This window comes from Heteronotia binoei, chromosome 2, assembly GCF_032191835.1.
Source record: "Heteronotia binoei isolate CCM8104 ecotype False Entrance Well chromosome 2, APGP_CSIRO_Hbin_v1, whole genome shotgun sequence".
NCBI lineage: Eukaryota > Metazoa > Chordata > Lepidosauria > Squamata > Gekkonidae > Heteronotia > Heteronotia binoei.
This window is the reverse complement of record NC_083224.1, coordinates 159,516,552-159,588,640: the sequence shown is the minus strand read 5'-3', so window position 1 is coordinate 159,588,640 and position 72,089 is coordinate 159,516,552. Positions and strand designations below refer to the sequence as shown.

General features: G+C 43.9%; 1 protein-coding gene across 1 annotated transcript; it reads left to right on the top strand.

Annotated features, from left to right (window-relative positions):
* The first annotated feature begins 17,462 nt into the window (after positions 1 to 17,462).
* PTPRC (protein tyrosine phosphatase receptor type C) lies at positions 17,463 to 46,754 on the top strand. Its single transcript, XM_060232349.1, has 19 exons — positions 17,463 to 17,537; positions 18,199 to 18,307; positions 18,731 to 18,765; positions 21,162 to 21,271; positions 24,429 to 24,519; positions 24,657 to 24,733; positions 24,870 to 24,906; positions 26,977 to 27,074; positions 32,579 to 32,704; positions 34,461 to 34,618; positions 34,930 to 35,065; positions 35,957 to 36,106; positions 36,861 to 36,948; positions 38,875 to 39,008; positions 39,833 to 39,967; positions 41,057 to 41,179; positions 42,583 to 42,764; positions 43,935 to 44,070; positions 46,476 to 46,754. Exons 1-19 carry the CDS (start codon positions 17,525 to 17,527, stop codon positions 46,752 to 46,754), a joined length of 2,217 nt encoding a protein of 738 aa, XP_060088332.1. The 5' UTR covers positions 17,463 to 17,524.
* Positions 46,755 to 72,089: the final 25,335 nt, after the last annotated feature.

Below are 72,089 nucleotides of genomic sequence, written 5' to 3'. Positions count from 1 at the left end.
AATTGTGGATAACCATTCACCAAAATTATTATTTAATTATACTTGATAAAATCACAGCACAAATTGTTGCATGTGAATATGACATATTTTAATCCTAAAATAACAATATAAAATATAGATAATACCTGTTCATTCTCATAAATGGGGGTGAATGGTTATCCGTAATTATAAGTATCTATGGTGCTTTAAATGGCATTTTCCCATGTGGGCTTATTTCCATGTGGGCTTTTCCCCATTTGTCATTCTAGTAATCCTAGGCTGCATTCAGACAAGCATTTTGACCTGACATGGGCACTTCCCCCAGGCAGATTAAAAGGGCACAGTCAGACAAGCACAGCTGCCAGCTGTTCCCCTCTCACACTCACCCTGCTCTCTGATGACTCTGAGACGCAGTAAATAGCTACCAGGTGAAAACTGCTGGCCAAGGCTCCTCATGCACTCCTCCTATGTTTCCAGATGTCTGACTGTGCAGAAGCACAAACAAAGTAGATGTGTGGTGTGAACCTGCCAATCTGTTTCAGGTGTTTTTTTTCTTCCTTTGCAGTCCCACACTGCACTTATGTGCATGAGTAAGGAATCTTTATTTATTTATTATTTTAAAGAAAACCTTTCCAAATGGATGGCATGCTGCAATGTGTAGACACTCCAACATGCTCCTCATGTGATATACAGGTGCATCAGGGTGGTGTGTCTGATCTTGCTACCCCACACTGAATTGAACCAGAGATATTTGCCCCATCTCCCACATGCCCAGAGCTGCCCATCTGCTTGCAGGCTTACAGTGCTTTTTAAAAGTGCATTTTCTCCTGATTTTCTGTTAACAGAGCCAAGCCAACCTAAAGATGTTTTACTCAACATTTCTTCAAGAAATATTTCAATCCAGTGGAAGAAGCCAATGGATGAAAAGAATGGTCCTATTGATGGCTACAGGGTCTGTATCAGTTTAACTCAATGTGAACGTAAGTATATTTTACCTAAACCTGCTGTAAATTTTGCATGAATGTGTTACTGTTTCATTGCTACTTTTTTCTCTCTCCGGTGCAGTCTCATATAGTTCCTTCATGTTTAAAAAGCATAAAAGAATCACTAAGCAAAAATCTAATGCCTTCGCCTGAACCCCAAATCCAACAACTTACTGCTGTGCTCCAAATAGTACATAATATTTGTTGGAAACTCCAAAATGTTAGTTATTTTAACAGTTGAGTTGAGGTTGAGGAAGGACTCAAGAGCCCAGAGAACATAAGAAACACCCTCTACAGGGTCCCACCAATAGGTGGATAGGAATGTTTTACCCCCTTGAAATATTGAAATGGTCCCTGTGTAACAACAATGCAGTATGTTGGTGGAAATCAGCGTTTCCTCTCCGTTGCCCCGAGCAGCCATCTGTGAGCCCCCTAAAAATGATATTGGAGTTTGAAGGACTTCTATGGACATGGCTGGCTGCATTAAGGAGAGGACCCACCTCTGTAGCACAGCTTTTCATCTTTCTAGATCCCCCACCCTTTTGAGATTCACAGGAAAGTTAAAGACAGGAAATTCCTGTCACTGGCAATGCACAGTGTCCAGCTCACTGCCACTACTTTACCATTCACAGGGGTGGAATTCTAGCAGGAGGTCCTTTGCATATTAGGCAACACACCCCTGATGTAGCCAATCCTCCAAGAGCTTACAAGGTTCTTTTTTGCAAGCTCTTGAAGGATTGGCTACATCAGGAGTGTGTGGCCTAATATGCAAAGGAGCTCCTGCTAGAATTCCACCCCTGACCATTCGTATATGAATAGATGCCAGCCTTTGGCTTTGGGCTAAATCTGGCCTTGCTTCTCTCGACGTCTTCAATGAGGGTAAATTTTAGTCCCCTGTCAATCATGCCCAGATTGCAGTCTGTTTGCTTTGCCCAATGGGATTCAGAGGAAGGCCTAGAGAACTATTCTGACCTGGATGGCCCAGGCTAGCTTGATCTTGTCTGGTCTCAGAAGCTAAGCAGGGTCATCCCTGATTAATATTCTGGTGAGAGACCAGCAAGGAATTCCAGGGTTGCTTCACAGAGTCAGACTATTGCAAACCAACTCTGTTCATTTCTTGCCTTGAAAACTCTATGGGGTCAACCATAAGTTAGCTACATATACATACTTAGAGAATAAAGCCATAACCTGGAGAACAGAACCATCACCGCTCTGCAGAAGCCTGCCCTGGTTCTATAGCATACACATACCCAAAAGCTGCTTTCATAAACAAATAAATAGACAGATAGTTTTAACACTTTTGTGTATATCAATGGTTTTAATATTATTTTCACTTCTAGATTCTCCACTGGCAACAGATGTTAAATCAAGCACCAGTTATTTCCAGGATAAATTAACACCTTTCACAAATTATACTGTATCTGTATGGACATATACTGTTAACAGCCATAACGACAAAATTTATGGAAAGCCATATGAGCAACTCATTCAAACTCATCCAGAAAGTAAGTTATGTTCCCTTAATACTGTGCTAACTTTAGAGAAAATAGCTTTTCCCCATGTAGAAATCTACTATTATTATTGCAGCATTATTTGTGTTACTTTCTGCACATAGTTTTATGTAAAGATACATGTGAGCAGATTTGTCTTGTTTTAATTGTAGTTTTGTTTTATTCTGATGATGTTGACAGTTTCCACAAACAACATCAGAGCATCTTCCGCTTTTGATGTCTCTTGGGGTTATTTGTATACTGCAGTATGTGGCACAATTCTGCACTGCAGGAGGCATAGATGTGGTGCCAGTTTCCACTGGAAAAATCCGCACATTAGCCCCACACACATGCTGTCACCCTATTCACATATATGGGTTAGCAGTTGCCATGCTGAAGGGTTTATGCGTGCTATAGTGACAAAATTGTATAGGAACATTATCTTTTAATAAGTGTACTGGAATCCTAAATAAGTTGACATTCACACTCCCATCAGTCACTCTGATGGACTTTTTCAGAGATTTCTGCAAACTTCTCTCTGAAACCTTTATGCAAACTTAAATTAGTTAAACTCTGAGTGACTATTACCACAATTGCTGGCATCTGGTGCTGGTGAGGAAATAGGGTTGCCAAGTCCCTCTACTGCTGCCGATACCATAGAGTTTTAGCTCAATTTCTAGAGTGTCACACTGGAAACACTCTAGGATTTGTGGTAAAACTCTATGGTACTATAGAGTTTTTTAGCACGAGCCCTAGAGCATCCCCAGCATGACGTCCCTGGCACACTTACCTCCAGGTGATGTCATCATGCTGGGGACGACACTCACTGACAGGGCTCTTTTTTGGGGGATTCTCCCAGCGGCCTGCTCCCTGCCAGCAGGTTGAGACCCTCCTGGGTGGGGGATCCCCCGCCCCCAGCAGGAACTTGGCAGCCCTGTGAGGAAAGCCTCTGTTTTGAAACAGGGCCCACAGGCAGCTTGTTCTGCTACAGCTGATGTCAAATTTATTGGGAGGTCCTGGTCCAAAGCTGCTAGAATCTTATCAGCACTCTCTAGTTTTATCTTGTTCCCACAAAACTGAAACATTTCCTTTTCACTGCCACAGTCTTCAAATGTCTGTTGTTAAGAACATAAGAGAAGCCATGTTGGATCAGGCCAACGGCCCATCAAGTCCAACACTCTGTGTCACACAGTGGCAAAAATATTTATATGCACACATACACTGTGGCTAATAGCCACTGATGGACCTGTGCTCCATATTTTTATCTAAACCCTTCTTGAAGGTGGCTATACTTGTGGCCGCCACCACCTCCTGTGGCAGTGAATTCCACATGTTAATCACCCTTTGGGTGAAGAAGTACTTCCTTTTATCCGTTTTAACCTGTCTGCTCAGCAATTTCATCGAATGGCCACGACTTCTTGTATTGTGAGAAAGGGAGAAAAGTACTTCTTTCTCTACTTTCTCCATCCCATGCATTATCTTGTAAACCTCTATCATGTCACCCCGCAGTCGACGTTTCTCCAAGCTAAAGAGTCCCAAGCGTTTCAACCTTTTTTCATAGAAAAAGTGCTCCAGCCCTTTAATCATTCTAATTGCCCTTCTCTGGACTTTCTCCAATGCTATAATATCCTTTTTGAGGTGCGGCGACCAGAACTGCACACAGTACTCCAAATGAGACCGCACCATCGATTTATACAGGGGCATTATGATACTGGCTGATTTGTTTTCAATTCCCTTCCTAATAATTCCCAGCATGGCGTTTGCCTTTTTTATTGCAAACGCACACTGTCCTGACATTTTCAGTGAGTTATCTACCATGACCCCAAGATCTCTCTCTTGGTCAGTCTCTGCCAGTTCACACCCCATCAACTTGTATTTGTAGCTGGGATTCTTGGCCCCAATGTGCATTACTTTGCACTTGGCCACATTGAACCGCATCTGCCACGTTGACGCCCACTCACCCAGCCTCAACAGATCCCTTTGGAGTTCCTCACAATCCTCTCTGGTTCTCACCACCCTGAACAATTTAGTATCATCCGCAAACTTGGCCACTTCACTGCTCACTCCCAACTCTAAATCATTTATGAACAAGTTAAAGAGCATGGGACCCAGTTGTTCCTTTTCCTTATTTTGCCTGTTCTTCTCTCACTACCATTTTCCCCTACCCTACATCATATTGATCAGGGCTGTTTTTGTAGCAGGAACTCCTTTGTATATTAGGTCACACACCCCTGAGGTAGCCCATCCTCCAAAAGCTTACTGGGGTCTTAGTACAGGGCCTACTGTAAGCTCCAGGAGGGCTGGCTAAATCAGGTATGTGTTGCCTAATATGCAAATGTTTTAAATGTTTTAATTGTTTAAATGGTGCTATGTTTTAAATGGTTTAATGTTTAAATTTAAATGCTCTATGTTTATGTTCGATTTCTGTGATTGTAAGCCGCCCTGAGCCACTTGTTGGGAAGGGCGGGATAGAAGTCATAAAATAAATAAATAAATACAAATAAATAAAGGAGTTCCTTCTACACAAAAACCCTGGTATTGATCATGGCACTATTCCTGGACCCCAATCTGCTCCCCAAACACATTCCCAGCCAGCAGGTGACACAAGGACAAACAACCATGTTTGAACACTAGAGAGCAGATGTCAACTCTCACCTAAATCTGGTGGTTAAAAAAGAAAGAAAGTAAATATTAGTCATCAGATACCATGGTACTATAAAGCAAGCTACTATTCATTTCTTTTAATAAAACCTACTTTTATTTTATACAGAACCATCAGTTCTGGAAAAGCCAGAAGTTTTCATACGAGGGAAAAACAATGAGGTTCGTCTTACATGTTCAGGACCAAACATGCTCAATGGACCTAAGAAAACTTATACAGTGAAGTGGGATGGTGGTCAGAAGGAAAATAACTCATGTTGCTTTGATTTAGACCTTTCCTTCCTGACAACATATAAATTTACAGTAAGTGTCTGAATTCTACCAATTTTAAAAAGTTTTATTAGTTTTAGAAAAAGTAGGGGTAGGGAATAGAGGGAAAAGAGAGCAAAATACATACTAACCTTATTCTGCATAAAGATAATTTCAAAGAATGCAAGCCTAAATCTGCAATACTTTCTTTACATAAATTGTCCCATATTATTATCTCTAAGTGTCTGAATTCTAAATGAGTTCTACAAACACTGATCATTTTGATTATTTCTTTAACTCACTTAAGTTAACCATTAAAAAAAATCATAATGACCTATTCTACAGTTCTGTGTACAATTCAGAAATACTGTAATCCCGTATTTCCAATAGGCATTTCATGTTAAGGGTCATGATTTTGTGTACATATGTCGACATATGTACATATGTTGCTGGTGGAAAGACTATGCATGCCAATGGATGCGGACTCCCACTTGTGGACTTCCAGTTTAGTGTAGCCAGTTTGGTGTAGTGGTTGAGTGAACTCTAGTCTGGGAGAACCAGGTTTGATTCCCAACTCCTCCACAGGCACCTGCTGAGTGACCTTTGGTCAGCCACAGTTCTTGCAGAGCTGTTCTCGAAAGAGCAGTTTCAAAAGAACTTTCAGCCCCACCCACCTCACGGAGTGTCTGTTGTGGGAAGAGGGAGGGAAAGGAGATTGTAAGCCACTCTGAGAATCTGAATAAAGGGTGGGGTATAAATCCAGTCTCTCCTCTTCCTCTTTCTCCTCCTCCTTCTTCTGATTTTTCAACTTCTTCTTTTTCTGCTGCTGCTGCTTCATGTGTGTTTGCATGTGGATTTCTTCTCTCAGATCTGGCAGCCAGAACTTCATACATGAATCACTCTTTTAAATGATAACATTATGTCCGTCAGGGTCACCTTAAGCAACTGAACCGCCCCAGATGCACTCCTCCCATGTTGCTTCAGGCATCATCATCAATGGCATATGAGCCAATGATACACACTTCACTGCTTCTGCATCCTCCTGCTTTTCTTGCCCCCTATTGGTTTGGAGTTGTAAGCATCTGCTTAAGGAGCTTAGGCAGTGAATTGGCCCTGCTGTCAATTGTTCCAGATAGGGAGTGAAAGATATTGTTTAGTGTTGGCTCCTTGCTGCACACAGGGCCAGCCTGCCCCTTAGGCAAAATAGGCACCTGCCTAGGGCACTAGCCTTTGGGGGGCATTGAATTGGGTGCCCCCCATGTGACTGAGTAGAGGGCGGCAGCAGCAGGCACTGCAACACATGCTCCAAGTGGGTGAGTGGGCATCTGGCTGCCAGAGTTGTAGAGGGCAGCCTGTAGCAGCCTCGTGCTGGGCTGGGTGCTGCCACACACATGCCTGCCAGAGCAGTGCTTCCAGCCACAGGCGGGCCACCTCTACTTCAGCCTCCTTGGCCACACCTGCCTTCCACACCACCAGCATGGCTATCAGCCACCAACGCCGTGCTCACCCCACTGCCACACCCTGCGGCTGACCCAGCTAGTCTCTGCATCAATATTCAAAAGGCCATTTTGACATGTGTTCTCTCATCACTCTATGAAGCCTCCATTTTGCTCCCAGTGGCAGATGTGACTGCTATGGCCCATGTGAACAAGGAGAGCACAGGATCACTCCCTTACTCTGCCTCCCTCTTTCTTTTGCAGCAGGTGTTGGGTTCCTCAGAGCAACCAAAAGTACTACCTTGCTGAGGGCTTTCCCACAAAGACTCACAGCCACTGTGGTTGGGTTGTACAATAGGGGAGAGGGTGGCCCTAAAGTGGCTGCACTTTCCAAGGCCTGGAATGGCTTGGTGGCTGCTTTTTCTTCTCCCATAATTTCTGCACTGCAGCTCTAGCCTGACACAGTGGCAGACAAAGCAGCCTCACCTGTCATTCTTAAAAGATGTTGTTGGGGGAGCACTCATCTGCCACTCTCCCCCCCCTCCCATGGCCCTTTAAGGAAGAGACTTGGAAATTGGTTTGGCATGCCTGCTTCATCCCTCCCTGAGATTTCCATTTCCAGAGCTCTTTCCAGCTCTGGAGATGGAAATCTCAGAGAGGGATGAAGCAGGCATTGGTTGAGAAGGGTGATCAGGGCTCTTGTATTTTGAAAAGGACTGATGCTGCTCTGAAGTTCTAAAAAAGAAAGAAAGAGCCCAGGCTGTCCTGCCAAGCCAGCCAAGGCCCTCCTCTTGTTTACCTCAGCCATGTGAATGCAGGGAAAACATGATGAAATAATGTCCTGGTGCGCTTTGGTGCTACTGGGTGGGGTGCTGCACAGAGACTAATCTAGTAGCTCAGTCCTGTGAAATCAATGATTTTAGGCAAGCATAACTGCACACAGGGTCATACTGCATGTTACAACATACACATTTAAAACCACATCTTGAAAAAAAATTAACTTGCAAAGCAAAAAGATACTCTTAGCAGCATCACAGGTCTCATAAATGAAATAAAAATGAGAATCCCTCATTATCAAACTTGTCTGCACATCTTTCATATCTGAATGCCTGATAAGGCAGGAACCTAGACCACAGAGCTACAGGATGACTATTCAGAAGTTGCAAAATTAAAGTGCAAATAAATGGACACGCCAGGAGATACAAAGACGCAGATGAAATGGAAGTTCAGTTGCAACCAAATTACTTTACATTTATTATAACTTTGTTATTTATTGTAACTTTCTGATGTTCTTAGTTTAATGCTTTTGCTGCGTTGGTATAATAACTGGAGGTGCTATTTTAAAAAAGCATGTGGGATGGTCATATGGTCTATATGATTATTTCTCTTCCCACCTCTTTTCAGCCTTCCAAAATATGAACTACCACTGGGGATAACTTGTGCTTAAATTCTGCCTTCTTTAATCAACTTAATAGAAAGCCGGTGTGGTGTGGTGGTTACAGTGTCAGACTAATATCTTGGAGACCCAGGCTTAACTTTAGGCTGAAATAAAACTAACACACTGTTAGCAGTAATAGCACACAAATAAAGAACAATTTTCAAAAATGTCAGTGATGACAAAATCTTATTGTATTTCTACACAGTATTATTGCCTCTTAACATGGAGCATTAAAGCAACAGGCAGAGTACATAAAGTCCAATAAACAAAGAAATTAATCCACAAAGTCCATGATAAGTGCACACTTGTTAGTTCTCAAATGGAAACCATCAAGTCCATGAGAAGTCCAGTATGAAGTCCTAGTCCACATGAGGATTCTAGATAATCTCTCGTTCCAATGACTTCTTCCTCAGTGAACCCCAGATAGTAATGGCATGTATGCCATCATGCCATCATAGTGGTTTTTATGTCCTCCCTGTATATTTCGTGGATCCAATTAATTAAGTCCAGGTTTTCAAGTAATTATTTTAGACAAGGCACTCAATTTGATTCCAAAACACTTAAGGCAAATATTTCTAAGACAAATTAGCCTTGCAAACTTAGGCTACTTAACTTAGGCTGGTCATACACTCTCAGCCTAACTTACACCACAGGGTTGTTTTGAGGATATAATGGAGGAAAGGACCCCATTGGTGGAGAAGTGGGATGCAAATGGAGTAAATGAATGAATAAAATTTCCTCCCATGAACACATTTCTTGGTCTTTGAAACAGACAAGCATTCCATACTGGCCAGCACATCCAGTGTCACATGGCATGCTGCCGCTGGCCCGTTTCCATCAGTGCTGGGGAAGGGCACCAGAAGATCTTCATCGTGGTCTCTGTGCAGTCCCACATATGGGTTTTCTGCCTGAAATGAACCCGACCTCGGAGAATTCAAAGCTATCCTAGGCATTTATTTTGGCGCGCATTCCCTCTTGGTCTGGGGAGCAGGCATCCACTGCACATGCCTGGAGCGAGGGGAAGGCGCTCCACCCACCCAGTTTCTTCTTAACTGCTGTTTGGGATATACCTACCTCGTTGCATCTCCTCAACTTCATTGCGATCTCTCAGTTTTTTCAACTTTGTCTTGACTTTTCGTTGTCTTCTTCTTCTACTTCGCCGACTGGTATCATAAAAAAAAAGACTTTATCTTCTTTACTATTTCCTTTCCCCACCCCCCTCCCTCCCCGGGCGTATGGAAGGGAAAGACTCCAAAACAACATTAAAAAAGTGTACCTGGTGTGGGACCAAAATTCCCTCGACCGACGGACATTCTTTGTGTCTATTTTGCCTGGGGGAGGCCCACAGAACCAATACCTGTGTCCATTGCAGCCAGTTTGGGAAACAGACCAGAAAAAATCGTGCGGCCAGACTTAAAAGCCACCTTTTAGAGCCTTCACTGCGGCCTGTAATGTCCCACGCTTCTGGATCCTAGGCTTCACCACCTTCCCTAACTCTGCAAAGGGACGTGGCTTGACCGGCAGCTTTCATGGCATTGGCTGCCAGTAAGCATAAGTCCAGAAAACAATCTAAGAAATCCAACAATTCCAAGAAGAAACATTGACTTGAATCATCCTCCAAAAACCCTTTGGGTTCGACACCTTTGAGATCAAAACCGAAGACAGATCGTCAATCCTCGGACTCCAGGCCCTCTGACCAGACCATGACCTTAACCTCGTATCCGGTGGCATCCACCTTGACTTAGATGTTGATGGCACTGACTGTTCCAGCGGAACTCTCGACTCCCTTCGAAGTCATACATGACGAGGTCATCCACATCCGATCTAGATCTCCTTCGGTCCATGAATCCCTACCAAAAAACATCCTGGACACCGAATCCTTGGAATCCTCGCGCCTTCGAAATCAGCGAACTAATCTGCTTGGAGCACACTTGTTCTGGGAAGTCTCAATGCCTCACACTTTCAAGGACCCGACTGTCTCTCCACTACAGTGAGAGCCTTCAATGCCCAAGGATCCAGCCACTCAAATTTATGTTGAACGGTCCCCACGCCAATGTAGGGATTGTTATTACTACTACAGTCCATCACACTCCAGATCACTGTCTCCACGTAGATACCGGCAATACAATAGATCACCATCTCGTGAAATCCATTGACCCCGGTACCGTGAAGAACCATACCATCCTTGGTACCGTGATGTAGTTTACCAACCCGGATACCATGAGTCTCAATACCATGAGGAATCCTATCGACCTCAGAACCGTGAGGACATTTCATACTCTCGATTCCACGAAAGTCCATCTCCTTACTGACCCCGACATTACAGTTAGGAGTCAAAACCATTATCACCGGCCCGGTCTACATCGGCCTTCTCGGCCACTTCGAAGCAACAGATAACTCAACCTGACCAACCTACCATTCCGAGTAAGCCTATATCGATACCCACCAAGCCCACATACACAACTCCCATGGACGTTCTGGAAGATTCCAAAGCTGAACACTCGGACTCTTCTCAGTCAACGGTGTCTGCACTAGCATCACCTGTCTCCGACATTACCAAACCGGCCGATCTCTCACCATCTGAAGGATCCAAGGCTTACTTAGACCTACTTACCAATATGGCTAATACGCTTAACATAAAACTCACCACTGACCTGTCAAGAGTATTGGATGTAGTCCGTGATTTAGTCCATGCGGACTTACCTGCAGGCTCCTTCCTCTCAATGCTCCCTGTTCACCTAGAAGGCTTAAGGGAGGCTTGGGATAAGTCCGCATTGGTTCCACCTACATCAAAAAGGATCGAGTCCTTATATAAAATTCATGCTGCAGATTCTAAATGTCTATTTAATCATCCTGTACCCAACTCCATGATCGTACATTCTTCATCCAAGTCCAAGCAAATATGTCATCCAGTTCCACCTGAGAAGGAGGGAAAGAAGTTAGACACCTTAGGGAGAAAAATTTACTCCCTTTCTACTGCTACTTCCAAAATTCATAATTATTTGGCATATTTTTCAGCTTACACCTTTCATTTGATGTCCCAACTTACTACAATTGTCTTTTCTCTACCTGACTCTGCACAGAAACAAGCATCACATATTCTACAAGAGCTTTCCCGAGTCAGCAAACAGTAAATCAATTTGGTTCATCACGCTGTTGCTTGATCATCCAGAACCATGGCCACATCCATCGCCTTGCAACGCCATGCCTGGCTCCTCTCCTCCTCATTGCAACCAGACATCAAATTTAAAATTGAAGACTTGCCCTTCGATGGTCAGGGTCTGTTCAATGCTACAACTGATGACATCCTGACCACTGTTGATGACAGTAGAAAAAGGGCTAGGAGGCTGGGAGTCAATCAACAACAGTCTCAACCTAATAGACAGAGAGTCTGGAAGCCATCTTATTATAAATGCCCTTGCTCACCTCAACAGGCGGATTTCTGGAAGCACAAGGCTCCACAAGCTAAACAACCCTTCCATCGAGGGTCTCGTGCACAAAGCATAAAAAAGACAACTCCGGCTTCAAAACAGCCTCTTTGACTCCCTAGTATCATCTCTCCATCTACCACAACATCCCACCGACAGCACCAGACTGTGTCCATTCTACCCCATGTGGGAGTCCATAACATTGGATTCCTGGGTCCTGGCGATCATCCACAGGGGTTACACCATAGAGTTCGATTCGCCCCCGAGGCTCCATCGATTCATACGTACTCTCCCTTCCCTCCCTCTTCAGGAAGAGATCTCCACCTTGCTGGACAAGGCAGCCATAGAACCAGTTCCACCGAAGTTCCATCACACAGGGTTCTATTCTCTATACTTTCTGGTTCCAAAGAGAGATGGGGGACAACGTCCAATACTGGATCTTTGCAAGCTCAGTCACCATATTCTATACAAGAAATTCTGCATGATCACCCTGCAGTCTATTCTACCACTGATTCCAAAAGATGCTTGGATGGTGTTGATAGACATTCAAGACACCTACTTCCACCTTACCATCAACCATCACCACAGAAGATTCTTGAGGTTTGCCGTCGGGGATCAACACTACCAGTTCTGTTTTCTCTCCTTCGGCTTGTTGACCGTACCAAGAGTCTTCACAAAATGCATGGCAGTGGTAACAGTGACACTGCGTCAACAAAAAAATTCCATATACCCTTACATAGACGACTGGCTCGTTGTGGCCCAATCCAAAGAGCAACTCCAAAAAGACATCTCTACCACTCTGGCTCTCCTATCTTCAGTGGGTCTTCAAGTCAACCTGACAAAGTCCAATCTGATCCCTACACAGGACATTCAGTTCATAGGGGCACGCCTATCAACACCATCGCACAAGGCGTACCTCCCTGCAGACAGGGTTCACCACATTCAATCTCTGGTCGCTGCCATCATAATGCACCCTACCCAAACAGCCTTCATTTTCCAATGTATGTTGGGTCTCATGGCGGCCACAACTCCTGACCTGTGCTTTGCGAGACTCCGCATGCGTCCTCTGCAATTGTGGTTTGTCCGGATGTTCCGCCCGCATTGACAACACCAAATGATCCTACTCACTGTTCCACACCACATTCTTCCAACTCTGGATGGTGGGAGATGGAACGTCATCTTCTGACTGGAATGCTGTTCATACAGCCGCCGTCAGCTGTTGTCACGACCATTGCCTCAAGGTGGGGTTGGGGAGCTCACTTCGGGACACTAACGGTACAAGGGCAGTGGACAGCCTACAAAAAATCCCTTCATATCAACTGTCTGGAACTCCACAGGGCTCTCAAGTCATTCCTGCCATCCCTTCACGGTCAGCACATCCAGGTCACTTTGGACAATGTAGCGACCGTATTTTACATCAATCGTCAGGGAGGCACTGCTTCTGGCCGTCTTTGCAGGCAAGCCTTATCCCTATGGCATTGGAGCATTGCTCACAACATATTCCTTACAGCCGTACATCTGCCGGGAATCTAAAATGTTCAAGCAGACACACTAAGTCACCACTTCGTGAACAACCACGAATGGACCCTCAACCGTCATTATCTTTGGACAGTCTTTGGGGCATTTGGGGTTCCGGTCATAGATGTCTTTGCCTCTCTGGACAACGCTCAATGCCCATGTTTCTACACTCGGGGCCCTCCATCCACTTGTGGTTGGGACCACTACACTACCTGTTCCCTCCTATTCCACTGATAACGAAAACACTGCAGAAAATCCAACTGGATTGGACCAACTGTACCCTTATCACTCCCTGGTGGCCCCGTCAACCATGGTTCACTACTCTCCTTCTTCTCTCAAACAGTGTATTTCATCGTTTCCCCCAAGTTCGAGACCTACTCTCTCAACAGGACGGCAAAGTCCTACATCACGACCCGGGACTTCTACGACTGACTGCCTGGAGAATCAGTTTCTGAATTTTCCTTCAGAGGTCAGACATGTTCTGTTGAATGCCAGAAAACCTTCCACTAGAAAATCCTACTCTCTAAAGTGGAAACGTTTCTCAGCATTCGCTGCCCTACACAACTTTCTCCCTGAATTATCATCTATAGCTCAGATTCTGACCTACACTTTACCTCTTTCAAACTCAGGTCTGACCTATTCTTCTCCAAAAGTTCATTTGGCCGCCATCTCAGCCTTCCATCCTCACATTGAAGGACACACTGTCTTCTCCCACTCTGCAACAAAAGCCTTTCTAAAGGGCATCTTACTTCTTCAACCTCCAATTCGCCAACTACATCCCACATGGAGCTTGTCTCTTGTGCTGAGCCAGCTAATGAAACCTCCCTTTGAGCTGATGGCATCCACTCCACTGCATTTCTTGTCATGGAAGATGGCGTTGTTGGTGGCACTCACAGAAGAGTCAGTGACATTTGTGCTTTTCGGACAGATCCTCCATACACTATCTTCCACCATGAAAGAGTAATTTTACGCCCTGACCCTGCTTTTCTGCCAAAAGTCATCTCGCCGTATCACCTGGGGAAGTCAACCACTCTGCCTTCCTTCTTTCAAAAACCTAGTGACGCTCGTCAATGGGCTCTACACAATCTTGACGTACGTAGAGCCCTTGCTTTCTACATTGAAAGGACACATCCCTTCTGTAACGACCTTAGACTTTTTGTGGCATACGTAACTCATAAGCAGGGACACAAAATCGCAACATAGAGGTTTTCAAAATGGATTGTGGCTGCCATTACCTTATGCTACCAATTGGCTAAACACCCTGTACCTGAACGATTATGAGCTCACTCCACTTGAGCCGTCTCCACGTCATCAGCCTTCTGTAGAGGCGTGCCAGTGGAGGACATCTGTGCTGCTGCGGTCTGGTCTTCTCCATCTACATTTGCCACGCAGTATGCCTTAGACGTTCATGCTCGCTGTGACATATCCTTCGGGCAGGCCGTACTTCATTCCATTTTTGATGCATCCAGTCTTCTACCCTGTAAGTACAATATTTCTTTTTTCTTATATGCATATTTAACATGTACTCTTCTATTGCAGAACCAGCACCCGCCTCCATGCATGTCAGCTTACCAGTCACCCATGTGTGGGACTGCACAGAGTCCACGATGAAGATAAACAGGTTGCTTACCTGTAACTGATGATCTTCAAGTGGTCATCTGTGCAGTCACACACACCTGTCCAGCCTTCCCTGCTGCTGGTCTATGCTCTACTTTATTAATCTTTTCTCTATACAGCGGCTAGAAGAAACTGGGTGGGTGGAGTGCCTTCCCCTCACTCCAGGCATGCACAGTGGATGCCTGCCCCCCAGACGAAGAAGGAATGCGTGCCAAAATAGATGCCTAGGCTAGCTTTGAATTCTCTGAGGTCGGGTTCGTTCCAGGCACAGATGACCACTCGAAGATCATCAGTTACAGGTAAGCAACCTGTTTTTAGCCTTGCCTAGGGTGCCAGTTAGTCTAGGGCCAGCCCTGGCTGCACATACAGAGTTGTGCAGCAATAATCGAAAGCCCAAATCACTGTTGCATGTTTTAGAAAACTCCATAAGCAAAGGTCTGTGAATACAGCTTTAAAAGTAGGATCCAGATCTAAATAACTGAAACACGAACCTTGTGAACCTAAGGTCAATTTAGATTTTGTGTTTTTACACAGGAAGCAAAGCATTGTGATTTATAGTCTTAATAGTGGAAGTGGAACATGAACACACTTTAGTGGTTTGTGACCACAGCATGCTGAGGAACCACTGCCAGTTGTCAGGACTGTGAATTATCTGCAGTTAGAATGCTTAAGGGCCAGTTGTCCACTGGCACAATTGATTGTTTTTCCTTTCTGGCCTGTCACAAGATTCGAGTTTCTTTTCCTTATTATGGAGGTAATAGGAAATAGTTTATTGGTAGATTATGAATTTATTGTTTAGTTGGGCCATGCATCAGTCCTATGAGGAAGAGAAGGCTGGGTCCAGACCGGAATTTCAAGCCTACACAGGGGTAGCTCGCAGACGTATTTAAAAAATCAAGTCCAAACATGCACATCTGCCTCCTTTCCCACTCCCATACTCACCCAGTACTTTGGCATTTCTGAGGCAACTCAAAAAGCTAATGCTTTGAAAGTAATAGCAAATCTTTCTGCTTCATGCCATCTGTCTTTCTGGCCATCTGAATGTGGGAGCTTGTGAATGAGATGGATTGGTGGTGTGAATTTGCCAATTCACTCTAGGCACTAGAAGGTCTACCACTTTTCCTTTGGCCTGAATGGGAGTCATATCTACTACCCAGACTTCTTTGCCAAACTTTCTTCCAGTTCTCTGTCTGTGTTCAAACTGCTCTCAGCTAATGCTGAATTCAGATTGCATTCAGTCAAGGCTGAAATCTGACTCTGTCAACACTAAACCCTTTTTCTGTCAGGGCTAGTCTTGGATGGTCTTATGACATCTCTCTTCCCAGTTAAGGTGGGCATCTTACTGAATTTCCTCAGCATAGGGCTCTCTCAATACTCCCCCCCCCCACTGATGCTAAACAATCAGATTTTTTATAGCAGCCTGTCACTCAAGACTCTCTGGCTCTGTGAAGAATTAACCCTTCACAGTCCTTTAGTTGTTGGTACAGCATTTCTAAGCTTCTTAAAAAGTGGAGTCCTTCACAGCTATATAATATAAAGTATTAGATAAAAAGTTAGCATCCTTGTTTTTCTCTGTTACATGACCTTAAGAATTTGTGCTGCCTAGAAACAAATTTATTCTTTAAGTATTTAATAAACTTTAGACATTTATATAGGAGCCCTGTGGTGCAGAGTGGTAAGCTGCAGTACTACAGTCCAAGCTCTGCTCACGACCTGAGTTTGATCTCAGCAGAAGCTGGGTTCAGGTAGCTGGCTCAAGGTTGACTCAGCCTTCCATCCTTCCACAGTCAGTAAATGAGTACCCAGCTTGCTGGGAGTAATGTGTAGATGACTGGAGAAGGCAATAGTGAACCACCCCATAAAAAGTCTGCCAAGAACATGTCATGATGTGATGTCACTCCATGGCTGGCATGACTCGGTGCTTGCACAGGGGACTACCTTTACCTTTTTACCTTTATATATTTTTACCAGTTTGGTTTCTTGTGCACACAAGCCCTGGGAACCCACAGAGATAAGGTTTGGACTCCTTGACAAAAAAGATAGGAGGAAGGAAATTGGGAAGTTTTATGGAAGGGACATATGACTGAAATCTTAGGTGTGATGTCTGGAGAGGTCCAGGGTAAAAACAACTGAGGTCCAAGGAGAAATGCAAGGATCTAGCCAAGCAAGGAGGAAAGTGCAGCACAGTGCAGCAGGGGTTCTCAGCAGGAAATCAGAGTTCTGAGTAGCAGAGATCTGGACCAGGGATCTGAGGAACAATTTACTATGGCATGGTGACCTTCTTTTGTGGTAGGTGCAATTTGGGCCATCCTAGCTTTGGACTGTTGGGTCCTAGTCCTACCACATCCATCCCCCTGAATATCTACTTCTTCATATTCCCATTATTGTCCAACCATATCTTCTTTTGTAATTGATAAACAATTAAACAGTAATAATTGGAAGGTAACAGTAATCATTGGAATCATACTCTTTTTTCCATATGACTTCCAACTTCTGTGTATCTCCCCTCACTGATGTCCTTATTAAATATAGTATTGGTTTAAGTTTCATGTTCATGAAAAGCAATTTTGGTTAAAGTAGAAAACACTTGTCAGATAGCGTACAAAGTAACTGTTCTTTGGTGATACACTCTTTAGTAAAAAAAATCATGCTTACTCCTCCTTTTTGTTTATTTCAGATTACTATTTACAATGGACACTTTGAGTCAGATCCACTTTATTTTGAAATGACAACCAGATGTAAGTCAAAGCTTAACTCGTTCTTTTAAATTTACTGATTAATTTCATTTACCTGTTCAGAAAATGTGAGCAGTCTGCAACCAAAATGTTTTCTATAATAGTAAAGAATTAACTTTGGCTAGGGATGCTTGAAAACCTGCCGATTTGACTTGCGCCCTGTTCATTGGCCACAAAAAGAGATCTGATGTTTTGACCATTGGTTCAGTAGCTTATTGATCTGTTCTTGGCAGGTTGCGTCACTGTATTTCTTCCTAATGATGTAGTCGAGCACAATAGCTTTTCACACTACCCCCATCCTTGCTGCACAAGTCCCCTGTTCAGGAGGCAGTTGTTTAAACTGACAGTCAGTTAATTCACAAATCATATAAATCTGTAAATAATAAATGATAAGATTCAATAAAATCCTTGATTCATTGATTATCTAAATAGTTCTTAGTGATGCTAATGGCTGCTGGTCAATTTGTTTTGGCAGCATCCATGTGCATGCACAATTTGTGTGTAAACCTCATACAAGCCAATTTGGCAGGCATTCATGGCTACTTGGCAGAAAGGGAACAGACAACATGATCAGCTAGCATCAGATTGCTGCTCTTGAACCCAGTAAATTCATAGCATTCAACATTCCTATTTAGCTGCTGTTTTGTGGTTTTTAATTTTACAGATAATTCTGATGCCCTGATTATATTTTTGGCATTCCTTATTATTGTGACAACTTTGGCCTTAATCATCGTTCTGTATAAAATCTATGACCTTAACAAAGAAAAATCAAGGTAATACTCTTCTTTCTTTGCTATATGTAGTAAGATGAGAAGGCTGCAACTTTCTCATTCATATGGAAACTTAGATTTGATATCAATGCAGTGGCATGGGAGTTTCTTCCCCATGTTTCATTTCCACACTGCTCTGGAAACTTCTAGATGGAGGATGCATATGGGTGAGAAATAACAATATGGCTCCTGATCATGCTGGTGTTAACCTACAAGGTGAGGTAAGTATGTTAACGAGCTGTCTCATTCTGTCTTCCACATGGCCATCTGTGCTGGGATAGGAATAAACTACATTTTAAAGTAGCCAAGGCAATATTAAGGTCTGAGCTCCAAGTGCTAGTACAGGAACCTAAAATTTGATTACTGAAGGCTTCAGTAACATGGAATGTTGTTCTTAGCATTAATCAATGATTATCTTTCTTGCAGAGATTCAGATGAATCTGTGATGCTTGTTGTTCCAGGTAGGCATTTGTTTGCTATAATTTTGGCGCATACACTAAATGGATTTTTACCTGGCTCATTTTAAGACTAATGCAACATTATTTAAGCTTGAATAAGCTTGAAGTTCTTGATGGGGCCTGATAAGTATAATAATAGCACAGAATCCACAGGATGGCTCCATTCCTGAGCTGTTTATTAGCTCATAAGTACCTTTCCTCCCTGTAATCTGCCTGTTTCCTCTTTTTCCCTTAGTTGGTATAAGGAACTGCATTGTCTGTTGCTTCCATGAATTTCTGTCTTCTTCTAACCTCTGACTGTATGTGCATCCTTGGCTGGACCTGGCTATAAACTTAAAAATGTCAAAATGACAGATACTTGCTCTTCTGCTTTGCTTATCTATTTTTGGCCTCAAATACACATGACTCCATAAGCAATATTCCCTCTAAGCTGTGGAGTCTTGTGAGCAAAAATTCTACTTTGTGAGCTGCTGGCATTAAAGCTGTGAGCTATTGCATAAATTAGCTCTGGGACCAGTTTTCCTCAGCTGAGACAAAAATGTGTGAGCTAGAGGCTAACAAACTGTGAGCCAGCTCACACTAATTCAGCTGAGAGGGAACACTGTCCATGAGTTAGAATGGTAAACTCATACAAAGCAGAGGATGAGGCATCTTTAACAGGAGAAGCACAACAGCCAGGAGGGAGAGCTACAAACTTTTTGCTGTTTGGATATTTTTACTTTCACTGTCTATCCCCATTTTTCTGTGCCACAAGAAGCTATTTTTTCATGGCAGTTGGCAAAGTCTTTTTTCCTTTGTGGTATTTTTATTAAAAAGAAGTACACTGCTGTTGTCTTGGGCTTTACTTCCAGATCAACCACTAAACCCTTAAGCTTTCTTCTCACAAGACATGAAACAATTAGGCTCTTTCTCATAAAGTTGATGTATGAGTTTTAGGAAACCCATAGAATATCTGCAGATACCTATATCTGCTGATTGGGGCCACACTTTCAGTAAGCAGATGCTTCTGCAAACTTGAGGAGACTCCCAGGTTTGCAGAAAAATCTAACACTCAACTCAAGAAATATGTTAGAACTGCGGGTGTTGGTTTCCTTTGGGGTTGCGGGTGTTGGTTTCCTTTGGGGTTGGGGTTGGTTTCCTTTGGGGTTCCTTTGGGGTTGACATAAAAAACACTGGGGCGGTTAAATCCCCCCCTCCACACAATGCATTTGCCTTTAACAGTCTAGGGTTCCTAGGTCCAACTCAAGAAATACCTAGGGACTTTGGGGGTGGAGCCAGGAGCAAGGTTGTAACAAGCATGACTGAACTCCAAGGGGAGTTCTGGCTATCACATTTAGAGGGATTGCACATTTTCTAAATGCCTTCCCTCCTTTTGGAATTAATGGAGGATAAGGGCACCTCCTTTTGGGGCTCACAGAATTGGACCCCAGGTCCAATCTTTTTGAAACTTGAGGTTGAGGAGATGCACTAGATGCTATGCTTAAAATTTGGTGCCTCTACCTCAAAAAATAACTCCCCCAGAGCCCCAGATACCCATGGATTTATACTCCATTATACCTTTTGGGAGCCAGTCTCCATAGGGAATAATGGAATGTCCAGCAGGTACCCCCCACTTTCTGATAACCCTGAAGCAGGGTGGGGAGGGCTTCAAGCCAGGGGATCCTTTGCCCCCATCTGGAGATTGGCAACACTGTAACAGTCTTGGCAGTGCTAAGGCAGAACCTGGGAGCCACTAGGCTCAGAGACCTGGAGACTGGAGCTGCAACTAGTGAACTGCCAAAAGCAATGGTTGGAAGGGAGGAGCAGCCGAGAGAAGGCTGCAGCAGGCCCACTTGGAGGAGCTCTGGACAAGCTGCTAAAAGCAGCAAAGAGGAAGAAGAAAATCCCAGTGATCCTTTCTAGAGCAGCTCCAGGCAAGCCATCAAGCGCGGCTATTGGGAAGGGGAAAAACTTGGTGGGCCCAACTCAGTATAACTCTGGGCAAGTCATGACAGTTGCTATTATGTCTCCATGCAACATGCATTTAAACAGATAATAGCATTATGCATATTAAACACAGCAAAGGTAACTATATATTTATTTGTAGGATGTAGAAACTGGAATGTAATTACTCTCAATTGGAATGTTTAGTTTATTTCAATCATTGACCAGAACATTTTAGTCATTTAGAACAACCTTCTTAAAAGTACCTTATAAAAAGTTCCACAAAGAATCTGCATGTTAATGTTGGATAACTTAAGGGTTATGACAGTAAGAAAGAATAAAAAAAGATTTAATCCTTGAAACCATTTAAAAAGCCACTTTAAAATTTGCTAAAATATTTACAGTTTGGCCTGTTTGCCTTGCTTTCTGAGTTCCGCAAAGATAACTGCATGGATTCTTTTTGCATTTTTAAAAAGATGATGAAAAGCAGCTGATGAATATAGAGCCAATTCCTGCAGAGTTGTTATGGGAAACCTATAAGAGAAAGATAGCAGATGAAGGAAGACTTTTCCTGGATGAATTTCAGGTTGGTACCTTGTTAAATATATAAATCAACTTTATGTTAGAACTGCGGGTGTTGGTTTCCTTTGGGGTTGGGATGGTATAACTTTAGATCCAAGATCTTCTAGATGCGAGCTTCATGGAAACAGTCATAGAGAGAGACAGATGACAAGAGATTTGTGGTAAGGAAAAAAGATTTGTCATCCAGAAGAAAGAAAGTTTAATCAGAACAAGATTCTCAATAAACTGAGAGGCGTATTTCCAAACTAATCACATATTCACCCTAACATTACTTGATTGATTTGACAGCATTATTTTGTGGAGAAAAGAAAAAAGTATGGTCTCATTGCTGGTTCTTCCTTTGTCCAAATGGCCATGTTGTGTGTGCACTATGACTGAATGCTAACAAAAGAAGGTTTCCTTTCCAAAGAACTGTTTTTCTTTTTTGACTAGTTTTGCTGAACCATTGAGGCTCATTTGAGTCAGCTGTGCCATCTTTGGAATTTAATTCTATCGTGTAATATTCCTGTGATATATTCCACAATTTATCTGGTGCATAATTGTAGGGAAAAAAAGAAAAAGGGTAAACCACATAATGTTCCCTTAATTATGACTTCTACAGTATATCTGAAATGAGGGGACAAATCCACTCACCTAATTTGTCATCATCCCACCCTTTCTGGTATACTATCCATTCTCAAGAAGAAGTAATGTTGGTTTTTATACTATGCTTTTCTCAAGTGGCTTACACTTGGTTTCCCTTCTCTCCCCACGACAGGCATGTTGTGAGGTAGGTGGGACTAAGAGAGTTCTGAAATAATTGTGGCTGGCCCAAGGTCATCCAGTAGGGTTCATGTGGAGGAGTGAGGAATCAAACCTTGTTCTCCAGACTAGAGTCCACCACTCTTAACCACTACACCGCTCCAACCAGCTTTTTTCACTTGATTCCAGTCCTCATTGTAGCCCTCATAGTGCATGATTTTCGTGCACATGCATTTGCAAATCTCCAGAATAGCCTTTTCAGTAGTCCAAAGGGGCCTTGTGTGTGTGTGTGTGTGTGTGTGTGGAAAACCTGACTGGATCCAGCCCATGATTTACAACAAACAAAATAGTCCTAGAAACCAATAGCCTTTACAGCCTATATCACTGACATTTATAGGACAATATGTGTTTGTTTTAGGGGTGTATGCATTTGCCAAGATATATTCAACTATCCACGGAGTATGGGAGTGGAGCTTTCCTGTTCCTGCTGCAGACCCACCCCCATGACTTGTTCCCCAGAGTCAGTGGATCCTGAGGAACTGCATGGGAGGCAAAGTCGGGGTGTGCAGTAGGAGAGGGGAATCAATGGAAATTGCTGCCACCTCTTCTACAAATGGAAATGCTGTTCTGTGAGAGGATGTTGGATACAGGCCATGATTTTTAGGGTTTTTAAAAGATGATATGCATATTCATTGTGAGCATTTTTATTTTATCTATGTTTTGTCTTTTCCCATATTGCTTGTTCAGTTTACAGCCATTATAAAGAATTTATGCAATATGTGCCTCTTTATGTGGATTATAAATAAAAAGGCATGCATTTCAACAATCAAACACAGTTTCATTCCAAGTCTCAAAAAAATCATAAAAGGAATCCACATTTCAAACTGAACCAGAGTAGTCATGAACTTTGGTACTATCATCGTCGTCGACATTGTCATCATCATGGTCATCATCAAATAAGTGCAGTGAATTCTTTTAGAATTATTTCCAAGAAAGAAAGAATGCACAACATTTCAGGCTTAAAGCCCTTAAGTAATAACTCTGGGGTGTAAAATCACCTCTGTTGCCTTTTTGGGGACAGAATGCATAAAGAAGTGGCCCATTAACCCTGTCCCTTTAGGATGGTGTGATTTATGTATTTCCTTACTTCATTAAAACCCAACTCTGTCTCCAGTGAAGACCCAAAGCAGCTTACCATCATGAATCTATCCTCCATTTTATCCTCACAACAGCTTTTTTTTTTTTTTTTTGCAAAGTGGGGTTTTGAACCAGGGATTCCAAGTCCCAGATCCTATTCTGATGACACTGGCTACCACATCAAACTTTCACATACTAAGAATAAATGCACCCAAAGTACAGCAATTTGCTACCTACAGTTTTCACTCTGTAAACAGAAAAGCATCTGGAGCATAAACCAAATCCTAAAAAATCTACTGATATAGTTGACATCAGGGTGTTTCTTTGACCCAGCCTCTATGCTGTATTGGGATTTCTAAAGGAAAACTGATCCAGGAAAGCACTGAAGTTAAATATTACACTTATCTGTGAGCTGATACAAACAACTGGCTTCACAGGAAAACATTTATTACCATAGATGAATGTGTTCCTGGGAAAGAAAAATAACTCTCAAATACCCAAAGCATTAGCGACAACAATGACGTATGTTTGAAACAGGTTCTGGGTATTGGGAAACATATTGACTTCTGCTGCCAGAAACAGATATTTTGGGAGAGTGATCCCAAGGAACATTGGAAGTTAGTTTGGGTTCATTAATACAAATTTTCATTAAACAATTTGTGTAGCTTCCCCCCCCCCCCCCGCCTTCTCCAAGGGATTTATAGTCTCATAACTGTCTATAGGATATAAATAGAACTAATTAAACTCATTAAAATAATGATTATCTAAATGATCTAAAACAGCTTAATATCCATATATCTGCATTTATCATTATAATGACTGGACACAACACTTATTTGTACATGAGCGTTGGACCCACATACCTGCAAGACTAACTCTCCTGATATGCCCCACTATGACAGCTGTGATCATCTGAGCAAGGCCTTTGAACGGTGCCACCCTGTAAATGGTTAAGACCAACAGCTGCCTGTATTTGTGCATTCTTGGTTGTGGCCACCATCTTATGGAATGGCTTTCCTGAGGAGGACAGGAAGGCTCCTATGCAGTTGTTTGTGACATTGTTTTACAGCATTATCAGCATATATAATCCAGTTTTTATATTTTTTATATCTTACACTGTTGTTTATTGCATTGACTTCTAATTTGGTAATCTAGTCATATTAGACTAGTAAATCTTACACTGCTGCTGTTGCATTGTTTTTAATTTTGTGATCTGCTTTGAGGGGTGGACTATAAAGTAAATAAATAACTTCAAATGGAATGTTCTTGTTGTTGTTTTGCAGAGCATCCCCAGAGTTTTCAGTAAATTTTCTATAAGAGATGCACGCAAGTCTTACAATCAGAACAAGAACCGCTATGTTGATATCCTCCCTTGTAAGTAGACATTGCAAATTAAGTTTTTCATGCCACTTATTTATGTCCTGCTTTCTTCCTGATACAATATCAAACTGAGAGTTCTGAGATGATCTTCTTTTTAAAAAATCTTTGTGTCTGATTATCTGCATGAAAAGATGACTACAATCGTGTGGAGCTTTCTCCAGTCATCAGTGATCCAGGTTCCGACTACATAAATGCCAGTCATATTGATGTGAGTGTTTTTTGTTAACAATATTCTTAATATCCAAATTGGAATTTTTGTTGATTTATCTTGGTAAGCACATGCTAATGATAGTATCTCTTGGCATTTAAATACAGAGTGACAAATGTATTACTTTCTATCACAGGGTTTCAAAGAACCAAGAAAATACATTGCTGCCCAAGGTAATGTGTTCTTTTCTTGTTCTGTCTACCTGAAATCTTGCAGGACTGTAAAATTTGTGTACTTACCTTGTGTGATTTTGACATCAATTAGGAACAAATTAATGATGATGACATCATCAGACACATATAATAAGTTGTACTTGGGGAAAATCTAATTACGTACAATTATACCTTTTTACTCTGTTTGCCTATCTGGTGCCCTTTCTTGTCTATTCCCAATTATTATTGGATGAAACAATAAAGACATGGCCCAGCCAGAGTTCTGCAATTTTGAGTAATTTCAATCATATGCTTAACTCTTTATTATTGCAGTCAGTGACATAGTAGGCAACTCTTTCCAGAGTTACTCATTGAAATAATGGGTTTAGACTGGAATAATTCCATACAAGATTTCTCAATCAAAATCTTTTGCTTTGTATGGAGTGCATGTATGATAATCCAAATAATTTAAGAAATTGACTCATCTCAAGAAGGATATAATCTAATTAGATAAGGTGTAATAAATGCAGACAAAATGATCAGGAGGTTGGAGACCTTTACCAAAATAAAAAAGTTAATCAATTATAAAAAAGAAATTAAAAATAATTGTAACATTAATGTAATAACATTGAAAAATTGTCTAAAGTCAGGTGTTTTTGAAAAGAACCCGGAGAGGAACAAAACAAGGCTTTTTGAACATTAGCAGAGAACTTTAAAAAATGTACAGGGCCAGGTGTGTGTGTCCTTACTAAATGGGCCTTCCTTGGTCAGAGATAGTGTGCCTCTGAACACAGTTGCTGTGAGGAGCGTCAACTGTGGGAGGTCTGGGCACCTCTGCCTTCTTCACAGGTCTTCTGGGAACATGTGATTGGCTATTGTGGGGAAAAAAGAAGATGAGAAGAGTATAAAGATGCCTTGTTTCCAGACCTAGAAACTAGGGACTTAAATTTCACACTCTACAAACTTTGTTTTGCTCTATACTTTTGTTTTTTATAATCGAGGTTTTGGGGGACACACTTAGTCCCAATGAGGGCAAAGCTGCAACTTAGGGTGTACCCAGCATTTACTTGGCATATTGAGGGCTTGAAGGAACCACACACTAGTCTTGAACAACCTAAGAAAGGTCTATTTCAGTGGTAGGCATGACTGGGCTGTTTATTTGTTTTCCTTTTCTCCAGCCCTTCTTCATGCAGATTACAGTAACAGAGTTACTGGAGAGCTGGGACCTGAAAAAATATAAAATGTGTTTCTTGTTTGACTGATTGAGACTTATAACATGAAACAAAGGCTTTTAACTGTTATGCAGGCAACAGCGACCGAACCTTTATTTCACAGAACAGATAGGCTTTCCCCCTTTTAACTGTTTTTTACAGGAACAGCACCTAATGAACTCCTTGCTTAACCAGCAGACCTCCCAACCCTTCTGTCATCAAACCCCAACAACCACAAACTCTGTCAGTTACCTATAATAGCAAAATCCATGCCCAGTGGCAGCTTTAAGATCAAGCAAGGGAGGCTGGGAGGATCTTGAAAGGAGACAGAGGCCTATCGACAGGGTCTTGGTTAATTACTCTCATCATCCCACAGTTAAGAAGCGTACAGTTACATATCAATCTCCAATTCTGATATATTTATTTGCTTCAATATGTTTTTCCCGGAACTGAATCCAAACAAATGGTGACCATATAAACCAAGCTTGTTATTCCTGTTTGGCCCCTGCATCTGTTAAACATCTTTATTGTGTTGTATGCTAATATGCTGCTCACCCTCTAGCTATGCTTATGGACTGGTAACTTCCATTTCAGTGCATCTGAAGAAGTGTTTATGCACACAAAAACTTATATCTTGAATAAAACATTGTTGGTGCCACTAGGCTCAAATTTTGTTCTGTTGCTTCAGACCAACACAGCAACCCACCTGAAATTATCCCTCAGTTAAACTGCCAAAATTCATCTTTTTTTTCTTTTTACTTTCCAATCCACTATTTGAATGTGCTTGACTGAGGCTCCTGGAAGGTGAAACTTGAAACTATCCATCAATAAGAGTCATTGGTCTGATCCAGCAGGGCTCTCCTTTCATTATTTCTACCAGGTCCCAAAGATGAGACAATGGATGATTTCTGGAGAATGATCTGGGAGCAAAAGGCAACAGTTATTGTCATGGTGACTCGCTGTGAAGAAGGAAACAGGGTGAGACAAATAAGCACCTTATATTGGTTAGGTCACTATAAAATAGTTTCCTTAGGCCTTGTGATTTTACAGAACATCTTTTCAACTATTTCTTCTGTGCAGTTACCCAAAATTCTTCTGGAGATATAGGAAATGTAGTTTTTTGCTCTCATCAAGGAAGAGGAAAAGCTTGCTCTGTTGGTCACCAATATGCCTTGGTTTAGCTTGTAGCTATTCCCTGGTCTTCCAGTTGGCTTTGACAAGGCTTTGAGAGGAAGCATGCTGGTTAAAACTATATCTGCTTCATCTAGAGTTCGCAAGTCCCCCGTGGCCTCCTGTGGGGGACTTTTTTCACGTGCTATTGCGCCATAAAGTTTTTCCTCCCAAATAGCTAGTGTCCAGGAAAACCATAGAGTTTTCCCAGAAACACCTAGAGCGGCTGACAAACAACGTTGCTGATGTGATGATGTCACTTCTGGGTGATGCCATCACACTGGTGACATCGGGGGAGGTTCCAGGCCGGCGGGTTGGGAACCTCCAAGGCAGGAGAAACCCCACCCGGCCCGGGGGCTTGGCAGCCCTAGCTTCATCAAGGAACGATACTGGTGATCTATTAAAATAAATCATGCTTTAGAGACCCAGTAGATGGGTACAATAGCACACCAACAGGTTAAAGTGAAAGAAAGATACTTTTGCTTATCTTTTTATGAATTTATTTTAAAATGACTATCAGCTAACTGGTACAGTGAAGAATAGTGTTAGCAACCTTTCCCCTTATAGTTTGTGTCAGATTCAGCAGGAGCTCACAGGAACACAGCTCCTGAACCTTTCTGAGGGTTCCCCCTCTTAGTCCCCACCTACCTTGTCCATTGACTAGTAGGTACAGCTGTGTAGCAATCCCTGGATTAGGAGAGCTGACAGCCAACCAGGTCCCAGGGGCTTTGCCATGCCCCCAGCAGCCCTCATTAACCCCTGGAGAAGCCTGCACCACCCTTTCTCCACTTCTTATGTGATTTTGGACGGTGGGTGGCTTGTTGACCTTTTGACTGGGGGGGGTAGCCCATGGGAGCCCCATGTGAGCGAGCCTGCTTGGGCTGGCTAAAGATCTAGCCAGCTCAAGCAAGCCTCGCTCACCTGGGGCTCTCCTTTCTTGCATCAGGTTGCTTTTGGTTGGGGGGGGGGTAGCATATACTAATGTTATGCTAATGAGCTCTACCACCTATTTTTCTACAAAACAACCCCTGGTTTGTGTATATGGCTTTTGATATTAATACTTTTTACGTGCTGTTGTTTTTAAACTTCTATTGTATTAACTTGTGAGTCACCTTAAGCAGATCTCTGGACAGGGGCATATACATTTTCTAAACAAATCACTTAAAACATCTAACAAGACAGATGTATGCCAAAAGAAGTTTACAGTTTTAAGTTCCAACTATAGGAAGACAACAGTGGGAGATGGAGGAGAAGCAGGGAGGCAAAGTCAATGGAATGAATGGGCAAATGCTACTGAGATGGTTTCATTTCAGCATAGGGCTGCAGACAAAATGTAAACTATTGTGTTTAGAGAAATGATGGCAGAAGTATCTGGAGAGATAGGTGGTCTTGGATAAGTGGAGGCAGCAAAGAATAAAGCAGTGTGAGGAGGCAAATGAAAGTTAACTTTCTAACTCAAAAGAAACGAGAGGGCAAGAGACAGCAGGGATACAGGTATGAGTCTGGAAATGTACTGAGTACTTGTACATGAGATGTTCATGAAAGAGGGATTCATTTGTTAATGGAGGACTTAAGTTGTCTTTCACATTATCTCTCAGTTTCTCCATATTTTTAATCTATTGCTCAATCCAGTAGCTCCTGTGAAAACCTCAGTGTTCTGATAAGCTATACCTATTCTTCAGTTGATCTTGGGTGAGGTCAGACGTTCATAAAATCACGCTATGAGCATGAGTGGAGTCCGGAAGCATGTCGGATTTTAAGCGGTTGTCCAAACGTCAGCATCTGTGAATGGTGGTTAGCTGGTTCGAGTCCCGCGTTGAGACGACTGGGGCGCGGACTAATTTGATACTGCTTTAAATCAGGAACAAAATCCTTCTGACGGTTCCTGAGCGGAGTTTCTCTGTTTGAACGCTCCATCGTTGGCAACTCGTCAGAAGCGCACCACCACTTCCCTCCCAAAGCCCCTGCAAGTGATATCACTGCGCCAGTGAATGAGCGAGCGAATGTTGGCTCAATAAATCGTTTACCTGCCCTTATGTCCGGAAACAAAAATCACTTTTGAAAGTAGATGTGAACTAGATGTGAACTGATTTGAATTACTGGGTTCTTTTCTGCACGCGTAGTGCTTGTGCTGGAAAAGTAGTGCCAACGGACTAGCAAAACTTTAGTGATCTGACCCATTTAAAAGCGACGCACTGCAGATAGCGGGCATCACTGCGCCTGCGCTAATGCAGATTGACGTCTCATGAAACGAGGTCTGGTAGAGCAATCTGATCGACCAGCGACGGGACCCACATGGGATAGAACGGGAGCCTGGCTGTTGTCTGATCGGAAAATTGGTTGTGCGGATTATAATACAGGCGCATTGCAGATGGATTTAATGGTGAGTGCGACTGCACCCCTTAAATAGCAAAAGAAGATATAAAACAAAACACAAGTCCAATGGCACCTTAAAGACTAACAACATTTATTTCAATATGACCTTTTGCAAGTCACAGCTCACCTTATTGATTTTATTTTTATTTTGTAGACTTATATACCGCTTTTTCCCATAACCAGGCTCAAGGCGGATCACAACATATAATAATAACAATAAAAACCTACAGAACAAAGTTAAGACACCACATTAAAATTAAACAGTAAAAACAATAAAGCAATAAATAAAATGCACCACCGGCAAAAAAAGCACAGCATATCAAGTAACCAGTTATAGGCCCACATTTAAATGATGGTAATAGCAGTAAAATAAGATAGCTCTGCAGTAAGGTACAGTTTCACCACAAGGGCACAGTGTCCCCACTTCCTAAGATATGTGGAAGGAAATCAAACTGGGATCCTTACTTAAGTGGAGTATTACAAAGGTGAAGGGAGGATGGGTTGAGATAGAGAGGAAGGGTGTGAATTCTGTCATCATGAGTGTAAATATTCTGTGTAGATGGCTATAATAGGATAAGTAAGATGATGAAGTCAACACAGGGAGAAGTAATCTGAAGTTTAAATGAAAATTGACAGGTAAAACATGCTAAGAACAGCCAAGTTAAAAAAAAATTAAGCGCCTGTAGAGTGAACATGGAAATCCAAGTCTCTTACTTAAGCCATGATTACATGTAGTGTTTAATTTCATAATGAGCTCTAACTCAACATTTTCACATTGTATTTTTATTCCCTTTGAAGAGTTTTTGAAAGAACAGTGACTTTCAGGACTGTGGCAATGTGCCACTATCCAGGGAGACTAAAAAATTTCCTTGCTGGTTTCTGCATGTTGTGATTTCTTCTGTCTGATCTCTGTTTATTGACTCTTTCCTGCAGAGACTGACATGTTTGTGCAATGTATATTCATGAGCACTGTTGGCACATGATGGCATATATTAAGTTGGATTATGAACATGCTGATGAGCTCAGGATATTATAACTGTGCCTGTTTGCAGGGAGGGTGGGATACAAATATAAATGAATGAATGAATGAACAAATAAATAAAAAAACCCTGATGTTATTAGGTCTTGTAGCAGTATTGCCTTAGTGTCTATGGGCAAAGTTGGCATGTAGGTCTGTTGAAGTGTTTGGCTCCTGGATTTATGCTTCTGTTCTGTCTCTGTTGGATGGGCTATAGTTGGGCTACCTTTTTAGCTACTGTGTCACCCTGCTGATGTATGTTCAGTGTGTATGGTCTATTAAGACCCCCAGATCCTTTTCACAAGTACTACTGCCAAGACAAGTTTTCCCTATCCTATTATTATACAATTGAATTTTTTTCCTATCTGGATGGAGAACATTACACTTATCACTGTTGAAATTTTGTTAGTTTTAGCTCAGTTTTCCAACTTGTCCAGATCATTCTGTAGCTTGATGCTATCTTCTACTGTATTTGCTACCCCTCCCAATTTAGCATCATCTGCAAATTTCAAGAGCATCTTCTCTATTCCTTCATCCAAGTCATTTATATTGAATAAAACAGGGCCCAGGACAGGAATGAAACCACAAGTATGCCTGCATCTGCTTTCACAGCTGCCAGTCTCTGGGTTGCAACCTAGGGTTACCACCTCTGGTTTAGGAAACTCCTAAATGTATGGGATGATATAGAGATTGGGGAGGGTAGGGAGCTTAGCAGGGATTTAAAAACCACTCTCTGAAGCAGCCATTTTTTTCTCTAGGGGATCTGATTTCTATAATCTAGAGATCAGTTGTAATTCTAGGACAACACCAAGTGCCACCTATAATCTGTTATCAGACTCTAAAGTGAGTGTGACAATTTCTTGTGAACTTAAATTCCATGGGTTCATCAGAGGCTTATAGAGAAAGACTTTTCACCCTTGGAATACAATGTCCAGATGTTTTAAAATAGGTTTTTTTGTCCCATGTATTGAAGAAAAAATAATTTGTGGAATTATACTAACTATTTATCTAAACAAGAGGAAATAAAGGAAATGAAGGTTATCTATCTATAGCATTTTTCTTTTGCTTGGGACACATATATGGTTATCTGGTTCCCATTTTATTCTCACAGCAACACTGTGAGGGAGGTTAGGCTGAGAAAGTGTGACTAGCCCAAATTCAGCCTATGAGCTTCATTGCAGAGTGGGGATTTGAACCTAAAGATAATTAAGAATGCAAGAAACCAACCTGTAGCTGACAAGCTAGGTTTTGTTTGGTCCAGGCCTGTAGCCAGAAAATTTCAGTTGGGGGGGCATGAAAAAAATTTTTGGATGGAGGGGCCCCTCCTCTGGCAGCCCCCTCTCTCCACTGCCACTTCCCCCCCGCAGCTCTAGCGACCCCGCCCCACTCACCCACCCATTCATGCACCAATGGGGCAAAAAAGTGAAGAGTGGGCTCCTGGGGTTCTTGCAAGGTGGCCCCCGCCGATCACATGATCGCTGGGAAAAGCCGTGTGGAAGCCGGCGGTGACTACACCGGCTTTCCGACACGATCAGCAAATTCAGCACTGAGGCGGCTAGCGCTGAACTTGCTGATCATGCCAGAAAGCCGGCATAAACATCGCCGGCTTCCGCATGGCTTTCCCCGGTGATCATGTGATCGGGAGGGTGGGGGCTGCCTTGCAACAGCCCCAGGAGCCCACTCTTTACTTTTTTGCCCCATTGGTGCATGGGTGGGTGGAAGGGAGGGGGAGATGCCATGCAGAGGGGGGCAGGGTTGCCAGAGCCACTGGGAGAAAAGTGGTGGCGGAGAGAGTGGGGACCGGGGAAAGGAGGGGCCATAATGGTCCGAGGGGGTCATGCCCCCCAGAGCCCCCCCATGGCTATGGGCCAGGTTTGGTCTATTCTTGGTATGATTGGTGACCTTCGTATTTTTACAGAACAAATGTGCCAAATACTGGCCTTCCATGGAGGAGGAGACTGCCTCTTATGGGGACATCATTGTGAAGATAAGTAACTGCAAAGTGTGTCCTGACTACAATATTCAGAAACTGCATATCACACATGTAAGTAAAAATATAACACTTGTAGAGATTCCCCATGTATTTTCTTAGTAATCCTTATGACAATTCTGAAAGTTGTGTAATTAGTTTTAACTTTTCCAATATTCCAGGTGGGCGGGAGGATGGATCTGAGGGAAACAGTGCTTTGCCTAAGGCAATCTAGGAAGTTCATAGATGGTTTGAATTTTGAACCAAAGATTTCTTAGTTCACAGCTTTTAGCTTCCTCTTCTACTAAGCAGAAGTCCTGCTGAGGGAATACAATGAATGAAAGATTAAAGATAATATTGAGAGAAGGTGGTATCCAACCATCCTCCAGTCCAAGGAGCTATTCTTCAGCCTAAGGAGACTCACACCAACCTAAATGGCTTTTATTTTGGAGGAAGAGTAATTAAAGTTGGAGGGAGGCTTCAGACTTTGCTTGGTGGAGTGATAGGACATAGGATGATATCATCTAATGAGGTGTCTTCATAACAGTTGCAATTTAAGAGAGATAGGTGTGGAAGGCATCCTCCATTCTTTCTGTTCTTCTTGTCAACACCATTGGTTCAGTCATGTGGACCATCTTTTGATAAGCAGCCCATTTTGTCTGTTTCTTTACTCTTTCATTTTGAAATGGCAATATGTACTTTCCCTGCAGAAGATCAGGGTAAGCCCAAGCAGTTAGGTTTATTGTACCACTATTTCTCCATCTTTGCCTGATTGCCTTGTATGCCATTCCTCAATATCCCTCAGGGATTTCCCCCCTCTCTCTGATACTCATCTTATTATTATGACGTTATTGCACTTGGGAGTGGGCTCTTTATATGTTAAACTCATGCATCTGCTACAGGAGGAAAGGGAGGTTAGCATTACTATCTACACTGGACACTCAATGTGTATCACTGCTTCAGTTGGCCTTGGGATAAATTATTCCTCTCCATGGCAGCTTCACACACCCAGGTGAAATCATGTATCCTCAAATGGATATAAGCCCCTGGGAGCCACCCTGATAATAAAATCATTCAGGCTGAATTACAGATAAGCACTGGGCCAATTGGCCAGTTCCCAGGGTCTTTTTTTGCCAGCAAGTTGCAGCTGACTTATAGTGACCCCGTAAGGTTTTCAAGGCAAGGTGGTTTGCCATTTCCTACCTTTGCATCACTACTCTGGTCTTCCTTGATGGTCTCCCATTTAAATATAACCAGGGCTGTTGGTGCTTAACTTCTGAGATCTGATGGATCATGCTAGCCAGTGGAGAGCCAGTTTGGTGCAGTGGTTAAGTGTGCGGACTCTTATCTGGGAGAACCGGGTTTGATTCTTCACTCCTCCACTTGCGCCTGCTGGAATGGCCTTGGGTTAGCCATAGCTCTGGCAGAGGTTGTCCTTGAAAGGGCCGCTGCTGGGAGAGCCCTCTCCAGCCCCACCCACCTCACAGGGTGTCTGTTGTGGGGGAGGAAGGTAAAGAAGATTGTGAGCCGCTCTGAGACTCTTCGGAGTGGAGGGCGGGATATAAATCCAATATCTTCTTCTTCTTCAGTATCTGCTCACTGTCATTTCAGAGTCTCAAGAAGCTGACAGGGTGTAAGCATGTATCTTCTACTAATCATCTATTTTTCCTTTTGGTGCATCTCCAGAAATTTCAATAGAAGCTTTCTATTTCCCTTCACCATTTGTGTACTTATTGCCTTTGAATCCCTCAGTGGAAAAGAACCATTGCCCCTTGACAGTGCACAATAATAAACATTCATGTACACATACCTGTGTGTCTTCTTCATCTAGAGAAGAGAAAAAACAGCTGCAAGAGATGTGACCCACATTCAGTTTACAAGCTGGCCTGATCATGGAGTACCTGATGATCCACATCTTCTTCTTAAGCTACGGCGCCGAGTTAATGTTTTAAGCAATTTTTTTAGTGGCCCAATAGTAGTTCACTGCAGGTAAGATTATAATGGAAGCAAACTCTGTACATAATCTCTGCTGAGAGCTATTTACAACTGAAAGCAGAGACCCTTGATTTTATTATCCCCCCCTTGTGCACATTAAATGAATGTGCACAAAAAGTGCAGTTAACTATTTTCAAATGCATTGAGAGGTCACAGTTATTACCTATAGAAACATGCCACTGAAAGACTGAGGTTCCTTTGATTTCCTTGAATTGCCTGAAAAACAGTATAGCTAATTGAACATATCAGTTATTTTGAACACATGTGATTTGACTGACAGTTGTCTGTCTTTACCATCTTGTCAGTGCTGGTGTTGGGCGCACTGGAACCTATATTGGAATTGATGCCATGCTAGAGGGACTGGAGACTGAAGGAAGAGTGGATGTTTACGGTTATGTTGTAAAGTTACGACGGCAGCGATGCCTCATGGTTCAAGTGGAGGTATATTTCCAGAGCTTTATTTATTGGCCAGAGATAATAATTGAATATGATAGTTTTAAAAGGTACTTATGAAAAATATTCACCTTTGTGATACATGACTGCAAGAGCTTTGTTAGCACTTCATCTGGTAAGGGTATTCTATGGGCCAGGAAATTTAATCCAGAAAATAGAGGGAGGCACTAGTATTTTTATATTTTACGTTTCCTCGTGGCTTACAATAATAGTTGTTTTCATTATGTTCCTGCTATGTGATTGTAAGAGCTCGTGGAAGTGGTCTGTTTATGTGGGTGGCATAAACCAAGAGAAGGGTGTTCTCGTCTTCACTGAGGGATGAACATCTTGTTTGTGAAAGGTGATCTGAATTCATCCCTGCATGTTATCTGAAACAGTTTAGACATTTCAGCAGCTAAATACACTATATTAATTAGGTCTTTCTGTCCTGGGAGACTCTCACATTGAGAAATGTAAAAACATTCCATTCCCAGGTTCTCCACATTCTTCTTTGATTCTTCAATCACCCAGCTATTCAAATGTGAAACAGTGAAAAGTGTATATTGTATAGTGAGAAACATCCCTTATGTTTCATAAAATTAGAGAGCTGAAGATTTCTAGATATGCAGTATAATCCTATGCACATTTACTCAGAAGTAAGTCAGTCTGAGTTCCATAGGATCTACTCCCAAGTGACTGAAAATAAGCAGTCAATTATTTGAGAATAAATCTCACTAAACTCTGTGGGGATTTTGTCTGAATTAACTTGTTTATGATAGTAATTTTACTCAGGATGTAAATATATATTTCTGTCAGTTCATATGTTATATTTCTCGATATAATATGTATTACTTTAACTGAACATTTGGTTTCTATAATCCATACAATCTGGAACATTAGACACAATACATCTTGATCCATCAAGCTTTGGTTGAGTATGTCCAATATGGTGAGACAGAAGTCAGCATCCCTGAACTGCACAACCACCTTAATAATTTGAAAAAAAGTTATCCACTCAATGAGCCTTCTCTTTTGGAAGCAGAATTCCAGGTAATTCTTTGTTTTCTAGTTCTCCAGCATTACTTTAAACGATAGCTAAGATTCCTGCTTTTGGTATAAGCCTAGACATTCCTTGCCCCTTAAACAGGTACATGTACTTAATTGCTTTGCTCCAGGAAAAACTGTCTAGACCAGAAGCAACATTCAGCATTTTTTTTTTTAAAAACACCCTGTATAAAATCAGACTTGGGTTTTTTTGTTTTTGTTTTGGCCATCAAGTTGCAGCCATCTTATGGCAACTCCTTTGCGCTTTCAAGACAAGAGGCACTCAGAGATGGTTTGCTATTGCTTGCCTCTGTGTCACATCCCTGACATTCCACAGTGGTCTCACATCCAGCCTTGCTTAGCTTCCAAGATCTGATGAGATTGGGCTAGCCTTGGCTATTCATATCAGGGCTTTGCCTGATAAGGGTCATACAAATATCCCCTTTACATTTCCTTCATTTTTCTTATGATGTCATAGTGAGTCTTTTTGTTCTATCCTTTCGTGTTCTTCATGTTCTTTTTATGTTACATGCCTTTTAAAATGGAATTATTTGAAAAAATGTGTTGATTTTAATGAGAAAAAAAATCAATAGAAGGAAACAGAAAAGGGCACGGAAATAAAGACTCACAGATCTGTTTTGCAAAATTGAATGTGGGAGTTTGAGTTCAAATCAGCTAGAATGAGAAATTTGATGGCATCCCTGCTTTTAATAAGGGCACTTTATTTGCAATGCATCCCCATGTCTTTGTTATTCTTTAGAGACTGCCTTCATATAAGAATTGGCAGACACAGAGAGCTGGCAACAGAGAGGAAAATAAAAGTAAAAACCGGAGCTCAGTTATCCCATGTGAGTATTTGGAAAAAACACACATGCACACAAACCCCCCTGCAAGTGATATATCCTGATTTCCTTATGGAGGATTCAAGAAAACTACTAACCTATCTGAGTTGTGCAGATAAGATTATGCTTTAATAGAAAGGGCTTTCATATATATTTTGCAAAGTTTTTTCCCCCTTACTTTCTAAAAAGATTTATATTTTACAAAGTAGCAAAAGCCATAAAAGCAGGCATCTGTCACAGAGAGTTTGTGATGGGAATATGACTGTCCAGCATTGATATTTCTCAATAATCAGTCTTTTGTTATTGAATCAAAAGTTGCTTTATTGTAGAAACTCAAAAGCTTTACCAAGGACAGAATCCTTGGAAGTAATGGCGTACACAGACTTACATAGTCACTTTATAGAATAGCTTCAAAGGGTATTATACAGATGCAATTTGAGTCACAGGTTCAAAAGTTACTACATAGTATCTCTTTTATTACTAAGGAATGTAGGCTATTAAAACCATCTCCCTTTCTCACACTTTCTCTGAGGTTAGATAAGACCTGTCTGTGTGAATCTGGGGGAGAGGCGCATCACACGGTTACCAGCCAGGCTAACATAAACATCCTTGGGCCAGATGGATTTATTACTTGCCCTTAGGTTGTAAAGGAGGGGGGAGCAGGAGCGGATGGTGATCTGCTCTTTGTCTCAGGGACCATCTTGGCACACAGAAATATGCATGCTTGACAATGACCAGAAGGTGGGAGAGGAAAAAAGGAATGAAAGAGAGACAGTTGTTACTTATGAGGGTTGAGCAACTTGGGGACACTGGCTTCCTTGCAGTTGAAAGGGTGACATGGAAGAGGGCAGGTTTGAAGGGACACAGAAGGAGGTGGCCTTATGTTGTACATATGAGTTCTTTGAAACCATTTAAGACAGCAAGAGGTTACTGGGTGGATGAGAACAGTGGCATTACAGAATACTTGTCCAGTGTTCCCTTTAAGCTGAATTATGTGTGAACTAGCTCACAGTATTTTAGCCTTTGTCTCACAAATTTTTGTCTCAGCTCGTAAAGGATGGCCCCAGAGCAAACTAATTTATGCAGTAGCCGAATTGCTCATTCACAGCTTTAATGCCAGTAGTTCACAAAATAGAATTTTTGCTCACAAGACTCCACAGCTTAGAGGGAGCGTTGCTTGTGACATGCTCTGCTGCTAAATTTCTGCTCCAAACTTGATCTGTTTGTTCACCAGCACAACAAATTAGAATGACTTAAGAAATTATTACTTAATTTTGATTTATTTTTCTGTCCCAAGATGGGATGCCAGAAGCCCAGAACTTGTGCAGCCTAGGGTACAGTAGCTGATCTCAGGCTAGGATTTTCTCCTCTATTCTTGCCCATGCCAAATTAGTCCAAACATATACAGGCAACCTCAGGGAACTGTATATAACTTCAGCATTCATCCAAACAAAAACACATCCAACAGAGAAGTAAATATTCAATTATATGCAGTTTTAGTGAAATACCAAGGAAGGAAGGAGGGATGGAGGGAAGAAAAGAGAGAAAGCAGGAACAGGAGTCCAGAGGAAGAGAATGCCTGCATTCAGGTGATCATAGAAATGATGGTGAATTGCAGCTAGAAGAGTTAATTTATCCCTAGAGTGAAGATCATAGGGATGGATGGATATATTGGGAATGGGAAGGAGAATTCCTAAAATCTTGAATCCCTTCCCTCCTCCCAATTTATAGATTACTCCCCTGGTGTGCTGCATAATTGTTTAATTCTTAACTGTTTTATTTTGCGATTTTAACTGTTTTATTGTGTTGTAATCCACCCTGAGCCCATCTTGGGAAACGGCGGGCTATAAATTCACTAAATAAATAAATAAAAAAATAACTCCCAGTAGGAATCACTGCATTAACCAGTCTTTTTATTTTTCCCCTATGCAGATGACTATAACAGAGTATTATTTAAACATGAAGAGGAGGGGGAGAGGGAGAGTGAACTTGATTCCAATTACTCTTCAGATGAGGACAGTGACTGTGAGGAGTCTGACAAGTATATCAATGCTTCCTACATAAGTGTAGGTGTCTGGATGACTTATCTATGGAGTCACATTAAAACTACACATGCTCAAGATCTCATCAAGCACATTTGTTTATTTCCTTAAAAACTAACAACAATCTTATTTCATACAGGTTGTATTGTTCTCCTCCTTTTTCAATAGATACTTATAGGTGGAATGAGAATTGTGATTTTCACAATCCATTATGGTTATGGACAAGGAGGTTGTATATTTTCAGATTAATAAACATGTGTCTTTTGAATCTGATAGCTTTTTCACTGCTGCTACGAGTGTCACATTGTCTTTTGAGGATAATTCAAGGCACGTGTGTTGCTTGAGGTTACTAGTTGTCTTCTTTTTAGAGGACATGTCCTCTTTTTTGGTGTCTGTTTTCTTTTGGTCTCTTTTTAAACAACTGATGAAAACATCCTCTTTTAAGATTGGAAAGTTAGGAATATTCCTATTTAAGTATACATATTTAACTAGGGGTATTTAAAATGAGAATTGTAGTAGGGGTACTTAAAATGATGGGTATTTTAAAATGTAGGGATATTTAAAATGAGATTTGTCATTGTGATCACTTTTTTGAAGTAGTCAGTTTGGAAATATGTCTCTTTTTTGCTTTTCAAAATATGGCAACCCTGGTGTTGTAATGAGTAAGGAAAATACTGATTTTGTGCAGATTTTTGGGCACAAAGGGTCAAGCCACTGTGTTTTTTTCTTAGATTTTACATCTTGGGAGCAACTTTCCACCATACAGAGTAATGATTTTTCATATACTTCTGATGTTCCTAAACTGGAACTCTGGATCTTTGGAATGATTTCCGATTTTTCCCCCCTAGGGCTACTGGCTTCAAAATGCAATGATAGCAACACAAGGGCCGCTGCCAGAAACCATTAGTGACTTCTGGTCCATGGTCTACCAGAGAAAAGTGAAAGTTATTGCTATGTTGACTGAGCTGAAAGATGGCACTCAAGTGAGTCTCCTTGAATCTCTATTGTGATGTGGTGTATCCTGCAGAGAAATATTAAAATTTAGATTTCTAAAAAAATAGAATGGATGTCTCATTTTCAAACATGAGACTTGTATCTGTTAAAATGTGATTCCCTCTGTATGTGTGTGTAAATTTAGAAGTAAATTTTATTTTGTTCAGTTGGTTGTGCTTACAAATGTAAAGATATACAGGATTGCAACTTTAGAGTGATAAATAAGTAGAAAAAGGTATTTCCTACAGATATGTCAGTGTTTGCAGATAATTTAGTGAAATAAGAGCTGCTTTTTTTTTGTTAGGAGTGTAGTTCAAACATCTTGCTTAGTAATTTCTGCAGCCAGTGGCCTCACTATCTATTTTGGGTATCGAATATTATATGCATAATAAAGGTGAAAGTGTTGCTGTTGTTATCCAAAAGTGGAAAACCATCAACTGCTAATAGGCCTCAAGTCATTTGGTATCTGGTGCCTTCACAAGACCTTTGTATTTTGTACAAAGAGTACATGTACGACAAAAAACGTATTGTATATGAACTCAAGGTGTATGAGAAAGTCTCCATTTTATGGTATATGTATCAATATATATATAGAATAATCATTACTGTTCCTCATGTTGCTAATTTTGCATTTTTTGTTTTGACGTGCGGTGTGTGTGAGAGAGAGAGAGGTCCCCCTCCCCCAATATAGCAACAGCTACTGTTTGGGACAATCTAATGTAGTATCAGCATCTTCATAACCATAATCTATGGATGAACTATTAGGATTTGGTGAACCTCAATATACAGTGTCAGAGCATTATTCACTAATCTGCTTGCTATACCAGACTAACCAATTTGTGGAGGCTTTACCACATTTTCACCATGTCTCATTAAATCTAAGAAATAAAAGAGGAATTATTTGAAAGTCTATACCCACTGGGAAAATATACTTCATTGGGATTCATCACTCGGAAAAAAAACAAGTTTTTGTAGATGTGCAAAGGGAAGAGCAGCTGCTGTCATAGAATTTTAGAATGAGTACTGAAGTTTGTTGTTGTTCAGTAGGAATCACTAATTTAGTTTTTATTCACTTCTAGGAACTATGTGCACAGTACTGGGGGGAAGAAAAACAGACCTATGATAATCTCACTGTTGAACTGAAAGACACCAACTGTTCTTCCAGCTATACCATTAATGTCTTTGAATTAACACACATGAAGGTAAAATGATAACAATATTTCTACCTTTTGGGGGTATTGTACTTACAAGTATTTAAGAAAAGGGAAAGTGATCACTGAGAAGAACTTAAAGGTGTCAAGCTTTGGGACCATCTTTTTACTTTTCCAGTGTTTATTTGTTCATATTGACTTTTAACATGAGTTATGGGGTTATGATTTATTTGTTAAACTTAAAAATGACAAAATGAGCACAGAGTGGAATCGTAGGTCAGATTGAAACCATAATGAAATTGGCAAAACAGAGCTTCCCTGCCCTTTTGCAGCCCATTTTGTTGCAAGAAATTCTGCTCCCAGAGATCAAGAGGCCTTCACAAGGTGTTAAAGTGGAAGTCTGCAGTGTGACTAAAATTGGCCATTAATATCCTCCACCACTGTACCAAGCAGCGTCCCTGTTCTATCATTATACTGGCTGTAGCCCCCCATATTGCTTTTGCCTCCTAGAGCCAAAGTAGGTGAGCTATCTGGTCACTATTCAGGTTTTGGTTTCCCCACCCCAACTCTGAGCCTGTGAATGCCAAACTTTACTTGTGAGAAACAAAATTTGAAGCATGCTGATGCCCGATTCAGATTAGACCGTGGGGGGAGAAAGGGCTTCAGCCTTCCTTTCTGTGCCCTTTTCTTAAGCCAAAATAGTCCCGGGGGCATTATTTGCCCAACTGTGAGGCTGCTTGTACAGTATTTAATTGCAACCCACTTTTAATTATGTTTTCTATGTCTGTTTTGCTCTGCCCTCCTGTTTCTTTCATTTTTCTCCCCCTCTCAATTTTTATTTCTCTACATATTAAAACATTATAGAGAAAATAGTGATGGTATCGTTAATATGACATATCTTAGATCAGGGTGCAATTGATTTGTACGCTCCAACTCACCAGTTAAACATCTATGGTACAAATGCTTTTTTGTTCCTCTATTGTCATTTCTAATCAAACCAAACAAACCTGTTTTCTAATCAGAGGTGAAAACAGAAGAAATCTGTATACTTTGACCAGTCTGTTTTCCTTTTCCTAAAAAAATCTGCTTTCTAGATATAGATAAGTACTTTAAAATCAGAAACTTGGAAAGTTTCAAGTCTGTAGACTGTACAATATACAACGGGTGGGTAAAGAAGTCAGTTTGGGTGGTTTTGATAATAGTCTGTTTTCTTTTATTGGTGAGTAGGTTTAGTGTCTACCTACTGAATGTCTGTCTGCCTGCCTGCCTGCCTGCCTGTCTTCTAAAGGCAAAATGAAAGAATTAGCCAAAAGTCCCTGTAACACCCAGATAAGAAATATTAATGTGTGGTATTACATGCTTTAAATTATTGTCAGATGTGTAGTCTTCATTTGCCCTGGGAATGCTATTTTCTGTCATAGTTTGAGGGCTCCAAATGCCTCTGTTTCTTGCAGAGGAAAGAAACCCGAGAAGTGTATCAGTATCAGTACCATAAATGGAAAGCCTTTAGTCACCCTGAATCTCCCCAAGACTTCATCGCCATGATTCAGAGTCTCAGACAGAAGCTTCCAGCACCGCCGATATCATCTGAAGCAAATCTGTACAACAAGAATGTCCCAGTTGTTGTTCACTGCCGGTAGGTGCCAATGTGTTTTGAGGCTTGATTCAATTTGAACTGTTATTTTTTCCCCAAAACCATTGTCTTTGCTATGGGTTGGCTGGCTCCCACTGTGTTGTGCCATAAACAACATTTGTAGAACTGAGACAACTTCATTATTTTGTGTTTGGAGTTTTCTCTCTCCAAGAATCTGTACCAAAGGCAAAAAAAAAAAAAAAAAAAAGATAGTGAACATTTAACAGTATTGCTGCCGAAATTTTCACTGGTCAGATTTGTTTCTGTTTGGACACTCCTGTACAAAAAAATCATGTTAGCTGCTACTGTCTGTTGTTAGATGTCTCCAGCAAGTCCAGCCCTACTAGTAATATTCAGTGGTTGTATGTAAGGTACTTTAATTGCAAATGTCAGAAAGATAATGCATGCCAAAGATTAATAACCCAAAAAGTAATCAACACATGGAATCCACTGCCACAGGAAGTGGTGGCAGTTTACAAGCATAGATAGCTTCAAGAGGAGATTGGATAAACATATGGAGCAGAGAGCCATCAGTGGCCATTAGCCACATGGTATAGATGAAACAGTATGTTTGAGACAGTGATGCTCTGTGTTCTTGTTGCTTGGGGGACAACTGTAGGAGGGCTTCTGTAGTTCTAGCCCCACTGGTGGACCTTCTGATGGCACATGGATTTTGGCCTCTGTGTAACACAGAATGTTGGATTGGATGGGCCACTGACCTGATCCAACATGACTTCTCTTATGTTCATGCCACTCTGCCTGGCCCACTGACCTCATTAAGCCTTTGAGCTAGTTGATATCTAGAATTCCATCTTGCATCTTGGAAATATGATTAATTATTCCATACCAAAAAGAAAACATGATATAATCTAATAGTACTTTACAATATGTTTTATGACTCTTGATGTTCACTTTGTGATCCTTTCCAAGTTATGTCCTGGGGAGGGTGCCTCTATCATCCCACTCAAGCCACACTATTGACATCACATTTTGGTGTATAGTTTCTATATAGAGATGGTTGCAAGAGTAGGTTTGTACATTTGCCACATGAAATGCAGAACCTTGAATAAGCCTATGGAAAAATCAAAGCATGCTATTTCAATGTGTCATTAAATTCTTTGTCATATTGACGCTATCAACTAAAACCGCTGATCCTGGAATGTCATTTTGTAGTGATGGTTCCCAGCAAACAGGAATATTGTGTGCCTTGCTGAATCTCTTGGATAGCGCAGAGACAGAAGGTGTAATAGATGTTTTCCAAGTTGTGAAATCTCTTCGTAAAGCCAGGCCAGGAATGGTGTCCACTTTTGTAAGTAAACCCTGCTACTTAATTGGGATCAAAGAGGCCATTTATTCTGTGGTGATCATGTCATTCTCACTACAATACCTTGCAATAACTTAAAACAGGGGTGTCAAATAAGTGGCCTGTGGGATGGATCAGGCCCTTGTAGGGCTCCTATCAGGCCTGCAAACAGCTGTCATCTGCATCCTTCTCCCTCTCTTGCTTCCTCCTGTGTCTCAATTTGTTTTGCCAAGCTTGTTCAATCACACAGGAGCTACAGAACAAAGCTTCTATTGTCTCCATTGGCAGAAGCACCTGGCTAGGGGAGGAAGCAGGGGAGAGAGAGCTTGCTTTGCCAGGCTCTCAATCACACAGCAAAGCTGCTGCACAAAGCCTCCCTTCTATTGGGGCTCCTTCCCCTCTTTGTCCCCTGAGGAGGAAGAGAGAGGGAGAGAGGGAAAATTCGAGAGCTTCCTTCGCCCAGTTCCCTCAATCACATGGGAGAGATACAAAGTGCCTTTAAGATTAACAATGTTTTATTCAAGGTATGAGGTTTTTGCCATGCTACAGAGAGAGAGAGAGAGTTTTGTTGGTTTGTTATGCCAGGGCTCTCCTGGGCACAACTGGGTTTGCCTCCTCTTTTTACTGTATTCATGCCTTCATGATCCAGTCTTTCTAAGTAGGAAAGCAATGTGGACAATGAGGAATAACAGCAAGCCAGTGAGTAGATTAGGCTGAGAATGTGAGTCCAGGCCAAGTTCACCCAGCACTGGGGATGTTTAACCTACAGCTTCCCATATAAGTAGGTTAATACATTAATACATTGCTGTCTCTGTATTCTTGCACTATCTCATAGAAGTTGTAGTTATTTCTCTGGGGAAGACTATAGTTTTGTAGGCAAATACATAGCCCTCAGTCTGTGTCATGGTGCCTTCACATGTTCTTACCCAGCACATGAAGCAACATACAGAAAAAAAATCGCAATGCCTAGGCATTTCATATTTTCCTCTGGGTCTTAGGCTCAAAGCATTGATCATGAGATTTCTGTACTGAATGTCAGTAAATCAAAAGTAGGTTTGCAAACTTGTACCTAAACAAATTGCTACATCAAAGACATAGTCTCCAGATTTTGATGCAATAATTCAGAGCAAGAGGTGTCAATTATCAGAGACTGTTAAATAAACAAAACATTGCAAGAGTGCTAGTCTTTTAATCATATTTTATTTTAAGGTGTGTGTTTAAAAATCTAATTGTGTTTGTCTGTGTTCTTTATAAAGTTTATATCTTCACTACCTGGGATTACATTTTATGATACACATGGTCTGGCCTAACAAGGTCTCATTTATGTCAGACAAATGATTTCGACACCCCTGATTAAAACAATAACAATCCAGCAATCAAAATAAAGTGATTGAATCAGCTTAAAGGGACATAGTAAAAAAAAATTGTGACGTTTAGGACTATTAATGGCTATTAGCTTTTATGACTAAATAGAATATTCAAGTTCTGAGGCAGTAACACTCTGAATACCAGAGCTGGGGCCTCTGAGATCTGGCAGTAGACCTTAAGCAGGTGTGAAACAGGCTGCTAGACCAAACCTTGTCTGCCATTCTTGATCATTCTTTCTTAAAATATTTTTTATTAATAAATAAAATTCCTAGTATTCAAAAAGTGCTCAACAAATACAAATGGCTGATCCAATGCAGTTAAGGTATAGCTGGGATGGACAATTAATAAAGCTAAATCTAAACAACAACAACAACAGGATTAATGGAAATTCCAGTAAATCTTTTCAGTGCCTTTGGTATCCTTTTGTTAATTATATGAATAGTAGATACAGTGTGGAGAGGGAAGGTGGTTTGGTATAGCCCGATCTCATCAGATCTTGGAAGCTAAGCAGGATCAGTAATTGGAAAGGAGATTGCTGAGGAAGACTCTGCAGAGAAAGGCAATGGCAAACCACCTCTGCTTCTCACACCTTGAAAGCCTCTTGCTGGGGTCACTTGATGTCTCTCCCCCTCTCTCTCTCTCTCTCTCTCTCTCTCTCTCTCTCTCTTTCTCTCTCTCTCTCACACACACACGGATACAGTTTGCACATAAATTCTTAGAAATCATTTTTGTATGTCATTGCCATTACCAATGTTCCTACTGAGGAGTGCCTGATGACCTTCCAAAGAATCCAGCAATCATCTAGAGCACAGCTGAAAACCTCTTTTTTATACCAGTTGAGTTATCTAAATATACCATAGATAGAAGCAGGCTGACAAGTCCAGCCACCAGTTCTTGCTGTCTTCCCCACGCATTTCTGTGCTCCTTAAATTTTTCTTCCTTTCTTTCACACTTCCCACCTTTCCCCTATTTCCTTCTGTAAAAACAACTTGAGTACAAGTGGTGTATCATTTTTTACTAATGCTTTCTTTTTCTCTATTTAGGAAGATTACCAGTTTCTGTATGATGCAGTTGCTAGGGTGTACCCTGCCCAGAATGGACAACTGCTAAAAAACAAATCTCAAGAACACAGAGTTAATATTCACCAAGAGTCAGAGGAAGAAGTGGACGCCAACTCTAGTACAAAAGATGTCTCCATTCTGGTTCAAGAAAATGAGAATGATGCGAAGTTGGAGGAAGATTCCAAAGTCATAGCCAGCTCTAGGGAAGCAGAAAGTGCTCTGAATGGACCCACCACTCCAGTTTTAATGGAAACCGTCTAGAAACATTAGGGTTTATAACCCAGAATAATTACCAGCCGTGAAAACCTGAAATCTTTGATAACGTCTAGAAATACTTTGAAACTTTCCAGTTAAAATTTCTGCACAGGCCATAGTACATTAAGAACAAAAGCCAATCAAGAACATAAGGGATGTTTCTTTTAGATTCCTAATCTGCCTCCCCCCAACTTTGTCAAAAAGATTTGGGAAATCTTGAAGATGATAGTTATGGCACACTGTGAAGTGTGTGTGTTTGTGTGTGTGCAGAATGCTGTTTTTCATTGTTGGGGAATTCAATGTTGAATTCAACAATTTCATTGTTGGTGAAAATATGTCTTTTGTAATTTTTTTAAAATAAGAAGTATCATCATTAGAATGGATTAGATACATTTCATCCATTGTATCATCTCTGGTATACAGAATGGACCCAAATTGCAATTCAACTAGCCCTGTACCAGGACTGGAAACATAGCACAGCTAGTTCTGGAACCTAAAGGGGGATTTTAGATATCACACAACTCTGCACCATAACAAACTATGTAGAAAACTGAGGCAATGGGTGATGATGTGGCATGATGGTCAACTATACATTTTTTAAATGCAGAACTCCCACTGGACATGCCCAAGTCTTTGGACATGTCTAGCATTGGTTCCCAGCCATAGTTATTTACAAGTTCATTTTTTAGTCCATAAGAAGGGGAAAAAATCCAGAATTATCCTCTATTGAACAGTTTCAATGGACGCATGGTATAGCAGTATTGTCAATACAGAACATAAAATGGACAAGAAGCATTCCTAGACATTTGTGAATCAAACACCTGCAGAGCATTACAAATGTTTTGGAGCCCACACAAGTCCCTGAAAAGAATGTAAAAATTAGCAGTATTCAGCAAGCATTCTTTAAGCAAAGATGGGTATCAGATGGACAGAAACAATGAAATCAAGTAGTAGACAGTAGTGCTGCAAAATCAAGCCAAATTTAAGATCTGCATTTTTCAAATTGTCCTTTAGATGTCACTATCTTCCCAAAAATTCACCCAGATGTTTCATTCCAGCTCATCAAGTCGAACTAAATATCCTGCAAAATGTGGGTTGAAATATTTACTCAGTTGACATTTTGATTTCACATGTTATCACAGCTTTTAAAAATATTCCATAGAAGATGTTTTCCTCCATTATTTTATCATTGTATATGCTAATGGTTTTTTTTTAAAAAAATTTTTAGAAAAAAATTATATGAAGAGTTTTGTACATTAGATTTGTGTCAGCTTCATTTCTACTTTGGTTTAATTTCATTTGGTTTAATTTTATTTTCAAGCAAAATAAAAATAATTTAGGTTTTTTTTTAAAAAATGACAAATTTCTGAGTCATAAGATGTGTAAATATGAAGGTTTTAAAATATAAAGATAAAAAAGCATTGTGAATGAATTTTTCCAGTCAAGATTATTGTAATTTCTAAAATTCTGAATTGTCCCAAAATGTATGTTCAGTTGTCTAGTGACTGGATTGCCAAACAATGTTTTACAGTCTCCATTTCGACTGGTTAGAGGAAGTTACAGGACAGCCATACAGGGGGCTCACTGTCCTTATGAAGTGACAGTATTGGAGAGATTGTTTTTTTTCTTCTTCTTTTTTTTTTTTTGCAATGTCTGTTCACAGACTGAACAAAGGAGCTGGCAAATACCAAAACAGATGCCATTTGTCTTGAAAGAACTGCCACAAAAGTGAGTACATATCCTTGCATCTCTTCAAGGGTGTTTCTTTGCAGTTGGCTGCAAAATTCAAGCCTCTCTTTCTCTCTTGTGCTGCCCAAGATTCAGGCAGTTTCCATGCAGCTTCACAAATAGAGCAACCAATTTCAGGCCCCTTAGAATAAAGATTTGGGTTTGTTTGGGGTTTTTTTTTTGGAATTTTTGCATTTGCATAAAGCATTTTTTGTGTTTTTACATAAAACATTTTTTTTGCCCTCCTATACATTTATATGTTAATACATGGGATTTCTATGAAAACATTCGACAGGTTATTTTGGTTTCTGGGTGTTTCAACCAATCATAACCCTGCAAATTCCCCTTGAAATTAGGGTGTATGACCTACAATTACTGGTTGGGAGTCATCTCATTTTCTTCTCTTCAATATTTCCTTTTCCTGCCTGCCCCCCATAGCCTCTCTCCTTCCCACCCACTAGCCAACCTATTTTTATCTGTCACACTGTCTTTAGGTTTTCCTGCTTTGCCTCCCCCTGGCAATCTCTCCCCATAATGGGTGTGATCACACTAGGACAGCAGTATCCTGGCTCTGAAAAAGCTGTTTCTCTTTTATCCATGCCCCGGCATTCACACAGCCCTGCCCTGCCACATACACACAAGAGAAGCATTCAGACTGCCACATAGACACAAGAGGAGTATTCAGGCCACATACGCACAAGAGGAGCATTCAGACTGCTCATGCACATGCCAGGTGTGTGCGGGGTGGGTGAGGCACACCTAGCCATTCAGATAGTTGGGAAGTGTGCCGTACATATGGTTTAGAGGTTTGCTACCAGGAAGTTCCCAGTAGCTATTTAATCCGGTCCCAGCCCATCCTCAGACAATATAGGTACAGGTGGGATTTGAGAGGCAGATGCACCCATGTGATCAAGCATATTAAATTCAGATGGGATGTCTGGCTAAGTTTAAATGGCACTTGAGACATTTTTATAGTCCAAATTAACAAAATATTTTATTCAACATAGAAGGGAAAGATCAGGTGAAATAAGGGGTAAAATTCCTAAGATAAATCAATATAGATGACTGACATAAAATCAGTACATTCACAGACTTTAAGCTATTCACAATTTGCTTAAGCTATTTGCAGTTACTTAAAATCTTTATCTTGAGAGGCTTTTGTTCCAGTGTTTTTATGTGGGAACCAATAGGGATGGCGCCCTCAGCAATGCTGTTAATTTTTTCTTGTGTAAGTACAAACTTCTAGGCATGAAGTTAATGGCAATTTTTAGGGATACTACCTGAAGTTCAAAATTTGCTCTCTGTGTGTCTGAATTAATGGAGGCCAGTGCATGAAAGATGTTTTATGATTTCTCTCCTCTCCATTAAAAAAATGCCGTAAAGGAGGGAAATGGTGTACCAATGAGATACTGAAAGTGATAAGGAGTCTTTCCTTTTATACGCTTAATGGTCACTGTTGCTGAGCACATCAGGGTTGGTTTTTGTAGAGCTGTGTATTTTTGTCCACCAGGTTGTGCTAAAACATTTCAAATAGAAGTTAACCTTTCAAAATTCATCAAAACAAATGCAGCAGCAGGACAGAGTGGTTTACAACCCAGAATAATCAGAACAATCAGAAGGGGGACTAAGAGAAGGGCAGGTTCTAGTCTATCACCTTTGACTCTATTTCTCTCCTCCTAAGGATTTTGCTGAAAGAGGAAACAACCTTTTAGACCTACTTCTAACTTAGTACAGCTGGGATCTACAGCCATCTCTAACCTGCTGAGACATGACCCTTGGTGACCTGTAGCCCCATTGTACAGGATCATAAGACTTCAGATCTTCACGATAAGAATATTTGCCATTGCTTGTATCAGAGCCATCTCAAGCTTGAGCCCAGTTTATATTATTTGATCAAGCTAGGAAGATTGTGAGATACAGTCACACAGATTTTAGCTGTAAGACTTCCCTGCCCATTTTTCATACAGGTAAGGGATGAATGTGCCTTTCAAACTCCAGGCTGTTCCTCCATGCTTAACATGTTGTGTATTTATGTTTATATTTAAAATAAATACAAGGATTATATATAAAGCAAGGTTGGGGTCAACAGCTTTGTGCCAGCAGAAGGTGGATAATGAGACAAGGAACAGCTTAGAGCTGCCCATCTTTCTGGGATACAGCTCTTACAAGGAGTGTGGGAAGGGTGCTAGCAACCTAACACACTCCCTTTTCAGTCAGCAGCCAAGTGCTTGTTCAACCTCCCTGCTACCAGCATGATACCCCAGAGACCAGCTACTGATTCCATCTGGACCCTGTCCACTGGTCCTGACCATGCAGCTGGGCTAAAGCCCCACATGGATACCTCCTTTTTCTCAGCAAAGGCAGTGTCAGGTGAGACTTTGCTGTGGCTTCCTTTGGAAAATATTTTTTTCTTCTTTGCTTCTGGCTCCTTGTTCAGAAAGATGACTTCTCCCCTTGGGATGTAGAGTCTAATATTCTGAAATATCAAATCAAATGGCAATAGAACATTGGACCTGTTTCTAAAAGCCAAAACAGGGATTACCAAGATCATGGAACTTGTATCACCTTGCTTTTGCATTTATAGCGTACTTTCTGTGTTATGTTATGCCTTCAACAGTTTTTTTGTTTGCATTATTTTCTAATTCTCTAATCCTAGTCCTATTGAATAGTTTATTGGATATTTTACACTATCTAATTTAATTAAAATGCTTGTAAAATGACTTGAGCATCAGCAAGAAGGGTGGGCTATAAATGAAATAAATAGTTATTTGGATCAGTGCTATGTGGTAAAGGAAGTGGGCATTGAAGCACTTGGTTTCGCTAATTAAAACTGGGCTTCCTGTACAACTCCAGTCCTATTTTAAAAGGGAAGGGCAGGTTTTTAAAGGATACACACACTTCTTTAAAATACCTCTGGAAGACCAATTTCCCATAGCAAAACTGAATGGTGTTTCAGGGGTTAAATCCTCACTTTCCTTCCCTTGTGACCCAAATCTAAATCATGATTGTTCATACACACTTTTTTTTTTACTGATTTTGCCACATCTCTTTTGGCCCTCTAGTCACTTTAAACATTTTATTTTAGGTGCACATGTAAGAAGCATTAAATATATTTATATCTAAACATATAAACTGTGAATAAATCAAAATATGTTTGGAAGTTTATATGACAATATACAGTTCTTTCCTGTGTGTGTGTGCTCAAAAACCATACTATGTTTGCCTCTTTGAAATGTATCCAAAAGGCCCTGAGATGGAGAATGGGAATAATACATTCATTTCTTTACTTAAATAGAAGCTCAAATACAAAAGAGCCCAAGGTAAACAGCTGCAATGAATCAAACTGGAGACTAAAGCAATTGCTTCAAAAGGTCCACCCCCCCAAAAAAAAGTTTTTAAAAAATTATTTAAGAGGATTTCTTAGCCAAATTTTGATGTTCAACCACTAGTCACGCTGATAGAATTGCTTTGCAATGTGACCTTTTTGAGGCTCAGAGTGGTGTTCCAAAGAGAGAATAAGAACCACCAACCATTAGAATGACCCAAGTCCTGCACTAAAGGCTTCACACAAGCAGTGTTGGGATGAAGACTACACAACCAACAATTGCTAAATAAGGAACTTGAGTTAAATGCAACCTAAGCAAAAGAACAGGATATAGTTCTAGCTAGGCAAAGAAGAAAGGTCTGTGCAGGTGTTCAACTGTGAGCCTGCTGGACGTTTTCAGGGGAAGTGGGCATGCCAGATTAAACAGCAGATGTTGCTGCCAACTGCATGTTTTTGTAGCCTCATTTCAGAAAAGTCTTTTAGAAAGCCAGAGTTCATTCGCCATCAGAAGGGCAAAGGAGATAGTTATGGCAATGAACAGCATCACAGTTGCTTTCTACAGCCAATTCACTCAGTTACGTTTTCTCCCCTGCACAAACACAGCACTATGCACTTTAAAGTACTGGCCAGTCCCAGATTTCAGCATGCATGAATTAATCTTATACATACATCATGGGTAAAATTTATATCCAACCTCAGATGTTGACTGTTACAGCTGCTGGCCAAGGCATAATAATTTATAGAGAAATCAAATTATACACATGTATGTTGGAACCAGTTTATAGCATTCCTGTTATCTCAATGGCTCTTAAAGCAGTCCACAATTTAATTGGGCAGCTGTTGGCAGCTTCCCACTTCACACAATGAAAAGCAGAGAAATACCTGCATATATTCTTCTTTGTACATTTATTGGTATGTGTCCAGGCCTCAGATTCAGTTGGAGCTCACAGGAACACAACTCCTGAACCTTTCTGAGAGTTCCACCTCCTTCTGAGAGTTCCACCTCCTTGTCCATTGAATAGCATGTGAAACTGCATAACAATCCCTGGATGAGCTCCACCGCCTATTTTTCTGCAAAACGACCCCTGTATGTGTCCATCTCAAAGTGGGAAGGAGTTCATTGGCATCAAAGTGAATTAAGATAATGGAAACAGGTAAGGAGGGGTGTTAAATACATAGGGACTCAGACACTGAAATTCGGAGAGTAGAACTTGGAAGTTCAGGGTGGTGTCACCAGAGGAAGGCCTTGGAATGAAGCTTGGATATTTGCTTGTTTATTTTAGTTTACTGATGGCTGGATGGGCTATAAAAGATCCAAGGCAGAGCTCTTGTCCCTTTCTCCATTTGTTTCCAAGATGTATCTACTGCAACTGGAGGAGTAGGCTTGCCTTCTTTAGGTTGGGAAATTGCTGGAGATTTGGGGTGTGATATCTGGTGATTGTGGGGTTTGGGAGGGACCTCATCAGGGTATATCGCTTTACAGTCCACCCTCCAAAGCAGCAGTTTTCACTGATGATGCTGATCTCTGTAGTTTGGAGAGCAGTTTTAATTTTGGGATATATCTCCAGGCTACACTTGGAGGTTGGCAACACTAAGGAGGAGGAGTGGAAACTCTTACCAGTTGATAATTACTTCCTGGACACTTACAATTGCTTCCAGTTCCATTTGGCTAGCCTCCCTTTTCTCTATCTTCTCACACACCACACTTGCCTCCTCACTTTCACTCACCTTTTGTTTTTATCTCTGTCTTCTCAACTTCCCTCCATCCAATGGGGTTACCCTGTGCAGTCCTTCCTTTCCCTCTTATTGGCTCTTCACTCTACTTGCAACTGCTGTGATTTCTCCTCTCCTAGCTTCCACCCTCTGTATACATCTCCTTTTATTATTATTTGTGGCTGCTAGAACAACCCGAATTCCAACCACTTGGAAATATTCTGTAAATTTGTACTTTCCTCCAGGCTTATAGAAATATGTACCCTTTAATTTAATTTTTCTTCACTCTACTTGCAACTGCTGTGATTTCTCCTCTCCTAGCTTCCACCCTCTGTATACATCTCCTTTTATTATTATTTGTGGCTGCTAGAACAACCCGAATTCCAACCACTTGGAAATATTCTGTAAATTTGTACTTTCCTCCAGGCTTATAGAAATATGTACCCTTTAATTTAATTTTTATTAAGACATTTACATCCCACCTTTTCTTGTGGTTCAAAGTGGCTTACAATAATAGTTTTTTTTCCCAACATTCATCATTTATTGAGATTAGTATATATAACAGATCCATAGTAATAATAAGTATTTAACAATTAAACAAACAAAAATTACGTAGTTCATAATTATCCACTCATCCAACACCCTGTGACCCGTCACCCTTGTTGCCCATACTTATCTATCACTGCCTATTGGCAGTCCTTAGCTCTTCCTTGCAGACTTTTTTATCCACAAGGGGGCATACTTGGTTGTAATGACGATTCTCTGCCCTTTTAGTACCACTCAGAAAGTGATGTGAAAACATGCTGGGAAAGGAGGCTGATTGAAAATCTAGTACAGATGCTAAGGCTGGACATAGTTCCAGAGGAAAGTACTTTCTTTCTTTCTCCCTGCTTCTGGTTCTTCACCCTGGGAGATAATTCCTTCACTAAGGATCTAGAGAAGGCCAAAATCCTGAAACTTCATGTCAGCCCAGAGACCTGGCAACCTTATAACTATGTTCCATTTTGGTGGTCTTGAAAATCTAGCTACATACACAAAAACACGATGCACATTTCAATAGGCTTGGCACACTCCACTTGAGAGCGGACCAGACTTGGGAAGCTAGCCATGAGTTGGCATGAGTTGCCACTGCTCAGGACTGAAGTGCATTGACAAAGAGGTGTGGGGGAGTTTACATGGGCCTTTCAAATCATGTAGACAGGATTAATTTCTCACTTATCTGAGTCCCAAGCTACACTGGCATTTACACCTCCCCCTTTTAAATCTGTATTACTAAAAGAAACAGAGGCTGTTGTTTTTCTTGTATATCAAGGTAAAAAAACACCAAATCATATTATGCTTTTGATTTTACATAGCAGAAACTGGACTTGCTCACTGGAACTTAGGGTGACCATAATGTCTGAAGGCCAGCCAGGGACACGTTGGGGGGGGGGGGTGCGCGCGCGCCCCGCGCGCGCGCCGCCGGAAACAGGAAGTGACGCCACTTCCGGTGACGTCACTTCCGGTGACGTCATGCCACCACAGGAAACAGGAAGTGACATCACTTCCTGTGACATCATTTCCCCACGTCACCTGCCGGAAATGGGAAGTGACATCACTTCCTGTGACATCATTTCCCCCAAATGCCACTGCCGGAAACAGGAAGTGACTTCACAGCACTTCCTGTGACATCCCCAAAAATCCCCCAAATATCACCGCCGGAAACAATTTTGTTCTGAAATCCTGTATATACTTCATCAGTATATGGGATAAGGCACTTTCTCAACTGTGCTGCATAATGCAGCCTATTTATTTTGTCCTGTTTGCTCTGTTGGCTCTATCTGCGCCACCTTCATCACTTTCGGGGTGTGGATCCCCCAGTGGGGTGGTCTCCCGACTCCCTCCGCCGGCTGTTTCTGATAGCCCTGCACCCCCTCTTTCATTTGATATGTGTCCCGTGCGGGTGCCACCCTCCCGCCGGGAGATGCCGCAAAATGAGCCCCCTTGAGGCTTATGGCGGCAGGGCTCGGGGGAAGCGAGCTAGACTGCTGTTCTTTTGAGGGGTTATAGAGTGTTTCGAGCCCGTCCCTGTGGCATCGGTCCCATCGTTGTGGGACCCAGGGGGCCGGCGCAGCGGCACGCTGAAGCAGCCTGTCACTAATAACACAGGTCGAGATGCAGGACAGGAACCTGGAAGTGACCGACAGGCTGCTTCAGCGTGCCGCTGCGCCGGCCCCCTGGGCCCCACAATGATGGGACCGATGCCACAGGGACGGGCTCGAAACACTCTATAACCCCTCAAAAGAACAGCAGTCTAGCTCGCTTCCCCCGAGCCCTGCCGCCATAAGCCTCAAGGGGGCTCATTTTGCGGCATCTCCCGGCGGGAGGGTGGCACCCGCACGGGACACATATCAAATGAAAGAGGGGGCGCAGGGCTATCAGAAACAGCCGGCGGAGGGAGTCGGGAGACCACTCCACTGGGGGATCCACACCCCGGAAGTGATGAAGGTGGCGCAGATAGAGCCAACAGAGCCAACAGGACAAAATAAATAGGCTGATTTATGCAGCACAGTTGAGAAAGTGCCTTATCCCATATACTGATGAAGTAAATACAGGATCTGAGAACAAAATTGCACTAGAAGACACAAACACAAAGCTCCCTTACACTGAATCAGTGCTTGGGTCCACCAAAGTCAGTATTGTCACATAAGAGAAGCCCTGTTGGATCAGGCCAGTGGCCCATCCAGTCCAACACTCTGCGTCACATAAGAACATAAGAGAAGCCCTGTTGGATCAGGCCAGTGGCCCATCCAGTCCAACTCTCTGCGTCACTTAAGAACATAAGAGAAGCCCTGTTGGATCAGGCCAGTGGCCCATCCAGTCCAACACTCTGCGTCACATAAGAACATAGGAGAAGCCCTGTTGGATCAGGCCAGTGGCCCATCCAGTCCAACACTCTGTGTCACACTTAAGAACATAAGAGAAGCCCTGTTGGATCAGGCCAGTGGCCCATCCAGTCCAACTCTCTGCGTCACATAAGAACATAAGAGAAGCCCTGTTGGATCAGGCCAGTGGCCCATCCAGTCCAACACTCTGTGTCACATAAGAAGTTAAGAACATAAGGAAGGAAGGAAGGAAGGAAGGAAGGAAGGAAGGAAGGAAGGAAGGAAGGAAGGAAGGGAGGGAGGGAGGGAGGGAGGGAGGGAGGGAGGGAGGGAGGGAGGAAGGAAGGAAGGAAGGGAAGGAGAAAGGGAGGGAGGGAAGAAGGGAAGAAAGAAAGGAAGGAGGGAAGGAAGGAAGGAAGGAGGGAGGAAGGAAGGAAGGAGGGAAGGAAGGAAGAAAGGAAGAAAGGAAGGAAGGAAGGAAGGAGGGAGGGAAGAAAGGAAGGCCACCCCCAACCGCCAGCCCCCCCCCCGCTTTCGGCCCCCTTACCTACGGCGGCGGCGAGTCCAGCGGCGGCGGCAGCGGCGGCGAGTCCGGCGGCGGCGGCGGAGAGGTCTTTCCAATGCCCTCCCGGGCCTCCGCCAGCACGGGGGGGGTGGTGGTAGAGGCCGGGGAAGCGTCGGAAAGGCCCGCGGTGGTCGCTGGAGGCCCTCCAGCGACCCCCGCGGGCCTTTCCGACGCCCTCCCGGGGGGAGGAGGACGGGGGGGTGGGGGAAGCGAGCCCCGGGAAGCGTCGGAAAGGCCCGCGGGGGTCGCTGGAGGCCCTCCAGCGACCCCCGCGGGCCTTTCCGACGGCCTGCCGGGGGGAGGAGGACGGGGGGTGGGGGAAGCGAGCCCCGGGAAGCGTCGGAAAGGCCCGCGGGGGTCGCTGGAGGCCCTCCAGCGACCCCCGCGGGCCTTTCCGACGGCCTGCCGGGGGGAGGAGGACGGGGGGTGGGGGAAGCGAGCCCCGGGAAGCGTCGGAAAGGCCCGCGGGGGTCGCTGGAGGCCCTCCAGCGACCCCCGCGGGCCTTTCCGACGGCCCTGCCGGGGGGAGGAGGACGGGGGGTGGGGGAAGCGAGCCCCGGGAAGCGTCGGAAAGGCCCGCGGGGGTCGCTGGAGGCCCTCCAGCGACCCCCGCGGGCCTTTCCGACGCCCTCCCGGGGGGAGGAGGACGGGGGGTGGGGGAAGCGAGCCCCGGGAAGCGTCGGAAAGGACCGCGGGGGTCGCTGGAGGCCCTCCAGCGACCCCCGCGGGCCTTTCCGACGGCCTGCCGGGGGGAGGAGGACGGGGGGTGGGGGAAGCGAGCCCCGGGAAGCGTCGGAAAGGCCCGCGGGGGTCGCTGGAGGCCCTCCAGCGACCCCCGCGGGCCTTTCCGATGCCCTCCCGGGGGGAGGAGGACGGGGGGTGGGGGAAGCGAGCCCCGGGAAGCGTCGGAAAGGCCCGCGGGGGTCGCTGGAGGCCCTCCAGCGACCCCGCGGGCCTTTCCGACGGCCCTGCCGGGGGGAGGAGGACGGGGGGTGGGGGAAGCGAGCCCCGGGAAGCGTCGGAAAGGCCCGCGGGGGTCGCTGGAGGCCCTCCAGCGACCCCCGCGGGCCTTTCCGACGGCCTGCCGGGGGGAGGAGGACGGGGGGTGGGGGAAGCGAGCCCCGGGAAGCGTCGGAAAGGCCCGCGGGGGTCGCTGGAGGCCCTCCAGCGACCCCCGCGGGCCTTTCCGACGGCCTGCCGGGGGGAGGAGGACGGGGGGTGGGGGAAGCGAGCCCCGGGAAGCGTCGGAAAGGCCCGCGGGGGTCGCTGGAGGCCCTCCAGCGACCCCCGCGGGCCTTTCCGACGGCCTGCCGGGGGGAGGAGGACGGGGGGTGGGGGAAGCGAGCCCCGGGAAGCGTCGGAAAGGCCCGCGGGGGTCGCTGGAGGCCCTCCAGCGACCTCCGCGGGCCTTTCCGACGCCCTCCCGGGCCTCCGCCGCCACCGCTGGGCCCCGTGCGCGGGCGGGGAAGGCGGCGAGTGAGGGAGGGAGCGTCCCTGCGCGTGCGCAGGGCGATCTGCGCACGCGCAGGGTCGCTCCCTCCCTCACTCACCGCCTTCCCCGCCCGGGCGCGCGGCCCCCGGCTCTCTGGCTGGCTAAACCGGGACCTCAAAATGGTCCCGGTATACCCAGCCCGGGAGCCGGGAATTGGGGGCCAGATCCGGGAAAGTCCCGGGAGACCGGGACGGTCTGGCCACCCTAACTGGAACAGCATACCGTTGCAGAAATTGGCTCCTTGGGTGACAAAGGCTTTGGATCTATAAGTCACACACTGGTGTGGAAAATGCTTGTCTTCTGCACAGCCTGGATGCACATTATACCACTGTGCCCTTGACCCAGCAGAAGAAATCACTGGAGCAAAACACAGGCCCAGTTCTGATGCGGCACCTTCCACCACACATAATTAATACGGTAGTCACACGATTGGTGATTTTGTGCTATCTACTCCTTCTCCTCATTCGGAGGAGAAAACATAAACTGACCAGCCTAGAGGGTTCCTCTGAAGAGTCCTTGCCTCATTGCAGTTTCTGGTGCAGCAGGGGAAGGTACCTCTCCTTCCACGCAGAAGACATTGTCACATGATCTGAACCAGAGCTCTGTTTTTATTTTATTTCGATCAAAACTCTGATTTTATTTGGCTATCAACAATAATTCTACAACCGTCAATTGTGGCAAAACTGCCATTATTCATACAGCACAATGGTGGTTCCAAATGCTTTAGTAACAATCTCACATCCCAATTTTTCTAGAGCCTAATTTGTTGTGATCTGTTTTCTATTATGGTGTAACGGATGCTCAGTTTTGTGGATGGGTCTTGAACTATTTTAGGAGCTGTCTGTTCATTGCAACTTTCTGCTCTTTTATCTCCAAGCAGAGCAATAAGAATTGCCCCCTTGTTGATACTAGCAATATAACACCATTAAGAGTTCTTGTGCTGTTTGCAAACAGATATTCTTAAACTGAGGAGGATCTAGCTAGAGTTGGCTGAAACCTAAGTGCAAAATTACCTGTGTATGTGGAATGTCTTGTTATATGTGCATATTTACTGACACAAATGAGTGGTGGGTGTTTGGTATAGGGCTTTCAAGCTCCTGGGAGGGGCAGGGGTTCTCCCACTTTGGAAGTCTCCAACCCACCAACCCATAGTGGGCCGGTGGGAGGATCCCCTCCTGATGTCACAGGCACAATGACATCACTCACAAGTGATGTCATTGTGCGGGTGACATCGTACACCTGTCGCTTTACGAGCTTCCGGGAAAACGCTTATGGTTTTCCCAGATGCTTTAGCAATTTGGGAGGAAAACTAGAGTGTTCCTCACAAATTGCTAGTGTCTAGGAAAACCATAGAGTTTTACTGGAAACTCCTAGAGCAGCCGACGCGAGGATGTAACTTGCGAGTTATGTCATTGCACTGCTTGCACCATGCGTGTGCGAAAAAAAGTCCCCCGGAGGCCATAGGGGACTTGGCAACCCTAGTCAGGCTGGGGAATACAGCACAGGGTTTTGCAGTATGGGCTGTCTGTATAAAAGGGAGACTCCTTAAAGGGAATTGGGCATGACAGCCACCTCTGACGATAGGGCTGCCAATCCACAGTTGGGGGCAGAGGATCCCTGGTTTGGAGGCCCTCCCCCTGCTTCACAGTTATCAGAAAGGAAGGGAAATGTCCACTGGGCACTCCATAGTACCCTAGGGAGACCAGTTCTCATGAGGTGAAATGGAGAAGCAATCTGTGGGTATCTGGCACTGGGAGGAGGAGCTGTTTTCTAAGACAGAGGCACCATAGCATCTGGTGCTTCTCCTAAAAAAAAATCCCAAGTTTCAAAATGATTGAACCAGGGGGTCCAATTCTATGAGCCCACAAATAAGGCACCGGTATTTAAAAGTGGAAGAAGGCTGTCGCCACCAGAATAGCACCAACTCAATATTTTGTTTTTTGTTTTAACTGTTTTAATCATTGTATATTTTTTTATTACTGAATGTGTAATTTTAATACTCATTAATTTAATTTTGTGGGATTTTATGTTGTGAGCCGCCCTGAGCCTGAGTCGGTGGGAAGGGTGGCATATAAATCAAATAAAATAAATAAATAAAAATAAATAAGGTGCCCCTATCCTCCATTATTTCCAATGGAGGGAAGGCATTTAAAAGGAGCACAGTCCCTTTAAACGTGATAATCAGAACTCCCTTTGGAGCTCAGTCATGCTTGTCACAACCTTATTCCTGGCTCCATCTCCAAAGTCTACTGACTCTACTCCCAAAGTTCCAAGATATTTCCTGAGTCAGACCTGGCAACCCTATCAGAAGATAGCATGCTGACCACACCCCAAAAGGCAAGAAATAGTGGTCTTCTCTGCTTCTTGATTTATAGCTGGTTCTGTTGACTTGGTTGTTCCCAACGTGGGGGGGGGGGGGATTTCAGTGCCAGAAGTAGACCTCCAGCGGCCTCTGGTGTTCCCCACCCAAGACCTGAAGAATCTGTAATTAATAAAGCTGTAGCTTTATTTTCCTTGCTCCAGCATACCTGTGTTTCCTTCTCTTCTTCCCTTCCCAGATGGTCTCTGCTTCAGGCACAAGCCCTGAGAAATGGCATTGGTTGAAAGATAGTGATCTGCCCAGTGCCATCAAGTAAGCCTGGCTAAGGCAGAAAGCCATCAGAAATATCATTTTGCAGAGGATTTGAAATAAAAAAGTGTTGACTGATCTACTTACTAGTATTCACAACTTGTATAGTTCTCCAGTTTAAAATATTTCCTGGAGATTGTTGCAATAGAATTTTGAACTCATGGCCACAGTGCAGAAAAGTGTGGAACAGAGGCGAAACGGAATAAATGCTTCCGATTTTTTATAACCCATCATGGCTTGAAAAATGTGATATAGGATTGGATATGATTACAGGAACTGTGTTAAAACAAAAGACAAACCTTTCTCAGATGATTGTGCAGTGGATTTGATTTAAGCATCATAGATTTCAGTAAGGCTGGCTACCTTTTTGAAACACCATTTTAGTTTACCAGAAAGATATATTTCAGCTGCCCATGGCAAAATTTCCTGACAACCCCAGTTCTGTTCTGTGCACTGTCTCTTGCTTCCCCACAGTCCTCTGATAGAACAGGAGAAAAATATGAAAGAAAAAGTAGGTCCAGCCAGAGGAATTGAGAGTTGACACTGTCTGTGTTCCCCTAAGTTCTAAAACAGTTTCTCAATGGCTGGAGTGTGTTCACAAATTCTTTCAGTCAAACTACCTCCCACTTGGGTGCCTACCAGCTGTTTCTTTTTCCCCTCCTTGAAAACTAAATTTCAGATGTTGGACATGGTGCACTGACTGATGGAACTGAGAAATCTGATGTCTGAACTTGGGCTGCCATGGCTGCCCATGCCAACAAATATATTTTAACACAGCGCTGCATGTCTATGCATACTGTAGAGGCCTGTTTTGTATTCAGACTTCTGGTCTGTTTGAGATTTCTTTATGATGTTTGTTACAAAGTCCTGAAGACATGAGCCATTTTTTTTACAAGACTTAGTAAAATTTTCCCTTCCTGAAACTGGAATCTGTTTGCTGTTGCCTGTTTGGGGCATCCTGTGAAAATTGTTTTCCCTCATCTGCTCCAATGTTCTCCCCGCCCCCCCCCCCCCCAACACAACACACACACACTTGAAATTTTGAAATTCATTAAAAAGCCTAATGCCCAGGTAACAGAATAATGGCTATTTGCTGACCGGTATGCTTTCTTCATTATTGTTGCGATGGGAGCATCCAAGGTGCTCACAGGAAAAGCCCTTTTCCCCTTTCTCCCTTGTCAATTACTGCTTGCCCATGCAGGAGGCAAATAGTCAGACCCAAGTGATCTCATTTCTGCTATAGGCAAGAAAAATGCCACATAGCTTGGAAAAAGGATTGAGGGAGCAGTTATAAAGACAGAATTTTTTTAATGTATATGGTACAACTAGTAAAGCATGCATCACAAAATGTCAGCCATCTAGCAGTATTCAAAACAGTATGCTGATAAGAATAATGAAATTAGACAAATTAGCACAACAGAGTATGCATATTTAAGATTAAATAGTAAGGGGAAAGTGTTAAACTGCTAAAAAAAAATAGAAAAGATGGACCACATTTCCACAGCATTTGTCCTCTTTGTTGTGACCATCTCTGTGGAGACTTAGGCTGAGCCCAACCAAGCAGAACAAATGTGAACAAATTAGTATGTTGAGAAAGAACTAAGGAGACCCAGGTTCAAATTTCTACTTGCTACAAGAGTCTTGGGGTAACTATGGGCCAGCTAATGTCTCTCAGACTGACACTGCGATCCTATGTAGAGTTACTTCAGTCTAAACCTATAGCCTTAGACTGACTATCCTTGCATAACATTGTTATGAAATGTACCTACCAGGGTTGTTGTGGGGGTTAAATGGAGGAGGGGAGAACCCTGTTATGTCACTGTGGGATTTTTCATGAAAGGGCAGGATGAAATAAAATACATTTTATGAGACGTTAGTGTGGTAAGAGAGAGAGAAAAATGAATATTCATAAGCATGTTCCATTTGGATTTGCATTCTGAATGTTTAGATTCAAGTCCAGTAGCATCTTAGAGGTTAAACTTTGACTCTCGAGAACTTGTACCCTGAAAATCTTCTTAGTCCCTAAGGAACTAGTGAACTTGAATCTAATACAGATCAACATGTGATCCTATGTAGTTACTTCAGTCTGAACTTGGAAACCATTTTGAATGTGGAATAGTATTTGTTGACATTTCTTGTTTGTGGAGCCTAAGTGATTGCCTAGGGCGCTGGCCTTCTAGGGGCACCAAATTGCCCCCCCCATGTGACTCGGTGACGTGGGGGCACCAGAAGTTAGCCTTGCCTAGGGTGCCAGACAGTCTAGGGGCAGACCTGCTCGTTTGCTTTGATTTTGGAAGGCATCAAATCTGATAAGCATTGCTCAAATTGCTAAATACGGGCTAAAACAAAAAATAGAATGTCAATCTAAACACTGAAGAAATTAAATTTAATTAAAGGTCAGCCAACAAATATCTATAGAATATTTGGAAATATTTCAGTATTCCGATAATATCCGGAGATTTTTCAGTACTGAAATTTGGAGAGAAGGAGTCAAAGAAGATGGTCTGGCAGATATTAATTTATGCTTTATCCTGTGTATAAACAGGGCAGTTACACTACTACGTTTCTGCAGACACATGCAGGATGACAGTTGCATCTAAACTGATGATGACCATACGGCAAAGTTCATTGGTAGGCCTTATTGCATCTTCAGTGGAAACATGTAGCTGTGACAATGAAGTGTGTCAGATTCCCAGTCTTATAACTGCCAGTCCTTATAGCAGCCAGTTCATAATGGGTTTTGGCTGGAGCAATTAGGGTTAAGGCTGGAGCATTTAGACACCCATGTAAACCTTCCCCTAGGTTGCAGAGATAAGGATTCTCCAAGAGATCCTGGAATTTTTGAGCAGGACTTGGATCCTGGTCATCTGGATGCTGCTTGAGGAGATGTTTCTGGTCCTCTCTGCAAAACAGATTATCTCCGATTCTCCCTCTGTATATTAGTGGCCACTATCAGCAATATGCTGGTTATATTTTTACCGGACACCAAATCATACCTTTGTAACTCTTTGCTCTATTTTCCATTGGCAAAGCCATAGATCTCTATGATTCCAACCATATTTTAAAGTTCTCTATCTAAAGAACTGAAAATAAACTTGTGAACACCACATTTTTAGACTTTCTCATGATAAGGAGTTTTAACTGAGGGTCTGGAAAGGGAAAGGGTTTACACCAGTATGGAAGAGTGCACACTAGTAATCCCACCAGAATCTCAGCACTCTGTATTGTTACATGCAGTCATAGGTTTTTATGGCTTTGAGCTGTGGGGGATATTAGGGTAGCAAAAAGACACACACACACAAAACCAGCCCTGGCTGAAGACTTTTATCCTTGACTTCTATAAAAAATGTTTACTTCTCTCTCCCTCTCATGAATTTCCTGGTGTGAAGCATGACTGGGGTGATGTTTTGTCTGTAATCTTGGAAACTCATGAGGGAATTTGCCTGTAGCTGACTTGCTTTGCCCTTCATGCACGCACAATAGAAGACTAATGTTCCACGAAGTCACTGCATTCTCATTATGAGCTTATCTGGGGTGAGGGAAGGCAGCTGCTGAGTTTCACTGGCTACCCTCATTAGGAGTGTGAGGGTTTGTCTGCAGGAGGGAAATGGGGAGGATCTGAAGGGGGAAAGCTTTGCATAATTTCATGGTTCTTTTAAGGAGGCATAGGCTGTGAAAGGGGGAAGGTGTGAACAGAGGTTCAGAATAAAGGCAAACAAGGGGGAAGAGAGAAGAAAACACTGAAGGGTGGACAAAACATAGGCAAATAAGATTTAAAAAAATTAATAATGAGAGAGTGGTGGTGGTGGGGAAATCTTTTCCAGAGGAAAAATAGCATCTCTAACAATGGCTGCAAAGGCCTTCTCAGTGTGGTGAATTCTACCTACAATCCTATTAAATGCCATGCAAATGATAATAAAATTTAAATAATTTATGTCATGCCTTCTTCTTAGAACTGTACTGTAAACCCCCACCCAAGATAAAAACAGACCAATTCCGCCTGCAGGCTTGCAAATTCAAGAAAAGATGATAAGAAGAAGGAAGTGAGAAATCACATTTATCTTTAACTGACTTGTGTACATTACACATTGGAAGTGGCTGAAAAAATGTTGTTCAGCTTTATATCATACACTAAAAGCAATTAATTGTAATGAGTATTATTTTCTGGCATTTCTGAGGTTAGTGCATTTTTGTTTGTGGGTCAAAACAGTATTTTTCTTTCTTTCTTGAGTTTGGATTGGGATACAGAAACTAGTTATCTTGTGATGTTCAACCCCTGAACTCACCTCAGCTTCACAAGGGCTTACTTTATTGAAGTAATGATCCAGGCATTAAAGTGAATTTAGAATCTAGCCCCTGGATAAATGAAAGGCAACTTACCCCCTGTCATGTCTGGATAAATGATCACATAAAGAAAAGCAGAAATGTTACTTGTGTTGGTTGATGAGATAAAGTTAACTCAGAATTTCCACAAAGACTTTGGGATTATTTCCTAGACTCTGTCCTAGACTTCAGTGGTCTTGCCCACCCAGTCGAAATAAGACACAGACACAAAATATTGGGTTTAAACCGGGCCGCTTTATTGAACTCAATTAACTTGTGAACTCGGCAGGGATAAGACCTAACCAGACAAGCCCCTGGGGTCACCCACGGACCCCGCCTTGTCAAAGGGCGAGCCACCCTGCCCCCAGCACAAACCCGCCGTATTCGGGTTGTAACTGAGCGGCCAGGCCTCCAGCCTTTCTCCACCTGGGCTAGCATCGATCCCCCATGGAAAGATCCGCCCCAGGTGAGGCTCCCCGTGATCTGCATTCCCCGCACTGAGCCGTCTAGCCCATCTGCGGTTCATACAGACCACACGCACCAAAGGTGCTAGGCCATAGGTGCTCCCCTGAAACACTGTGGCCAACCCATCCCCGGCCACCGCCAATGCCAAGCCTCTGCTTAGGCATTAGCGCCCCAACGGGCGGCCCAGAGCCGACCGCACACCCTGCCGAATCTCGTCCAAAAAGGCCCGGTTACCCAACTCTGACAGATGGACCCCATCCGACCGATACAGGTCAGCATCATCGACCCGTATGGCCGGATGAGGAAGGAAAATTCCCAAGCCCTCTTCCATGGCTTTTTGTATTGCCCTATTCGCCTTGCGCCTAGCGCGCTCAATCCCACCAGGAGAAAGGGCATACCTCCACACCCTGCGTGGCAGCATTGCTGACCACACCAAAATCACCCCAGGCCATCTCCGTTTAATTTCACGGAGATCTGCCAACGCCTGCTGCGAGAGCGCCTTCCCTCGCAGCAACCCCAGGTCGTTACCACCTAAGTGCACAACCAGTATGTGTGGAGGCGGACCAGCCCTTTCCCTGAACAATAAGGGCATAAGACCAGGCCACCGAAGGCCTCGCCTCCCAAGCCATTCCACGACCGCCCATGCACTGAGGCCCAACTGGGTGCCAACCGACGACCGCCGAGCCTGATGGGCGGCCCAGAACACCATGCTGTGGCCGCAGATGAGAATACGCCGCCTCTCACCACGAGCCACAGCACCTGTAAGACAAAAAAGAGTCAGGCCGGTGAACTTAACAAAACCCTAACAACCACGCCTGACCCCCAGCCCCCTAAGGCCCCAATGGGCGGACGTACGTCTTAAAGGCCGCCGACCGCCAGCGCCCAATGCGCTGTATAGCGGCTGGTGTATAACCCATTGCAGCAGCAGTGGAAGCAGCTCCAATGCGAAACGAATGGGTACCGAATTTGACTCCTTTTAAGCCGATCGCGGCCAGAGCCCGACTCGTCACCGCCCAGAACTGGTACCTGGTGAGGGGTGAGGCGTCCTCATGCCGGAAGAAGGGACCATCCCCCGAGCCCCTGCACTGAATATACTGCCTTACGGCCAAAACCGGGCACCACTCATGAACCGCACACTGTCCCAGAGTGATGACAGACCCCTTTCTCCCTTGATCGGTCTTAGACCGCCGTATAGTCAGGACTACCCGCCCCTGAAAAATTTTGACGTCTCCAGCCTGGAGCGCCCGCATTGACACGTCCGTCTTGGACTGCATCACCAGTTCACTAATTCTTAGGGCACCGAAAAAGGCCACCAACGAAGCCGCATGAAACAAAGCGGCCTCGAAGGGGGAAGAACAAATGGCCGGCCAGCTGCCAAACAACCCCTTCAAAACAGATGGGGAGATGGGCTGCCGGTCATCCACGCGCGGGCCGCGCTCCCTGGCCCAACCCTCCAGCATCTTCCTGATCCTAAAATCAGCCGTGCTGTCCTCAAACCCATGGGCTTTGCTAATAAAGGCCAACGCAGCCAGTTGACCTCTAATAGTCTTTAACCCCAGACCCCTCTGTTTCTGATACACGCTGAATTGCATAACATGGGCCGTGGGAAGCGGCCAGCAATCCTTCAGCGCGGCAGCCCTCCTAAACTCACGAAACTGAGATGCCGCCCTATCATACGCCCTTCTCGTGCTGGGCGCTAAAGCCAACTGAATGGCCCTACCGGCTTCAGCTTCCCAAGCCGCCATAGGTCCAAGGGCATCTGCTCCGGCCGCAAATCCGCTTCTGGGGCGAGCTGCCGAAAACGCTCCATCTGTTGGCGAGATAGAGCGTCCGCCACCTCGTTGCAGACCCCAGGTACATGCCTGGCCGTGAACAAAATGTTCAACCGTAGGCAACGCAACGTAAAACATCTAACCAGGTTCATAACTAGCAGAGACTTGGAACTTAAGGAGTTGATAACATGTACTACTGCCATGTTATCGCACCAAAAGAGTACAGAATGGTTGGCTAGCTGCTCCCCCCGGAGCCAAACCGCAACTAGGATAGGGAAAAATTCCAAAAATGTCAAGTCCCTATTGAGCCCACTAGCCAGCCACTCCGTAGGCCATTGCTCTGCACACCAATGCCCCCTGAAGTATACCCCAAAACCGGTAGATCCAGAGGCATCCGAGGAGATCTGAAGTTCGGCCTCGATCTTCAAATCCTCCCTCCAAAAAGAGACCCCATTGAAAGCCTCCAAAAATAACCCCCATACTTCTAGGTCCGCCCGCATTCCAGCGGTCACGCGGGCACGATGGTGGGGGGAACGCAATTGGCTCATAGCGTCACAGAGACGCCGTAAGAAAGCCCTACCGGGTGCCACCACTTTGCACGCAAAGTTAAGGTGACCCACCAACTGTTGTAACTCCAATAACGAAACCTTACGCCGTCCCTTCAAGGTAGCCAACCGTGCTCTGAGATCCTGAACCTTGGCTTCTGGCAGCCGAGAGGACTGTTCGTGGGTGTCCAGCTCAATACCCAGAAAGCTGAGTACCGAACTGGGCCCCTCAGTCTTCTCCTGCGCCAGCGGGACCCCGAGTTCCTCGGCCAAGTCTTGGAAGGCCCTCAGTAACTTAGCGCATTGGCCCGTGCCTGGAGGACCAACCAGAAGGTAGTCATCCAGGTAATGAGCCGTGTCATTGCACCCTGTCCTGTCCCGCAGCACCCACTCAATGAAGGAGCTAAAACGCTCAAATGCCGCACAGGATATTGAGCAACCCATAGGGAGGGCACGGTCCATATAGAATTTGCCCTCAAAGCAAAAGCCCAGGAGCTCGAAATCCTGAGGGTGCACCGGCAAGAGGCGAAATGCTGACTTGATGTCACACTTCGCCATCTCTGCCCCAATACCGCATCCCCGCACTACCTTGACCGCCTGGTCAAATGAAGTGTAGCGCACAGAACAAAGTTCATCAGGGATGGCGTCATTGACCGATGCACCCTTAGGGTAAGACAGGTGATGAATGAGACGAAACTCACCTGGAGCCTTCTTAGGCACAACCCCCAATGGGGACACCCTCAACGTTGGGACCGGAGGCGCATCAAATGGCCCGAGGACCCTGCCCTCCTGGCACTCGTTCGCGATCTTCGCTCGAACAATATGTTCGAGACCCACAACTGATTTAAGGTTAGGAGACAAACAAGGGCCCCTGGGCCCCTGGTAAGGAATCCTAAACCCCACGGAAAACCCTTCCCATAGATACAGCCCGTCGGCCTTGCGGGGGTAATTCCTCAATAAATTATTGAGGACCCTCAGCCGAATGGGGCTGGGCCCCTTTTCCAGGAGGCTGCTGACCGCTGCCTCCCCCCCCGGGGCGTTTTCCCCATGGTTTAGGCTTAGACCTACTGCAGGCGGATTGGGCATGAGGCCCGCTGCACAGCGGGCACTCGTGCTTGAACTTACATTGTTTCCTGGGGCACACCCCCTTGGAAGCAAACTCCCAACATAGCAGCCGGGATTGAACCGGCTGGCCCGCCGACTGGCGGGCACCTGTCGAGAGCTGCTGCTGATGCTTTTGCACCAGATGCCCGCTGTCTGACCTATCTCCAGCATTGGGCTTTGCTGGGGACATCAGCTGCAGCCAAAGCTGCTGGCTGACCTGGTCCCAAGGCAACCCCGGATGAACGGCTGCCCTCATTCGGAATGCTTCGTCGTATTGCAGCCATGCTGCCCCGACGAAGTCCGAATATGCTCTATAAATGATATCGATGTATTGAAAGAGGGCAGCCGCCCGTGCAGGCTGTGCCCTGGCTATGACCCCAGCATAGATCAAGAAGCCTGGCAGCCAATTTGCCCAGGTCCTATCGACCTTCCGGCGCTTCAGCTTCTCCTTGTCCTTCTCATCAAGCTCGTCTTTGTTTTTCCTCTCGAGCTCTCTGTATAGAAGGCCGAAAACATCCACGTACTCCCCGCGTAAAATCTTTTCCCGGGTAGCCGCTGTTAAGTGGTCACCCAAAGGCAACGAGGTGTCCCCATATGGGAACGCGTGGATTGGGATATTCGTATAAGGGTTAGGTGGATAAAACCACCCCCCTCCCAGACCCGTGGGACTCATTCCAAACATTTGAGCAGCTTGCAGTCCCCCCCAAGGCAGCACCCCCTGGGGGGGAGTTGCAGCGGGAACTGCTGCAGTTGGTGCTACCGGAGTTGGCATTGCAGCCTGCGAAACAGCAGCCTGCAAACCAGCACTACTTCCAATAGGTCCAGGCACAACCGGGCTCTGTGTGGCCCAAGGCCAGGGAAGCCCCGTCCCCCACTGAATAGCAGGTATCGCCGGCTGCCCTGTGCCAAAATTCCCGCTCCCCAAACTTGGGGGGTGAACTGGATTCTGGGTGGGTCCCCAAGGCCACCCTGACATTGGCTGACCTAAAGACTTACCCCCAGCATCACCAGAAGCTCCACCCACTTCGGGAGTCTGTAGAGGACCGCCTCCGGTTCCACCTCCGCTCGGCTGTCCACCAGATGGTCCCTCGCCAGGGTCCTCCTCATCCTCCGGATCCGGCTGCTGTTCAGGCGCTGATCCTCCGCCCTGTAATGCAGACAATCGTGCCAGCATCTCCGCCTCAAATGTAAGGCGCGTCGACCGCCCAGAAGCGCGGCGACGCCCCTGCCAGATAGGAGCCCCCACTGCCGTCCTCTGCTGTTCTAATGCCTCAACCTGCCTAAGAAGGGCCAAACGGACCTGTTCCCCCTGACCTGACTCACCACCTGGACGCACGCGAGGTGGCCGCACAGGCTGTTTGCCCTTGCCTTTGTCCTGACCCTTCCTGGGTGCCATAGTGACCGATTCAAGCCAAAGAAAGCACTTAAAAAACCCTATGGAGCTGGATGGCTCACTGAGCGAGGGCCTATCCCGGGGCCTGCTGCTAAAGCAGTAGTGCACAAAATGGCCGCTGTGGCAGGAATAGAAAATGGCCGCCACTTGCACAAACCGCTCTGTAAAAGCAGCCCAGAAAACCTTCCTCCCCCAGCCAGTACAGCCGTCAGACTGAAAGAGCCAACGAGGGAGGGGGGGGGTTGGTGAGTGTGCGGGGGGAAGGCAGGAGGCGCCCGCCTGTATAATATGCCCCTCACCCGCGCTTTCACTCTGCCGACGCACGCGCCCCTTTTTTTTTTTTTAAATATGGTTTGCCGCCCAAAGCGCTCCCAAAAGATGGCCGCCGCCCGCGCCTTAAATCCAAACGGGACCTATGCAGCTTCAAAATGGCCGCCGCACGCGCCTCGTGCCCCGCACGGGGGAATCAGGGCCCGATCCCGAGGGGCCGCCCGCCAACGACCGCTACGCGGCTCTCCCCTCTCCCGAGCCCAGCCCGACCCCCCAAACGGCCACAAACTGCACCCTCAGGCCGTCAGGAATCCCCCACAGCCGATAGCTTGCCCCTTTCAGCCCCCAGCTCCACCAACAAACCGCGCTCCGATCTCCACCGGCCGCCCGCGCTCCAGACCAGAACCGGCCGCTCGCGCTGTCTCAACGCTTGCGCTGCCGATCCAACACCCCGTCGCCTCTGCCGACGCTCCCACGGCCTGGAGGACGCTGCGCACAAGGCTCTCCCTCAGAGAGCCAAAGAAGACAGCCGCACCGAGTGGGGCGGGGCCAGGGCTTATATATCCCTGTCGCCACGCCCCACTTACAATCCCCGGATGGGCTGGTTCTGACATAGCCTGTTCTCCTTCTTCCGGGCGGGCAAATGCGGCCCCCAGCCTGAACGCCGGCGATGCGGCTTGGCTGGGAAGGGCCGAGGCTACTCTTCTTTAAAAAACACACACACACACATCAACAGTATCCTTGGTTTACTGACATATCTAATAAAGCAAGATGGCATATTCCGGATCTTGTGGCAATTAAGGAATAATTATAATCTCTGGTAAACAATTGTACGAATTCTTGCTTAAAGATATAAGAAATACCAGCCAGGATTATAGACAAACCAACACAGTACTTGCAAGAATCCCAGTAGGCAGTACATGTTAGGTAGTTTTCACACAGAATTATCTTTACCTAGGAGATTAGGTTTCTTTCAGTGGTAGCCTAAAACATTTTAAAAATATAACAATAGATTAAACAACTAACTGCCACCATTAATACTGCCATATTCTGAAATGTGTAGTAAACACATGTTTATCTATGGTTCCCAGATGTCTTTTTTTTAGAGGACATGTTTTCTTTTGTTATTTGTCCTCTTTTGAGCTTTTTATTT

Excerpts from the sequence above, each read along its gene's own strand:
- PTPRC (XM_060232349.1), top strand. Across the intron at positions 18,766-21,161 it reads TGTGATGCTTGTTGTTCCAG|ATGATGAAAAGCAGCTGATG; the intron begins GTAGGCATTTGT and ends ATTTTTAAAAAG. Across the intron at positions 24,520-24,656 it reads CTATGTTGATATCCTCCCTT|ATGACTACAATCGTGTGGAG; the intron begins GTAAGTAGACAT and ends CTGCATGAAAAG.